General features: G+C 42.4%; 1 protein-coding gene across 1 annotated transcript; it reads right to left on the reverse strand.

The window, feature by feature from the left end:
- Positions 1-14,319: 14,319 nt before the first annotated feature.
- Icos (inducible T cell costimulator) lies at positions 14,320-35,728 on the reverse strand. Its single transcript, XM_015993916.3, has 5 exons — positions 35,110-35,728; positions 19,129-19,467; positions 18,417-18,523; positions 17,108-17,192; positions 14,320-15,038 (listed from the first exon to the last, which is right to left on the reverse strand). Exons 1-5 carry the CDS (start codon positions 35,165-35,167, stop codon positions 15,025-15,027), a joined length of 603 nt encoding a protein of 200 aa, XP_015849402.1. The 5' UTR covers positions 35,168-35,728; the 3' UTR covers positions 14,320-15,024.
- Between the last annotated feature and the right edge of the window lie 36,361 nt (positions 35,729-72,089).

The raw sequence follows: 72,089 nt of genomic DNA on the forward strand, positions 1-72,089 counted from the left end.
TTCTCAACAGAAGAATCTCAAATGGCTAAAAGACATTTAAGGAATTACTCAACATCCTTAGTCATAAGGGAAATGCAAATCAAAGTGACTCTGAGAAACCATCTTACACGAGTCAGATGGCTAAGATCAAAAACACTGATGACAGTTTATGTTGGAGAGGATATGGAGTAAGGGGAGCACTCCTTCACTGATGATGGGAGTGCAAACTTGTATGGTCACTTTGGAAATCAGTATGGCAGTTTCTCAGAAAATTGGGGATCAGTCTACCTCAAGACCCAGCAATACCACTCTTGGGAATATACCCAAAAGATGTTTAAAGTTCCTTTCCTAACTTCCTCACAATGATGAACTACAATGAGAAACTACAACATAAAATATACCCCTTCCCTCCTGAGTTGCTTTTTGTTGTCAAGGTATCCTATCACAGCAATAGAAATGAACAATGATATTTTGTCAGTCAAGAATGCATATGCCTCTCTTCCACAAAACAGTATTTATTTAGTCAATAGTATTCTCACTTTCCTTTTTAATTATATTTTCATTAATTATTTGATAATTTCTTACTATGTATTTGACCATATTCACTTGCCCAACTCCTCCCAGATCCAAGCCAACCTCCCTACCCACCCAACAATATTCTCTCTCTCTCTCTCTCTCTCTCTCTCTCTCTCTCTCTCTCTCTCTCTCTCTCTCTCTCTCTGTGTGTGTGTGTGTGTGTGTGTGTGTGTGTGTGTGTGTGTGTGTGTGTGTCCATCAAGCCAACTTACATTGGCAGGCTGATTTCTTAATCCATCTACTACTGCTTCTTTGGTTTCCTCTTTTTGACTGGTGTATGGAGCATAACATTGCTTCAAGACTATACACTAATTAGATAACTCCAAATATGTACTACATCCAAGCCTGAGAATTCGATGTCTCTTCCATTCACCACCACAGATTATGCCCAGCTATACCACTCAATATATCACATAAGAGATTATGCTGATTAAATGGCAACACTAATATATTCCACTAATAAATTTTGAACAACTCAAAGATGCTCAGAATTTACACATAAACTCCCTCATATTGTGAATTTCCCAGAAGAAAAGAGTCTAAAAGATTACATTCTCCTCCAAGTTAAAGTTCAAATAATTTAACATGCAAAAAAATTAACATCCTTAATAAACAATAACGCAAGTTATTGTTCCACATGGGCTCAGCTGCAAAACTCAGGCTCAGCTATCTGGTAGAGCCTGAATTTATTCAACCACTGCTGCTTGGGACCTTTCTCACTGAGGAGAGGATAACTTTTTCTTCCCTCACATTAAAGTACTCTGAAGACATACCAAGATTATTAGCAAAAGCACCCCAGTCATAAACTTAGATCAGCACATATCCCAGTTTATAAAGAGGTTATTTGAGTGACCACAATACTGTATCTAGATATATGTTAACATGGCCAAAGATCACAGCAATGAATCATGGCTACCAATGGAAGACGGTAGCAATGAATCATGGCTACCAACAGAAGACGGGGATGCCAGTCAGTTGGTATCAGTATTTAAAGTTCATGACCATGAGCACACGTCCAGTTGGGAAGTTTTTTCTAAGATCTTATTGGATCTGAGGGGAAATCTAAGGGTGCATCATCTCTTCTGTTGTTGTAGACACTGAAGACAGTATCACCACTAAAGAAAGTCCAGACATTTATCATTTCTAAAATTACAGTAGCAGTCCCAGATCCTATTTTTCTCTCACCTTCCCATTTTCTATTTCCGGTGCCCTGAAGTCATACTGAATGCAGTGTCTATAAACACCATCATTTCCAGAGCCTCTTTAGGGCAAGCACTTCCAGGCCTGTGGTTGTTCCCCATATAAACCTCGTGAAACAGGACTGAAAGGGCCTGTGATGGAATGTGTTTCCTATACCCTCGGCTTCCAGCAGAAAGCAGGAGCCTCAGCCCCTAAAATCCAAGCTCCTATGGAGGTTTTAGAACATTCTCTTTCCAGATAGAGTGACAACTCATTTCCCTGAACTGTACCATCACAGCACTCACTGTCCGTGTTCAGTGTTCAGAAACTCCAGACTTTGAGTAGCATCTCATTCCGACCCGTGTTTTTCTGCATTAATAGGATGCTTTTCCAGGAATTCATGTTTCTATGCCACTCTGTTCCTTCTATCCAAAAGTCTTAGTTATGGTGCTAACAATAAACTTTGTACTTAGACCTTATACAGTTAATTACTTTATTTAACACAGGGTATATGATTTTGGATCTGAATGTCTCCTTGTACTTGTGGCTTCTTATAAACTATTTTGTATACTCCTTTCAAATGATCCCAACTCTAAGAGAGAAATGTAAAACCAGTAAATGTTTGGGCTACCAAATCTCTCACTGATCAAATTTTTTTCTGACTCATCCCTAACGGGCTTGAGGGCCAGACGGCTCAAACCATACTTTCTGAGAGCCAGCCTGGGTCTGCCTAATGGTCTTAGCAACAGCAGCTGAAACATGATCTGGAGATGACCTGGACCAATGAGAGGCAGGCATGTCACACCAGCTGATGCATATTCATCAGACCTCCCCCCAGGGTGGGGTGGAGGGTATATAAGGCTTGCCTCTTCCTGAATAAACTGAGCTTGTTGTTTCGACATTCTTCCGGAGTCTGTGTGGTTTGACTCTGCGCCTACTTGGCCTCTGCCCCCAAAGGGAACAACAGCAAGGACTCTGCTACACACCTATCTGTCTTAATCCCCTGAAGATGACCACCAAACTAATATCTAACCAAGAACTCAATTAAATCTGGAAGTTTCCAACATGGTTCTCCTAAAATAGACTTCACTTTGCAATGCCTTCCTTACAACTCGAGGTATGTGATGCCTTATGCCCACAATATCCATGCTTCCTTGAAAATCAAACAATAATTCTTTTAGTATTTTATGCTAATATTTTTAGGTCCCATCTCTTAAATGTGCACAGAGTCCTGTCATCTACAAGGGTCATTTTTCTGACAGTCCTTATCATGGGCTTCTAATCAAGGCTCTACGGTAACCCCCGTCAGCATTTCCCGTTGTCCCTAGTCTGTCCTCTGAGCAGTCACCTCTCTTCCTCAGTGAGACCACAAGTGGGTCACCAACACTGTTTATGAGCGATGAACAAGAAAATTCTCTGCCAGCCGAGTGCCCTACTTAGCTGTGACCTGGATCTATCTCTTTCTCTCCTGTAGGGGGTCTTTTCGTCTTCCATTCCATCATCTTCCAAGATGGCAGCATTTCTCTGAAGGAAATATATCACCTGGTTCAGCTTAGCAAGTCCGTTGCCTGCTGTAGTCTTCATCCATTCTTTGTTCCATGTTGAAAAGGAAGAGTGGGGTATGATTCAAACCATCTCCATCTCTTCTGGACTTCTAGGGAAAGGTTTTTTAAACTTTTTATTGATTCTTTGTGGATTTCACATATCATCTCTGTCTCTTCGTATCTCCATCTCTTCATATCCACCTTCTGCCCTTGCAACCTCCCCTCAAAATAAAATAAATTGAAAGAAAAAAATCTCATTGTGGAAGCTGTAGCACTACACAGTGAGCCACACCATGTAACCTTTATTCAATACCTCTTTACTTGGACGTGTTCCTTGTAAGTCTGGTTCGAGGCCTCTGGCTCCTGCTACACTATCAATACTGGACCCTTGGATAGCCTGCTGTTGCCCTAGGTCATGGAAATCCTGCAGCTTTGGATCTGCATAGCTGGCCCCTTCATGTGCTTCATGTGCAGTTCATAGATGGGGTAGATGTAGGGGTGGGCCAACTCATAACCCTGGTTCTGGGCAGGGGTGGTAGCTGAGTTGGTCAGCCGGCCAGGTCTCCCTCATCCTCCCCACCAGGGTGCGCTCTCCAGCGCTGCCCCAGCTAACTCACCTAATGCAGTAGGCAGCAAGGGGGTGAGGGCCAGTTCTCCTGCTCTCTCTCCTGCTCGCCCACCAACAGGTTCAGCTCTACTGTTGCTCAGGTGAGGCGCAGGGCCAGGTCTTCTGAATACTGCAGCCAGTAAGGGGCAGGGACAGATCTCCCACTCCCTTGAGAGATTCTTCTTCCTAGAGACAGAGTGTCATAGAAAAAGGCAGTTCAGTATGCCTTCTTGGCATTTGAGACCATAATAATTTTAGTGAATGATTGCTTTAAAAAAAAAAAAATCAGCCTTTATAATCAGTAACCATTTCTTAGTTTTTGAAAGACTTGAATACATTCTCCTATGTCCAGTGTTTTTAGCTTAATGATTTTTGGATAATGTATGTAGAAACACAGAGTCCTGCATTTCTATATAGGAAATTGAGATACAGAATACTTCTGCAACATGAGAAAACTTTATCTTCTCCTTCACTTGATTCCAGGAAAGCAATGATTTGCTCTCTATCAATATAGTTTTGATTGTTTTAGAATAACATATAAATTGTAATTATGTAACAGAATGTCTTCCATGCCCAGTTTCTTTGAATGAGCCAGATGTTTTTGCGATACATTCATGCTATGTCACGCATCAGTTCCTTCATATTACTAAATTAGTATTCAAGTACATAGATTTTTGCATAATTCATTTATTCATTCAGTAACTGATGAACATTTTGCTTGTTCTTAGTTTTTGCTCACCTATGGATAGTGCTGTTATAAACATTTACATACAAGTTTTTGTGTAAACCTATATTTTTCATTTCTTTGAGGGAAGAGACGTATGAGTGAAATCACTAGGTCATAGCGTGAAAGGTTGTTAAACTTTATAAGAAGTCAGCAAACTGTTTTCCAAAATGATCTTTCCATTTTGGATTCCCAATAGTGATGTATGAGAGGTACAGTTGCTCTAAAAGGCTACGCCTTGACTTGAGGTACATTATTGTGTAGACAGGATTTTTCTTTGGGCCTCCAGCTCACAAAAAAAGAAAAATGACATGGAGACTTATTATTAATTATGAAAGCTCAGCCTATAGCTAAGGCTTGTTCCACAAGCTCTTATCTCTTAAATTGTCCCATTTATATAATCTACATTTTGCCTCATGTTTTTTTTTTAATCTCTCTTCCATCTTGCACCTCCTGTTTCCTCTCCATATCCTCTCCCTCCCATGCCAATTCATCTCTTCTTCTTCTTCTTCTTCTTCTTCTTCTTCTTCTTCTTCTTCTTCTTCTTCTTCTTCTTCTTCTTCTTCTTCTTCTTCTTCTTCTTCTTCTCACTCTGCCTAGAAGTCCCGCCTCACCTCTTCCTGCCTAGCTATTGACCTTTCAGCTATTTATTAACCAATCAGAAAGCACCTTGGCAAAGACACATCTTTGTGAACAAAAAGATTATTACACAACACTACCGTGTGATGGGTACTATACTAACTGCGGTTTTAATTTGCACTGGCCTGCTACTGGACACTTTTCTCATGTGGTTATTGCCATATGTAGGTCTTTGAAGTGCTTGCTACATCTTAGTTATATTTTTAATTGGGCTTTTTTTATGACTTCTAAGAACTATAAATTCTGATAACATGTTTAATGTCATATATACATATATATGACATATACATATATATGACATACATATACATATATACTGTATATATACAGTAAAATATTTTTTACTAATCTGTGAATTAATATTTTTCTTTTTTAAAAAATTATTTTTTAATTTTGTTTTGTGTGCATGTGGGTGTTTTACCTGAACGTACATCTGTGCACCACTTTCATACCCTGGTGCCCATAGAGGCCAGAAGAGGATGTTGGAACACATAGAACTGGAGTTACAGACAATTGAGTTACCATGTGGGTGTTGGGAATCGAACCTGGGTCCTCTGGAAGAGCAACCAGTGCTCTTAACCACTGAGCCATCTCTCTAGGCCAGGTCCTCTTTCTTTCTTTTTTTTCTTTCTTCTCTTTCTTTCTTTCTTTCTTTCTTTCTTTCTTTCTTCCTTTCTTCCTTCCTTCCTTCCTTTCTCTCCTTTTTTTTTTGGTACATAATGTTTCTTTTAAAACTAAGAATTCACAAGAAATTAATGAAAAAATCATGAGTGGGTAGGAAACAGTATATATGGAGATATGAAGAGAAGCCAGGGTTTCACTATCTGTGTGAACATCTTGTGTTGACTCTCAGTGTCCTCCAGGCAACACAAATCATGAAGAGAATTTGAAGCATGTCCATTGTGAAGTCTTTTTTTAAATTTTTATTTAGATCTGTTTATTTTATGTGCATGAATGCTTTGCTTGCGTGCCTGCATTTGTGTGCACCACATGCATGCCTGGTGCCTGGGAGTTTAGAGTGCCACATCCCCTGGAATTGAGTTACAGGTAGCTAGCTGTGAGCCACCAGGTGGGTGCTGGGAATGAAACCCGGGTCCGAACAAAAGCAACAAGTGCTCTTAACCTCTGAGCCATCTCCGAGCCTTGTTTCCCAGGGATGGAGGAGCAGCTTCATCCTGCACACCCAAGGCTGCCGGTACCATAGAATTGCAAGTGTCTCAAAAGATTGATGGGAGGGTTTTGGCTCCTGTGAGGTTATTCAGGGGAGTGCGCCATATAAGTGTCCAGCCCCATTTTTCTTAATAGCACTTTTCAAAGAGCAAAGATTGCAATCTGTGAATGCTGATACTTAGTTGTCTTCATAATTTACACTGCATAATGAATTTACATTCATTCACCTGTTTTGACAGAATCAGCCCATGCTTACTAAACTACAAAGTTTAGAACATCCTACCCAAGGGCCTCGATCTTCATTTGTTCTTTTGCCCAAGAAATGGCTCCATGGCTGTCACCTACCATTCAATGAAGGAAAAACGAGTATTATGGGGAATCAAAGCTAGAAATGTACTGTTGTCAAGAGCTCCCTACAAGCGGTGTAGGAGCAGAGTGGGGTGACTGAGTCTTCCTAGCCCTCCCTTACCTGAAATAGCCTGTGGTTAAACATGCTGACACTGGCCCAGCTCCTCCTGTCGAAGCCCTGCTCATCCCCGAAGGCACATCCACATACGGCTTGTTAATTAGGACTCCTTCCTCTCTCGGATCTGGCAACCTGTGGACTATTTAACACTTCATTTTCGCCTGCCTTGGACACGTACTGTGTTCTAGATTGCCTGTTTCAGATCTAATGATGTTCCATGAAGGTACTAATCAAGATTTATATTTTTTTTCCCTCCATATGGCACCTGTAGAGTGCTTTGCATGCAGTGGACGCCCCCCTCCCCCCTCCCCGAAATAAAAGGAAGGGACACAGAGGAAATACATATAGGGCTGACATCTAGAGGAAGGTGTGTGTATGAATGTATATGAGTGTGTGTATGTGTGAGTGTGTGTGTATGAGTGTATGTTCTACACAATGAGAGCTAGAACCAAATGATGTTGTAAGGAAGCAGACTTTAGTTAAATATAGGAAGAGTTTGCTAATATTTGGATTTTTTTTTTTTTTTTTACAAAAAAATGGGTCCCCATGTCAGAGTAAAATCTCTCTCACTCAGTGTGCTCAACCAAAGCTAAATGTCTCAGTGTCTCTTACAAGATTACTATGGAAACAGTGCCAGCCTTGACTGTGGGTTAGACTAGATAAGCTGTTCATTTCCTCACTATCTGAATATGCATTGGCAGTCACCCATAGTCTGTACAGCTCCCTGATTGTCCTAGAGTTCCTGCTCTGTATCCTTATTGCCTCAAGGATGGATTGCCCCAAAAGGCACTGACCAGTTCTAGCCACCTTGTAGCAGGAATCTTAACAGGTCTTATTAATAAAATTAAACCTGAGGCCAGTTATTGGGGTGAATGCTGGAAGATCAGAGAAGCAGAACAAGCCACAGCTATCTCACCTCGATGGTTCCTCAGCTGATCCTGTTTCCTCAGACTGGAAGCTTCTGTGTCCTCATCCCAATGGCTCTCAGCTGAACTGCTACTCGAAAACCTGAAGCTTAACCAAATAAAAGCTTAACCAGCCAAATGCTGCTAGTTTCTGATCTTCATGCCTTATATATCTTTCTGCTTTCTGCCATCACTCCTTGGCATTAAAGGCTTACTTCTTTTCAGATGTGACAAAAATTTATAAGAAAAAAAAGGCTGCACCAGTTATCTGGTCAAGGCAGAATGGAGAGCTGGAGGGCACTGGCTTGGAACAGGGAAACTCGGGAGTGGGGCCAAACCTTCATGAAGGGCAGAAGACTTTTCTCACCCAGTTAGCTGCCACCCAGAACCTCCCCGTTCCTCTCTTTTCGTCCTCTCCATACTCTGCCCCCATAGGGTGCGTGAAGTGAGACTGGGTAGGATGAAGCAAATGGAGAGGAGATGAGCATTAGTTTCTGGTCTGCTTCTCTTCTCTGTAAGAACAGGACAAGAGAAGTCGTTTCGCTCCATTGGGCCATCTGTGAGGTTGGAATGGGGAGTCTTTGAGCATCTATGATTGGGGACAAGCTTCTATTCTGCTGAGCTTCGAAAATAATTTTCCTTTTGAACAGATCTGATGCCTCAGGCTTTCCTTTTCCTCACATGTAACTGCTTACTATAGACAGCTAAAACTCGGAACAGTTAGATTTCTGTAATAATCTGCCTGAAATCCACATTAACATAATTGTCCCTTTAGGATGAGGAAACGAAGTCAGACTGGAAGAGAACAGGTCTGATTATTTAAAAATACTCCTTTAATCCTTCCATCCCAAAAGGATTTGTTACCAAAGCCCTGTTTTGGAAACATTAGACAGACCAGATCCAAGCCGTGGCTGGAAGCCAGTCAGCGGTCCTCATATCCCTCTTGTTCACTCACTTGGGTTTCTTCCTGCCAGAAGAATGCTTCCCAGAAACAACTGCTTTTCCTCAGTGTGGCAAGGGACTAGATTCAGACCCCACCACATTGCGTTTAATGTATCCTGGGACTCGGGGGACGAGGAAGACACCCACTCTTGCTTCTGTTAGAAGGGATATTCGGACCTAAAATAACTTAGAACTTAGTCTAGCCCACTTCCAACAAGTCATGAAGCGAATGTCACCTTTGTCACCTTTTAGAATTTTGGCAAGCTCTGCCAGAAGAAAAGAAAACAAAAGCAAAACAAAAACAAATTTAGCCAGTGGTGGTGGTGGCGGCGGCGGCGGCGGCGGCGGCAGCAGCAGCAGCAGCAGCAGCAGCAGCAGCAGCAGCGGCGGCGGCGCACACCTTTAATCCCAGCACTCATGAGGCAGAGGCAGGCAGATCTTTATGAGCTCAAGACAAGCTTGGTCTACAGAGCTAACCCAGGACAGCCAGGGCTACACAATGAAACCCTGTCTTTGAAAAAAAAAATGTGAATGTAAATGTGCTCTAAAAGGCAGATAGAAGGAGATTTGACACAGAAGAGGAAAAGACAATGTAACTGTGGAAGTAGAGACTGAAATTATATAACCACAGGTCAGAAGGACCAAAAGGCAAGAAAATGGATTCTTCCCCTAGAGCTACCAACACCTTTGGTTGCGTCCAGTGAAACCCATTATCCAGCTCCAGCCTAGACACCTCTAGGAGAATAAGTGTGCGTTGGATTACACCACATGAAACACCAAGTCTGTGGTCATTTGCTGCGGCAGCCATAGGAAAATCATGCAAGGATGATGAGATCAAGGAAGAGAGAAATCACGCCGGCTGTTTCAAGCAGGAAAGCGTGAGAGGAGATGAAAGAGGCCTAGGACCTCTTAGGGAGGAAGAAAGGGGATGCTTTCAGCAGCCGCCTCCGTATATGGAGGAGGTCTTGATCATGAGAAAAGGGCGTTCTTCCTGTTGCTTCGAAGTTTTGCTGTGCTTTTACAATGAACCCATCCCTACTTTGGCATGGCCCCAAAGACTGGGAAAATACCTGCTTTTCAGATGAAACTTATTTCTGATGAACTCTCACTTTTTTTTTCTTTTGGAGTGGACCTACAGTTACTTGGGTTTTATACTAGGTATTTTACTGGAATTTATGTAAGAGTTTGGACTGTAGATGAGGTATTTAACCCCAAGAAAGCATTTTCAGTGGGCTCCACATTATTGCAATAATGATTGAAAAGAGAGTGCCACATTTTTCAGTCATAGACTGCAATCATGTTGGATTATTACTATAAAGTCAAAATAGCAGAATACAGAGAGACCTCCTAGGAGAAATCACATTTCAAGACTGAGTATATTCATCAGAGAATATACTTAGACACTGTTGTATTATTTGTTAACACCACAAAAGTTTATTTTTTTCCATAAGAAACTGGAAAGTTGTTTTTAGTCCTGTTTCAACAGATGGATGCACCCCTTTCTTGGGAGAAAGAAGGCCAGACGTCTATGGCTTATGCCCATCTCTACTCTCAGGGACCATATTTCCCAGTGAACCAGCCTGACCACAGCTTCTTGAAAACTTAAAGAAATCATAGGTAACATCATGCTGTGGGTCATGATTAGAACATGCCCCCCAAATGACACAGCAATGCATAGATTTTGAAAGACCAAGAAAGTGAAGAGTCCACCTGGGTTGGCAGACCGATCCCAGTCCGTCTCACCACCATAGACAGAACATATGGCAAGGTGGTGAGCTGTTAGGATTCAGAGACTGAAATCACAAGTGCTAACAAGCAAAGCAGAGAGAAATAAAACATGGTATGGAGTGAAAGACATCATCGCTTGCCTTCTGGTGGAAAAGGCAGCGGAGTCGCCATATTCCTCATCTTACAGTAAGCACAGACCCCGGAGGAGGAGAGTAGATGTTGATACTGATGCGTTCACTCTTCTGGAAAATTCCAAATTCCCCAGCTCCTCTTTTCCTAGAATGAAGGTTAACTAACAAAGTCTGGGCACAGCTTGTCTTCTGTGGCCCCAGGGAAATCTTATCTACCCAATAAAAGTCTTTAGTTTTTAATGGAGAGAGTGAAGGATTTGGATCACAAAAGGAAAAAAGTGGTCTCTCCTTATAAGGACTGCGAACTTAATTGGGGGAAAAAAAAACAACTATTACAAGGGAGAGAATTTTATTCATTGGAAGTTAAGACACAGTAAGTCAGACTCTCATAAGATTCCTTCTCCTACATTTATGCTGGGGATAGGGTAAAGGAAGCAGGTCACATTTTGGCATGACTTGGCAGTGGTTCCACAGAAATGTATAGAGTTTTTAAAGTTTCTATGGGGAGGTTTAATGAAGACCTTGTTCCCTAAGGTGTAGACATTGTTGAATAGAAAGCAAGGAAATATGGGGTGCCCTCAATCTGACAGATCAAAGGGAGTGTTTCCATTTGAGTTCCTCTAGAAAACACTGAAACAGCATTTCAGGGTAAGAAGAATCTGTGACTGGTGAAAAAAAAAAAACACTAGCAGTCGTGGAAAGAAGAAAGTCAGTGAAGGAATATCTACTGATAGTCAGCAAGCCGGGTATTGTGCCAGGCAACTGGAACTTAGCCCCATAGACACACTGTGCAGGCCACTGTAAAGCCTGGGGCATACACCTGTGCATCTTCACCCACGGAGTCCACTGTGGCCTTGAGTGAGGCAAAAAACCAGAATTCCCAGCCTGGTGTGTGAGATCCCCACACAGGATAAAAGGGCATTCATGCAGTGAGAAAGCTCTGGGTGGGAACTGGGGCTCAGCCTGGACTAAGAGAGTACCAAAGTTAGGTAGCCAGGCACGAAAGTCCGTGTCCGAGGAGAAACCATGTGAAGTAGGACAGGAGAAGGAAGGAGGAGGAGGCCAGGTAGATTTCACGCCAGGAATTGATCTATAATTAGTGTATTAAAAATATGAGAGTAGGGTTTCCTACAGTCAGATAAATAAAAGAAGGATATCGAACTAGAATGCCCATGAAATGCTGTGTGAGATTCATGGCACGGATGTGAACTTATAGATTTCTGAATAGATATAAGCATAGGTGTGTGTATGTGTCCATAGATTTTTGTAGACACACAGACATGTGCATATGCATCATGGTTGTCTCTGTATTTATACTTACACATTTATCTATCTATCTGGACAAATGTATATCTCCAACACTGTCCACTGGCTGGTCCTAGGAGCATGGAGATCCCAGCAGCAGTGGGCATAACTGATGCCTAGACTTTGCCTTTCAATGCATTTCAAATGAATATTTTATTGACTGCTAAGGATGGGACAATTTTATTTTCAAAACAGAATCATGGATTGGCGATACAACTCCGTTGATGGAGTGCTTGCCTAGCATACTCGAGGTTCTGGTTTCAGTCCCATTATCACAAAAGAACTAGGTGTGGTGGCTCACACTACCAACCCTCAGAGGTAGAGGCTGAAGAATCAGAAATTTAAGGTCATCCTTAGCAAATTTGAGGGTCAGACAGAGCCACAGGACACTATTTCTAAACAAAAAAAAAGGGGGGAAATAGAATAATAATAACATTTATTTTTACCCATTGAACAAAATCAGAAACCATGAGACCATGAAGCTACAAATGACCACAGGAATAAAGTGAAATTATGATGAGGAACAGAGGATTTCAAAATACTTTCTCACAAAAGAGTTTATTAACTATGGGGGTTTATTTATTAACTTTACAATGGAGAAGCGTGACAGACATGACCTTAGTCAAGTGATGAAAATGAACATTAGCAGAAACATAACAAACCAAAGCTGTGAGCTGCCCTTTAGGGCGCAATTGAAAGAACACAATACCAGTTCTGTGTTATTTCTGAGAAAGATGAATAACCTCATTTTATTCGTGAAGAAGCATCAGAGTAGCCCGAACAAGGAACATTCTACAAAATAATGGCTTGTGGTATGCAAAAGAGCCGTCACAGACTGAAGAACTGTCCAGAGCGAACACTCCAGAGACAGAGCAACTGAACACAAAGGGAAGTCCCCAGGAGAACCTTCAGCTCCTACATGTATCTTAGAAGCAAGGGGCAGATCTTGAATGCAGAACGAAGACTAGATTGTAATCTTCTGATATCGGCGGTAGTCCAGTCCTCAGAGTACACCCTTCTTTTCTGTAGGAAATGGGCAGCACCATTCCATGGGACTAAGAGGTCAATGCAGAACTAACTCAGAAGCAGAATACTCTTTGTCCTGTGCTTCTGGCTCTTTTAGAAGTTTGTAGATATTTCAAAGTTTAAAGAGGAGAGAGCAAGATGAAGGAAGCAAATATCTTACACAGCACACAAGTCATTGGAAAGCAAGGGCTAATTTGTATGTGGCAGCTAAGGTCATCACTTCTCTGCCCCCTCCCCCGAAAACATAGTGAGATTATAGTCCATTGCTAGACACAAATGTTTATCCTTTAACTCTTACTATTGTTAATATCTTGTAATAAGTGGCTCCTCTTTAAGCCAGTTTCTATTTCACAGAAATTTCATTCTTTAATAATTCATTGTTAATTGTTCAGTGTTGGGATGGGGATCCTTCATAGAACAATGTGAAGGCCAGCGTCCGCACCTTCACCCCCACCCAGAAAGGTACATCTAACTCAGGGAAATGCCCTTGCAAAGCCAGCCAGGCTGCCTGAGTCGGCTGAAAAGAGAGAATACCATACTTGATTCAAATTACAAGTTCAGTACTGTACTGTACATAGCCAGCATTACACATGCTTAACTTAATAAGTATATAATGATACATCAGGTCTCACTTTTAAAGTAAACTGTAAGTAGACAACTACAATTTAAGACTATGAAGCAGCCTTGTTTTACTTAAAGTTTAAAAAAAAATAAATGTTGCATACACATTGGCTGCTCCAGAAGCCTTAGGCATGCAGACAGGAACGTGGAGAAAATGGTCCAGCTCAGAGCAATCACATGCTGCTTGCACTTCAGAATCCTTCCAGCTAACTCATGTTCTAAAGACTATCCTAAAGTGCCAGGGCTGACTTCCAGGCTGCATAGTTTTGAGGAGAGGGAACTCTGTCTTGGCTCCTCTGTGCATCTTCACAGATCCTAGAGACCAAAGGAAGCTGCTTGTCCCAGGCTCAATGACTTCTCCCAACCTTGGCATTCCAGCACAGGCTCATGGAAACCATTTCCATCTGTCCAATCCAGAGGAAGGATGGCCACAGTTTGGCTGCCATTTCCAGAAACTGTAGCTTTCAGGCTAAATAGATCATCCATTCTACCCCAGGAGAGCATTTGCCCATTAACCATGGGTTGCTTTGCTCGCTTGCAACTTTAATATGATCTACAAAAATAGCTACGCTTGTGATTAATAGCACCATGGAAACACAGATAATGGTAGAAAACACAATAACAAAATTAATTTGCTCTTGATTCTGAGCAATGTTTCCTACCACTAGTATCAACACATTTTAACTGAATTTGAGAAAATAAGATGTCTTTGAAGGAAAAAAAACTACTTTGGCAGGGAGAATATAGAAAATTATATCCACTAATTTTTTTTTTTTTGAGCAACAGAAGGGAGAAAATGTAGACTTCCTCCTTGGAGTGGCTGCAGGCTGCCAAGCAGACATGTGGAAGAATCTTTCAAGGGAAAATTGAAGGCAAGAGAAGGCATCTAAACCCCTCGAGCAGTGATGAACTGGAGTCTAGAAGCTGGAAGAGAATGTTGTGTTGGCACTAATGTATGAGTTCAATGCAGTATATACATCAACATCTCAGAAACACAAGAGCTACTGTTATGAAAGCATCTCCCTCTGCTGTCTGGTTCTAGAAGGACTATTGATCACTACAGCAAGAATAATCTGAAAAATGAGGGCAGATGCTGGCCCTTGGCTGCCCGTGCACTTTGCAGATTAATACCCTTGGCATTTTTGTGAAAATGTTGTCGATGTGTTTGTTTTACTGGCCGGTGTGTAGCTAGAAGCAGGTGCGGAGAGAGGGGATTCTAACCCAGTGAGGTCTGTTTGTTGAGTACACATGAGCGGGACCTTCTATAAGAAGGTGTTTGCCTTAAAAGAACTCAGCAATTCCCAGGCAGTCTGTTGAAATTCTGAGTGCCCAGTAGTCACTGATCCAAACAAAATACCCAAAGGAGATTGCTGTAGTCAGATCAAGTCAGATGCCCTGTGGTCCAGAAAATAGAATTTCTCGGTTCAAGTTTCAGGGGAACTGGTCAGGGTGCTTCCTCCATGGATGCCAAAGTGGTCCAGATTATGAGGGCATGCCTGTAACAAAAATTCCACATGAGCTGAATTCCCTTCAAAAAGCTTTCTGCTTTTCCCTGTGGTGTACGCTCATAAGCAGACACACACACACACACACACACACACACACACAATCTTTATGCTCTAAGACCCAGCACCAGATCCTCATTTCCCATGAAGCTTTGTTCATCCCACTCTTGATGTAGGACTGGACATTATCTGAACACTTCACTTGGAGGTATCCACTGCTGGTTCCAGCCGCAGCCAAGCAAGGCTTATCTGCATGTGCGGACTACTCCAGCACCATCACCCCACTGTCCCTCACTCTGCCTTCCTGCCTCTAGCTTTCTCTGAAGACTTGAGAATGGCTCTTTTCTGAACCCAGTTCAGCGATGAGGGCGAGCTCCCACCTTCAGTAATGAAACCAGTGGTTAAGTGATCCATTTCCCATCCTTCACATAAGTTGTAGGAGGCCTCTGTACACTTGACAGAGGTCCTGTTAAGTCAGACCTCCAGAACCAAGCGCCAACACCCTGGTAACATACCCTCAACCTCACAATTGCCTCTCTTCTAGCCTGTCTCTCTCTTCTCTGCCCCTCTCCTCCTTCGCCCTGGGGTTACCACTCCAGTGAACTATTTGTACCCAAGACCTTATCTCGGATCCTGTTTGAGGGAACTCAAACTAAGATAGAACACTTTATTACTAACACAACGATCGGGGTGAAGTATGCTGTTGTTTTGTTTTTTTTCAGGAGCAAAGTAGTCAAACAGAGCTGGTAACAAGTACCAAAGCTGTGGTATTAACTGTCTGGAAAGGAGACGCCGGACATCTGGACCTCAGCCCCAATTATCTGAAAAGGGAATAAAGACTAACCGTACAAGGTTAGGCCTTCTTCCATGCAGTGATCCTGTGACAATCTATGTGCGTCCCTTAGCCACTGAGTAGTAACAAAATGTGATGGCTTCTGTTTCTTTTCCTGCCCCTCATCATTCTACTCATGGGCACCAGATGTGTAAAATTTCCACAATGCATGTTTCAAGTGCTCTGGATATTCCTCAGACTTGACAGCACCCACCTCTACCTCTCAATGGATGAGGGAAAAGCTTCAGCTGGATTTCCAGTGCCTCCCAGGTTTGCACATTCTTTATTTCCAAACAACTGAGTATCATCATGAATTCCTCCTCCGCATCCCCCGACCCCAGAATCAATGTAAACCTCTCTTCTCAGCCTCTTCCAAAAGTCCCCATCACCCATTGGTCCCTTACTCCAAAGGTTGCACTTAAGGGTATTCAATGAATGTGCACCGTCTAATTGCATGAACATTACAACAAGGAAGGCCCGGATATTCCTCAAATGGTTAAATTTTAGTTGAAAATTACCTTGAAACAACTGTGACCTACAGATCTTTTTCTTTTGTACTGGGCTTTGGACCTAAGACCACATGTGTGGTAGGCAAGTGCTCGACAGTGAGCTGAACACACATCCAGCCCCCCTCTTCCTCTTTATTTGGAGACAAGGATGCATCAGCCTCACATGGAGCAACTCATTCTGTAGCCCAGGCTAGACTTGAATTGCCATCCTCTTACTGCAGCCTGGTTTTTCTTTTTCTTTTTTTACTTTTCCTTTCTCTACCATTCCTTTCTCCCTCCCTCTTTCTTTTTGTTATTTTTGAGACAGAATCTCATATATCACACGCTGGCCTCCAACTCCCTGTCTAGCTGAAAATGATCTTGCCCTTATGATCCTCCTACCTCCAACTCCCGAGTTCGAGGACTGCGGGTGTGTGACCCGATGCCCATTTTTGTGGTGCTGGAATTGAATCCAGGGTTTCATATGTGTTAGATAAGCACTCTACCAACTGAACTACAGCCATCACCCCTGTTAATTTATTTTAATAGTGATTTACAAACATTGTTTTTAATATACAAAAAAGTGGATTAGCCTAGTTAAAGTGAAAATCCAGATTTTTCACATAAAATACTAAAATTATCCTTTCTTTTACAATATAAATACACAAATAAATAAAAAAATCAGGTCTTAATAATGCAGAGTGCTCCCCCTGTCCCCAAACCCCAAGGGGAATCTATACCTGCAAGTCTAGACTTTTTGGCTGTGTTGACCGCTGCCATGAACATGTATTCACTATTGGGGTCATGCGCGCTGGATCCGTACTTCTGGAAGAGAAAGTTGGGAACATGGTTTATTGTCTGCACCTCCCCACCTTCAGGCTCGTTTTCCAGGTGTTTTCTGGCTTTTGTTGAATTGGCATGTGACAAAAGCATAATTATGGACTTAGACTCAGTAGAACAATATGCAAAAGGTTTCCAATAAAAAGCGCTGTCTGAGGCCGGGCGGTGGTGGCGCACGCCTTTAATCCCAGCACTCGGGAGGCAGAGGCAGGCGGATCTCTGTGAGTTCGAGGCCAGCCTGGGCTACCAAGTGAGTTCCAGGAAAGGCACAAAGCTATACAGAGAAACCCTGTCTCGAAAAACCAAAAAAAAAAAAAAAAAAAAAAAAGCGCTGTCTGACCTATGAGATAGCTCAGTGGGAAAAAAAAAAGCATTGTCGCCAAGCCTGATGACCTGAGTTCAATGCCCAGTGCCTAAGTGTTGGAAGGAGAGAATAGACTCTTGTGCCTAGAAGTGTGCATGTACACACACACACACACACACACACACACACACACACACACAAATCTCACCGACAGCCACAGGAACATGCACTTGCATACTGTCATATACACATAATATGCAGAATGGAGTAAGTTCTTTGATTGAGAATGTGCTGTGTGAATGTTAAACGCTAAAAAGAACGTTCCACAATAAAAAGAAATATTTTGTTATTCCTATTATACTGTCCTAGATAGCTTTTCAGACATTTTCCTTAAAAAACAAGGAGTCTGGCAATGTAACATATGAAGAAGCAGTATCCTTCTTAACTACTCTTGGTACCTAGTAAGATAATCTCACTGTTTCAATTTTCTAATTAAGAGAAACTTAACAACTAATTGTTTCAGCTTTGTCTTGACTCTTAGGAAGCTTATATTCAAATATTAATCCAACATTTAACAATTTTTAAGAATCAAAGGTATCTATTTTTATGTTTTATCCTCCTTCCTAACCTTTATCTTTGACAGGCCCCAATTTTCTATCTTTTCATGAAAAAAATAGTAATAATAATATATCTCTGTAAGCCCCCGGAGTCCTTTTGGGAATAAAATGAGCTATTAAAAAACAAACATATAATCTCTGTTCCAAGTCATTAGTTTAATCAGTGTGTAAATCAGGGGAAAGGAATTGTCTCCCTTTTGCTCAGGTTGCTCTGAGAAAAGCATCAGGCATTGGTGAGTAAATAAGCAACCAGGAAAACGAGTATAGGCAAAAGTAGAAATCGCTTACCTTTTTTGCAAACCGGAAGATAAGTATGCATCCAAAAATGTATACCACAATAAAAGCTGCACACCCTACAGGCAACCAGAGCTTCAGCTGGCAGCAGAGCTGTGATTCTGGGTGGGGTGGGGAGAGATACATTGATGAAAGACTCAGAAATACATGTCCTCATTCATAGCTGCATAGAGAGAATGTTTTCATAAAACATAAAGAAGCTTTTTAATCAAGGAAGGCTTTTCTTCCTTACAATGATGAGATCCAGTAGATGGCAACCAACATCACCTCCACACTGTAGCAAGGACTCTGAAATTCAAGCTGGAAAGACTATGCTAGTTTGTAAATATGATAGAGACTTTCTATCTGCAGCTGTCACAGGAGTAAGTAGGAAAATCCATGGTATAAAACTGATTTTCAGGTTGTCTCACCTCATTCTCCAAACTGCTTTCTACCTTAAGTGAGTAGAGGTAATATCCACTGAGCCATGATCTGGGTGTTTGAAAGATTAGGCCCTAATTCTAACTCAACAGTATAGGTAACTAAATCACTTATTCCTGATAAATATCAACTTAATATGAACAACACATCATTCCTTGCATATTTCATCCAAGATGACTTGTTGCCAACTACACATAAAGGATGTAACACAAAAGATACTCATTTGTCTGTGTCCTTTGATGAGAAAAGTCTCAGAAATGCACATACGCCCCAACCAATGTCTTACCGTAAATATACAAATATTGTCCATCAGAGATCTTTTCTTGAAAAGGAGCTGGCTCAAAAATCGACAGGCTACAGTAGTAATAGCTGCCCTGAGAACCGTACAAGTTGTTTAGGAAAAAGGAAACACTGCTGTTGGACATCTCATATGGACACAACTTCGGATTCTTGATGGACACCCCGTCTCCCTTTCCCTTGGTTTTGGTGAGCTCACAGAGGACTTCTTTCCCTTTCAATAACTTCATTTTGAGCTGTTGGACGGTCTCGGGGTATTTACAAGAAATCTGGATACGTCCACTGTGAAACGAAAACATCGTATGGTCGGCTGAGTCATTGATTTCTCCTGGATTAAAAGAAAAAGAACAAAGTAAGAATGCTGTTTGGTGAACATGTTGCCCTAGTAATTATATTTAAGTGGAAATGGGATTTCTTTTTATAAAGTCACCTCTATTTATACAAAAATGAAAGATTTCATAGCAAAGCAAACAAATTAGTATTTGACAAGACAAAACTGTGCACTATAAATGGGCTTTGCATGTAATAACATATAAAATGTTATATATCAAGTAACAAGTTTAGATAGTATGATTCAAACAGAGAGGATATCCATGCTTTTCTAGGTTCCACACTGGGAGCCAGATGATAACAGAGAAATGAGTGATGAGCTGTATATAATTTGTGCTAGGAACAAAATGTTATCAAGGGAAATGTGATAAGGTTGGGGGGGGTGTATTATAATCTTCACCGGAGGGTCAGAAAATGCCCCTTTGAATAGTGAGTTTTAAAACTGAAATTAAAGTATGATTTTCCTTTAGCTGAACAAGGAAAGGCTTTCAAAAAGGTGTTATGGGAGTAAAAACTTTTAAAAGTATATAAATTTACTGGAGTTAAAATTAAATGATTAATAGCATTACATCCTCCAACTGAAAAGCAAAGGAGCAAGTCAATTATGTTCAAATAGTAATGTGTCTTCTAGGAACCCACTCGCTAAGAACCAAATCAGCCAGTGCTCAGGTGAGGCTCCAGACTTTTGCTCCTTTTTCACTTTTTAAAATCACCAGAACAAGAGTTGTTTTCTGTGAGCTACATGGAGACCACAGGAGGAAGAGACTGAAATGGTTTCAGCTGGTTGCAGATTGTGAAGCCTGGCTTCTAGGTTCTAGGTGTTCTACTGTTTATTTTGGTTTTTTTTTAAAGACATGTCATTTTTTAATGAAAAGTTTTATACTAAAATTGTTTGGGAAAATGGTAGCTTTAAGTTGTAAAATCTCCTTTTTTCTTAAGAAGATCCAACAAGTATAAAATAATTTTTTTTTAAAAAAAGCCATCCCTAGTAAAACAGAAAGCATTTCCATATTTTTGACTTTGACTTTTTAGTGGTACAATTTTATATAGCAAACACAGTATTTTGTGCTCCGCTATCATCATACAATGCCCTATCATAAACAGTTTTTTACCCATTTAACACGGTCATTTTTAATTACTATAGAATGAGCCACTTGTGTTAATCTTTCATGATTTATTAAAACTAAGCACTTAGGTGATATCAGGATTATTTTCAGCACTCTGATTTTCTGTAAACACCATGGCATTTATCCAAATATGTCTTGCCATATTATTTCCTTAAAGAAGGGCTCTAACTTGTATGAAGATTGGCAGCATACAAGATGATCCGTTTGCCATATCTCTGTTTATGCTTGGTGCCTTAGCTCCTTTCACGCTTCATCACAATCCATTTGTTTGTTTGTTTGTTTATTCATTTCTTTTAGTCTCTCTAGCCCTTAGTGAATACCTCTCATATTTCCAGGAAACATTTTCAAATTAGAGGTTTGGCTGTAAAAAGTAAACACAAGTGTTCCAGCTTCCAATGATGTCAATATTCCTTATTCAACAATAAAACAACAGGAAGTAGTAAACAAAAGTAGTATTGCAAGGATTAAATAACTGATCTGAAGAGAAGGTAGAAAACGCAGGCTAAACGTGAGATGACACCCTGGAACCAGGGCCATGAGCAGAACTTCACAGGGGCTTTTGCTCCGAGAACATTTATTGCTCTCCCATGATTGAACTTCTGCCTTTATGCTTTATCTCCCAGAGTCTGCAAAGTGAGGAAGCTGGGAGATGTTCCTTCAGTAAGCTGATTCCCAAAGAATGCTGGAATGATCCTTGGAGTAAAGGGAAGCCCGAGGGAACTGACTCTCATGTCTGGTGTAGTCCAGGGAAATCTCAGTCCTGGGGTTTTAGTTAAAGTGGTCTTGGACTGCCATCACCCCACACTTCCTGTGTAGAAGAGATGTGACTCAGCCTTACAAAGAGTGCTTTAAACTACAGTGACAGGTACAATAGGGAAGAATGAACTAGAAGGTAAAGAGAACAACAGAATCAGCAGATAACACAAGCAACCAGAGCATCACATGCCTTTGAATTAGCAGACACCCCCAAAAAGAAACAGTTGTGCTCATTATGTTTTGAAAAATGATAGCTTCAGGGTCAAGGAAAAAATTTAAGCCAACTAATTTGAAAAAGAAATAAGTAAGACTTGCAAAAAATGCTCTAACGGATTAAAAAAATACCCAAGGAGTAGGTTTTAAAGTATATTAGGCAAGGCTATAAAGAGAACTGATGAACTAAAAGATAGGTAGACAACTTATCCAGAATTCAGGCACAGTGCACAGATTCAAGAATCTCAACCAGTCTTAAAGAATTACTTTTAAACTGCCCACAGCTAGACACACAGCCTTTTAGAAAGAGTGTCTAAAACAAGCTTGAGGAAGACACTGACTACCTTCAAATCAAAGCAACCATTAAGACTGACCAGAGATGTGCCAGTATCAGCTATAAAGACTACGCCTGATGCAGCCGAATTGGAAGTCACATCTTCCACACACTGGAAGAAGCCACCTGTCTGCCCAGAACACGACAGGAAAGTAGTGGCGCTATGTGCAACCTTTGATAAGTAAATGTCCACAAGACGTGATTCCTTGCATAATCACCAAGAGAGTAGAGGCGTGACATATAACTCGAATGGATGCCACCAAATCCACCCTAGTGCTGTTGCCTGGAGGAGAGAAGAGAGTCTGAATCAGGAAAGACCATAGAAAGCAGAAAGGTGTCTCTGTGCTGGACGTGTTTTATTCTCAGTGTGTGGTAATTGTGGGGGTTAGGGAGACTATGCGATTGTTATTCATTCAAAGTGTTTTTTTATTATTTGTTCACACCTCTGTATGGATGTTTTGTCTTACAATTTAGAAGTCTGAAAGTATGCAGAAGGAAAATAATGCTGCTTTCACTTCTTTTTCACACCGAGAAAAGTGTAAGTTAAAGGCAGAGGATGAGAACAGACGAGGGGCGAACAGACGAACAGGCACAGCGGCATGGGCTTTAAGTGGAGGGTGTTCTGCTAGAGGACGTTTGTGAGCGCGACGCTTCCTAGCTGCTGCTGCAGAAGATAAGATCAGTGGACGGCTTCTCAGTTCCTTCAGCGTTGTTCAGAGAAAATTTCCCGGAGACTTTAGAAGGGCAGCAAGCAAACCACAAAAAGATCGCGGGGCAAAACTGTCTACAGCCGCTACACACACACACACACACACACACACACACACACACACACACTAAAAAGCGTTGTACCCCAGCCGCTCCCCGTTCTTTGCCCACTCTGTGATGAGGTGAAAAGTAACTGTGGAAGTGCTGAGAAGTGCTGCCTAAGGAATTCGAGAGCGAATTCTGGTTCTGTCCCATGACTGGCATATGGGTCTGTGCCTAGGGTACCACTGTGGACTTCTCTCTTTTCGTCTGTAAAATAAGAAGTGAAAACCATGAGTTTTGATTGTTTAAAGAGTTCTTTCTGGGACGATGGCTCAAAGGGTAAAGAGCTTTTTGCATAAGCAGGAAAACTTGGGTTTGGACACGCAAAGCCTGGCATCTGCTGCAAGATGGAGACCGGCTTACTGGGCAATCACTAGCCAAAAGGGTGAGCTCAGGTCCACTGAGAGACCTTGTCTCCAAACCAAGGTAAAAAGTGATTAAGGAGTCACCGGATGTTGACTTCTGGCCTCTACATAGGCACACACACAAACACACACACACACACACACACACACACACACACACGTGTGTACTCACACACTCTGTGCACGTGCACATACACACAGACAGAGAAAGAGAGATTGGGGGGCTCTTTCCAACACTTGCTTTCTGTGGGTTAAGGGTCAGAACACATCCAGAAGAGACCAGAGACAACCAAGACACAACTTCGCTGTCAGGTGAGTCCCCATCAAAGATGCCATGTTCCCGCTAATCTTCTCTTAAGAAAGAATATTGCGAAGAGTCAGGAAAACATGAACATGAACGAGTTAAACGACCTTCGTTGCCTGCAGAAGGTAGGATGCGGGGTGGCTAGGAAGGGTTCAGCCTTCTTTCTTTCTTCCATGCAGAACTACGCTGTGTGTCATTAAAATCAACTGGGGCCTCCAGAGCGTCATCCATCAAGTACTCATAAATATTCATTTCAATGATCATTCGTAATCTAAACATGTCCTGGCTCACCTTTTCATCACTGTACACAGTACTAACAAGGCTGACTCACGTTTCCACATTTCCTATGTTTAAGTTTTAAGCTTTCAGTCTAGAAAAGCATTTGGCAACTGTAAACCTGCAATTTACATGTTTGCCACCACAGCAGTTAAATATTTACCTCAAAATTACTTTGCACCTATAGAACAGATGTGCTAAATACCAAATCACAAACTCCTCTTAGCCTCTAGCCGAATTTGTTACAATAATACAGAGAGAGAGAGAGAGAGAGAGAGAGAGAGAGAGAGAGAGAGAGAGAGAGAGAGAGAAGAACAACATGGTCTGGGGAAATGGCGCAGTCTGTTAAGAGCTTGCCCTGTAAGTGTGAGGGCATGAGTTCAGATCTCCGGCACCCATAAACAAAGGTGAATATGCCAGCCTGCATCTACAGCCCCATCACTTCGAGATAGTGGGAAGGAGAGACATCCTTGGAACTCATTGACTAACCAATACAGCCAAATATAGCCAATCCAGGCAAATCAGGGAGCTTCAGGTTTGGTGAGAGACCAAAGCTGAAGTGAGGAGCACTGGAGCAAGGCACCTGTCACTAATCTCCAGCCTCAGCATGCATGCACGCACATGTGCACAGGTTCAAATACCCACACGCAGTAGTGGAGAGAGACAGAAAGACCAGCAAGAGAATCCCCGGTAGCAGTGAAAAGCCATTAATAGACAAATGGGCAGGCAGTTCAAGGAAAGTGTGAACATACTGATGTCTTACAATTGCAGAAGCCAAAATCCTCCCTCCATTCTTTGGATATTCTTATCTCCATGTCTAACACTCAGGCTGGATTACTGGCATGATAGCAGTAATCCAGATAGCAAATATCTAGAATCTCTTTTGCTTGGTAGATTATCAAATCCATTTGGTTAATTCCTCTGCCACAGAAGTAGTTAAACTTTTGAGTATCTCTCTCACCCATCTCTTTGTTGATTTCTCTCACTTCTGTGTTTTCTTCAAATAGCAACTAACACAAAAAACTTGCTCCTAAATGTGGCCTCTGCTATTGTTTTTTACTGTGTTCATCACATTCTTCCAAGACCATCTCAATGCCCAGTAAATTCGTATATACATTGTTTGTCCATGTCCTGAGCATCCTACAAATACCCTCATCTCACACTCCTGGTTTCTTGTCATTTTACCTACTTCCCAGTAACACACACACACACACACACACACACACACACACACACACACACACAGCCAGACAGGGTGGACCTACATACCAAACAACAAGTCTACTATGCATAGACAAAGACTCAGACAGATTCAGCTTTTCTTCCAGGTCACACATCTTCCTGAGTTCATGAAAGAGCATTAGCTCAAGCCACAAAGTGCTACTAGCAACTATCAATGGAAGCAGGAAAGTGGCGCTAAGAGCCAAGTCTTTCAAGACCACTGCTAAAAGTATGTCAACAGGAAGAAAGCTTTGATGATTGCTCCTGTGATCAACTGAATCTTTCTACTCCGATTTTAATCACAGTTGGTCCAAATTACAGTTCTCTCTCTCCTCTTCATTCCTTCCTTCCTCCCCATCCCCTCCACTTTCTATGCAAAGCTACCTAACTTTTGGCTTTCACTCTGGCCCACTGATGCCCAGCCTCTTCTCTATAAATGACTGCTTTGTCTTCATTATTCAAAATAATGTTTCTTCAGAGACTACTGGTCAACCTATCCAAAGTGCATATCTAAGTCATTTTCTGACATATTTCCTGAGGGAGAAAATACGTACCACTGTATAAAATAATCAGGTCTGACTGTTTATTGACTTGTTTATTGTCTGGCTACCCCATGATGATAGAAGCTTGAAATGAGAACCTCATTAGGAATCTACAATTCCATCCCAAGTATCTACAACAGCACCTGGTAAATAGTAAATTATGATTAAAATTTACTCACATGGATGTATGCATTCACACTTATCTCCTATCTTATATCTGCATACATCAAGTTAAACTAGAACCAGAAATGTATTTTTCCCAAGATTACATGTCACATAACTAGAAAATAATCTAAAGAAAGAAGCTCCTTGCCTTTAAATACCTACCAGGTTTTGCTTAACTAATGAATGTTTTTCTTGGCCCTTTCATGATTACTGAGGGACAGCCAGGTTTAATTCTGACTGATTTTTTCAATACCTTGAAGTATGTAATAGTTCAACTTGTCCAGTGTGTGGGCAGGCCATGGAGCCCCAGAACAACCATTGTGCTAATCCACCCAAGTGTCAAGAAATACCACATATTAGTGATTTTTCATACAAGCACCAATGATACATATTTCAACACTAAGTTAAGGACACAAATGAGAATATGCTTGTTTATATCCTAGTGATGTCTTAAAATCTGAGTGTTAAGTTGAACACTTGCTTTGTCTTCTGCTGACACATCTAGACAATATTCACTGTAGAAAACAGGTGGTATATTTCCTGACTCACACAGCACACTATGTTTTATATTCTTCACACAAGACTCAAATCTGTTGCCAGCTGTTGTGATTTAAAAAAAAAAATAGTTGTTATATTTGTTGTGCCAATTATGCCACGTATAACTCTTGTAAGAATAGACTGTTTTCAAAAGTGAAATCAGAGTTTTTGTATTATGTGAGTTTTTATATTTTCAATTTTTTAAAATAAGAACATTTGTGTTTCTTTTTTTTCCCTAGGGACTGCTAAAATCTCTGGAGCCAGTGTGACAGCGCATACCTATAATCCCAGCACTTAGGAGACTGAAGCAGAGAGGAGCCATAAGATCAAGGCCATCCTGGGGCTACATAGTGAGTTCCAGCCAAGCTTTGGCTACAGAGTGAGACACTCTCTCGACAAACAAACAAACAACAAACAAACAAAGGAGCTGGGCAGGGGGGGAGGGGGTGGAAAAGGAAGAGGAAAAAGAAGAAAAAGAGAAGAAAATCTCTAGAGAAAGTCCTTCCCCAAAGACTTCATGACAGCTCAGAAGACTCTATGTCTTTTGAATCTAAACGGGTTTTGATTCCTTTGATATCCAAACTATTTTATTTCCTCGTATCAGATGGTCCGCCTAGGACCTACCCAGCTAGGACTCTGTAAACAGTTGTATTAGCGCTGGTTGAAAAAAAAAAAGCTTGAAAGAGACATGTAGAGACCCCACACAGTGCAGAGGATGTAAAACAGACTACCAGTGTGATTTTATTCTTTAACTCAGACTTTTAACCACAAACCTCTACAAAGGCCTCAGAGAGAGAGATAAGATCTCCTGAGTTGGCAATTATTGATAATGCTTATTAAACATATTTTCTGTAGTCAAACGATGATAAGCTTTAGTTGGCTCAGAAGAGCACAAGAGCGTGACACAATTGGCAGCTATGAACCTTAAAGAGCTTGTATTGGAGTCTTGCTACATTTGATCTCTTACTCATACATTTCAGCATCATTTTTAAAATGTGCTTTCTACCACTCTTTCATCTTTAATAAAAAAACAGTGCCATTTCTTATGAGTCAACTAGCTAAAACTTTTAGATTCCTGGCTACTAGACCCTTATCTGTGCATCATGCCTACACTCATGCTATAATTCAAAAAGATCCCAAAACCTAATAAGATGAGTGGGTTCTGCAGTAGGATGGGCAGGCAAAATAAAACCTAACCCATCTAGAGAAAGGCAAATCAAAAATGTGAAGAAAAGTGAAGACAAACCACCAAACCAACTCTCTCTCTCTCTCTCTCTCTCTCTCTCTCTCTCTCTCTCTCTCTCTCTCTCTCTCTCAGTGTATGAACATGCACACACACACACACACACACACACACCTTCACAGTATGCAAGCTGCTATTACTCTCCAAGAAACTCTGAAAGGGGCAAAAACAACCCTTAGTTGTCTAAGCATGTATAATAAGAAAAATGAAAGATCCATTTTCTTCTAGTTACAAGTTATTTTCTTAGTGAAAATGGAAAAACCCCAAAGGTGCTATAAAACTTTGAATCAATATTCACAACATAATTAATTTGCAAATAAACTACTCTGTTAGTGATTTCACTGCCACTGGTTTGAAATTATCATAGGATGGAAATCACATGAGATTAAATGAGACTGCCTCTATTCTACAGAGAGGAGGGGGTGTGTGTGATAGAGATTCATGAATACTTCCCACTTCTCGGTTGCTATGCACAGTGCTTTAGGTTCCCACACAGGACATTCGTGTGGGAACTCATTTACACTGATGTTTATCTCCAGCTCAGCCCTCCAGGTCAGCTTCCTGTTCCTCTTAGCATCTCTCTCTGGATACAGTTTGTTCATCAAGTGGAGCATGTCCAAGCTGAACCGTTCACTCACTAAAGCCAATTTTATCTCTTTAGAGAATCACTGGCCAACCCCAAGACACTCAGTCTCCATCATCTTTTCTACTCCCTGACTCTCTTCATCTAATTAGTCACCAAGTTCAGTTGACTCTAGCTTGTAGACACCTCTTGAACTTGGTCTTTCTTCTCCAGTCTCATTGCCAATCCAGACCTTCTTCATGTCTTCTTCCATCTGTGGAAGCATCTTCTTGGCTGCCCCCGCCCGCCACAACAGTCTGTTCTCCTGTCTTTCTGCCATCTGCCTCTAAAATTGTGTTTCTAAAGAACATTTTGTTCCCCAGCTTAAACATCTTCATTAGTCCCCTGTTGTTTATAAGGGAAAGACCCAATCCCCTTGGCATGACATAAAAGCCTCCATGATCCCATAGACCATCTGCTCCAGCCACACTGAAGTTGTGGGCCATTCCTCTCACACTGTTTCTTCTGTTTCCACAAACTAGAATCTAATCACCCCTTTATCCAACTAAGATTCTCTGTCACTCCTTAAGAATGGCTCTAAGTCCTCTCTTCAGGTCCTTCTGAGATGCCCCAAAACTCCTAACTCTATGTTCTCAGCAACACTTGATTTAGCTAATATATTTCTAGCACATATATTATTAGATCCTAATTATTCTTGTCTTGCTTCCTCATTTAATCATGAAGTCTATAAGGCTAAAAAGTTCAGGGGACCTGGGACACAGGAGAAACTTAATGATGCTTTTAAAACAATGAAGATAAGACCATGGAAGTTCAACAGAGATATTGACCCCTAACATGGACCAAGAAGAGTAACACAAGAGAAGAAAGAGGTCCTATTTGCTGGAAATTGGGAAACACCTACATCCTGGTGCAAAGGCAAAGACTCAAACTAATTGATGCCCACCCAATTTTTTGAACCCCAATAGTTTTCAGGGGCTTCCATTGTATTAACTGTGTACAGAGTACATTGTTAAATGAATTCTATAAAATACATCATCTGTTTCTCAAAGCTGGCCTGTAAGTCAGATCACCTTTTCTTTATCTCTGTTCTGAGATGAAGAGACTCAGGCTTGAATGGCAATATTCAATAGCCTTTATCCAAGGGGAGAAAGTCAGCAGTGAGAATTATTAGAGTCATAAATTGCATCTAGACAATGTGACTTCAGAGTCCACTTACTGAATGCCGCCCCCCCCTCAATCTGATACTATAGCCCAACACCCTCACTTTACAGAAACAGAACTATACCATCTGAAGTGATTTGCTATGGGGAAAGAAACATTAAGACAGAAGTGGAAATTCTCTTTAGTATTTCTTTTTTCGCTTACGGTGTATGTATTAGTACTACAAATACTCAGTACTCACAACAGTACCGTGTGTGTGTTCTGACTGAAGGGTTATTACACATCCAAACCAGTAAGATTGTTTCTTTCTCAAATATGCAATTACATGTGTTTAATGTTATCTAGCTATTCATTTATCAACCATTATGTATTAAGTTGCCCTGTGTATTTGAACTTGAAAAAATACAGTTTCTTGATATCAGAGTCTAAATTTCTCACAATTACTTAGTAGCTTATCTTCCTGTAGAAATGGATTCATATCTGTAAGAAACTCCCATTGTAATTAAACAAGTGCAGACAAACATTTCTATGGGTTTTTTGCTTAGTCTTCGATGGTACAATATGATGTAGAGTGGAGTGGAGTGATTAATGCTGCTACTGTCGCATGAATGGATTCTCCAAGGACAACATAAACATCAGCTGCTTAAATTTGACTTCTCAAATGCAAATACAGTCACCTGTAAAGAATCTTGAATTGCTTGCGGGAAGTGCTTTACCCATGGCAACGTGACTCAGAAAGCGTTGATTCGTCAGCACCAGTAGTAAAGTGGCACAAACACTTGAGTCTGTCACCGTGCTTAGTCTCAGCCTGTCCCTTCTCTGCTTTTCCTTGAGCAAAGCAGTCATGAGCACCACAGCACCATGAACAGACCTCAGAGGATCACAGCCCCAACGTCTGACTCTTGGAATTTGCACATCATTGTCTGCTTTAGACAACTTTAGAGGCCAAATCAATTTTTTAAAAAAAAGCCACACTTTGACTAACAGCTTCAATTTATATTTCATAGTCTATGTATACTGTATATTTGATCTATATACATTCCACTTTTCAGAATGTAATTTTGAATTTTTATAAAATTTCAATTATTTTCTTGGAATAACTGAAAGCCACTACTTGGCTTAGTTTGTTAGAAGAATAACATCACAGAGTCACCACTTATGTAGAAAATATAACAATGATTCTTACATATGATTTTTTAATTGGGAAGCCCAGTAATTCACTTTACATCTCAAGCTGAATGACCTTAGAATAGGAAAGTCGCATGAATGGTGGTGTCTGTTCAGTTTCTACATGTACGGGTGTACATTTTGCATCAAGTAATGAATGTGATAGAGGTTGTTATGAGCAAAGCTAAGACAAAAGTCGGGGGTTTTTCCCTGTGTGCCTACGGATTACTAGGAAGGAACTAGTAACTTAGAAGGTCTAACACTCTATCATATCTGTAGTTAGTAAACACAAAAATGAAAGCAATTGTGTTCACTTTGGTGAAAAAAGTTTCTATGTGAGAGTAATAGAGATTTCTAGAAAGAGATGGGGTGGAGGAGACAGAGAGGAAAATGTGATCAAAAACTAGAAGAAAAAAAAATACCTGAAATGAAGAATAAAGTTTAATTCACAAATGGAAACAAAGTATCTGGTCCTATACAAAATTCAGTAACATACGTGAGAAAGAGCCACATGAGCATGGAATTCTTGAATTCCAATATTAAAACAAACAACTTTCAAGATATCAGAAGTAAGGCAGTTTGTCAGTTGGCAGAGTACAAGAGGCCCTGGGTTCAGTCTCCAGCCACATAAACCAGTGGTGGCACATATCTGTAATCCTCCAGTACTTGGGAGGTGGTGGAAAGAGAATCAGAAGTTCAAAGCCAGTCTAGGCTACATGAGACCTTGTCTCAAAATTTTGTTTTTTTTTTTTTTTTTTTTAACAAAATTCTAAAAGGGCTTTTCTTTTTTTAAGTTAAAAAAGAACAAGACTCAGACTAACTTGAAGTACTTCACCACAACCCACAAGGCCACAGAGAGTGGATGAAAATCTTCCAAGAAAAGAGACTGCGGTCCAGAACTCCCAATCATAGGAAAGGTATCAGTCACCCTAGAGAGGGGGGAAAAGGGACATTGTCCCCTGCGCTGGCACTAAGGGAAGGCCTAAGAGCACTGGCAGAACAGAGGTCACAAGACAGGAGCAGCATCCGCACTGATGCGGTCACTGAAGACCAGCTCCGTGATAGAAGGGTAAACGATAGAACGGATAGGAAAGGAAAGCTGTCAAGACAGAACATGGTGATGAGCTTGCTTGACACTAGTTTGGCAAAGCCCATTCATGGGCCGGTGATAGAGCCAAGAAGAGAGTGGGGAGAAGGAGGGCACTTCAAGGTTCTCATGCCAGTGTGGTGAGTAGGGGTTAGGCATTCCAGGCAAGGGCATAGCTATGCTTATTTCTAAATAGGATTGGAGACGCAGCTCATTTGTAGAACCCTTGCTTAGCAGATGTAAGATCCTGGGTTCAATTACCAGAAATGCATGAATTTAACTAATCTATTGTGATCCTCTGAACATAATGACTAAATAATTTATGAAGTATCATCAGAGGTTGGAGAGATGACTCAGTGATTAAGAGCACTTGTTGCTCTTCCAGAGGATCAGAGTTCAATTCTTAGCACCCTCACGATGGCTCACAGCCATCTCTAACTCTAGTTCCAGGAGTCCGACACCCTCTTCTGGCCTCCACAGGCACCAGGCATGAATGTGGTAGACAGACCTAAGTGCAAGGAACACATCCAATCACAGAAAACAAAAATAAATCACTTAAGAAGTATCACCAACCTTCCAAATTCACCAGAAGCAAAGAATATTAAAAGAAAATGTTGCCATTCCAACAAAATGTAAAAGAAAATGAGAAGACTTGATAACATGGGAAAAGAAGAGGTAAATACATGCATACACTCTCGGAGGAATAAAATCAAGGCTTCATCTATCCAAAGAAAAGGTTGCTGATGCAGAGTTTCTTAATGCAGCATGAAATAGGTGCTCAAAGGGATGGCCTCCGAGGTCAGTCCATCCCCGAGTTCTGTGCTAAGAACACCGCAGGGCTGTTTCTCCCAAGAGAAACTTTTCAGTCCCTGTCAGAGATAGAGTAGGCCTAAGGTTTACCCTCCTGGCTTCCTGAGAGGATACCTCATGAGACACACATTTATTAGACATCACCCACTAGCAATCATTCTCACTGGCTGCCTTCTCCACACTGATTTCAGCACAGTCTCTCTAAAGCCGGAATTCAGCAGGTCACCCACAACATCCCCGTTGCCTGGGAAGAAGTGTTTCTTGTATAATTTCCTCCTGCAGATTCTTCTGTAAGGAAGAGCCTCCTACTATCCCAGGATTGTGAATAATAAGACTTTGTTAAGCTTTACATTGAGATCCACTGAAGACTGGGAATGTCCAAGACTCTCAGCCTTCTTACTTCACCAACTCAACAACCAAGTTGGTCAGAATCTTGCCCCTGGAGATTTGTGCTATTTCGCTCCTGCTTCAACAGAGCTAGCTGCGCACACTGGGGTTCTAATGATGGTTCTACCACTATGTGATGAATCACTTAGCCTTTCCTGGTTTGCTGAGTCCTTCTCAGCCCTGCTTGAGAGCAAGAATCTCTACATCACCATATCATGGGTAAGCCAAGAGTTGGAAGAATTAAAAGTATTAGAGAGGACCCATAAGTCTCATAGTTGACTCGAGTTTGGCTTTGTGTTTCTAGCTGTGAAAATAGGAGTTCCTGGGTGTATGTACCCTGGGGGAGGTCACTTTGAATATGATTGTTAGTGTGTTTATTATCACCTTTTAGCTGTTCATGCCTCCGTTGTTTGGATGACTGTCATTGGAAAATGGCATTCTACATAATACGATTTTTCGTGTGATAAGAATAATTAACATTGGTTTTATTCCTTTGGGATCTCAGGTGACTATTCCAGAAGAATTGATTGATCAGCTTGTTTTGACGACTTGTGATAATCCTGTGGCTGGCTCTATCCTCCTCCAGAAATAGCATCACTGCTCACACAATTCTTTTGAGTACACCACCTACACCAGAACTGCCCAAATGGGTTTGGTATGCAGAAAACTTTTGAGGCAGCACACAAACAACCATGCAATAACTTGTACAAATTTTCTTGAAAGAAAAGCCAAAATCTTTAGCATGATCCTTGCTGTCTGAGTAATCTGACCCCTGACCTCCTCCTTCTCAGTCTCATCTTGCGTCATCCTCAACTTCTTCCTGTGCTCAGCTGCATCTACCCTGGTCCAGCCCTCTGACCTTCTTCTGAACACTATGGATGCTTTGTTTTGACTTTCCATAGAGTTTTCTTTTCTGCCTTGATGCTGATCTCCCCACTGATTCCTATTTGTCCTTCCCATTTCAACTCAAGCGCCATTTCCACAGGAACGTCTGTGTGGCTCCAGGTCCATACATAGCCTCCCTGTCTGACCTGACTCCTTGGTACACTCTCATGGGACTGAGTTTTACCTATACTTGTCAACAGTTCATAGGATTACTTGATCAGTGTCTCTTTTGCTAGTGCCTGGCCAGTCTCAGCAGAGTGGGCACCACCTAGTTTTGCTCGCCATTGTCCATACAGTGGCTAACACAGCACCTCCCGCGTGGCAAGTGTCCGGTGCTGCATGAATGAACAGAGGAGTGGATGACTAAATGAATGGATTTCCCTGCCACGGCTATTATTGCATCCTTTATCCTGCTAAGCATTTCAGAAGGTTTGGAGAGAGAGAGAGAGAGAGAGAGAGAGAGAGAGAGAGAGAGAGAGAGAGAGAGAGAGAGAGAGAGAGAAAGCAAGTGGTCCAGAGCTGTTCTTGGTACTTAATCCAGGTAAACCCATGAGGGATAGCCTTCTTCAATCACTCCTCATTCTTCTTAAGAACATGTACATAGCTTTGAGACAACACAAGATCAAATGCTGAATAAATCCAATTTTAGTTTTGACTCTTTTTTTTTGGGAGAGAAAAGTAATGTCTACTTCTTTGTACCCCTGAGAAATGCATTTCTGGATGGGTTTATAACACTGAATATTCTGCTTTCGTTTCTCCTATTAAAGGTATTTTCCCACATTTAATGTTTCACTTCATTTTTCTCAATTTTAGGAACAGGACCCATAGTTAGAGAAAAAAAGGAAAAATAATATATACGTGTATGTAATGAGAATCAGCAAAAAAAAAAAAACATGTGTTATAATTTACACTGCACATGTGAGGTCTGATAAATGCAACCCACAAAAAGGAATAAAAGACACCAGACAGACTACTTAAGGTCTATAGGGGTGGTGAATGTTTGCAGTCATCCACTCTCCCTTTTTTAAATTTCAGAATGACCCTCATATTTAGTGTCTAAATACTTTATAAGAGCAACCAGGATTGGTTTAGCTCTATCTCAAAAAAAAAAGAAAAAGAGAGAGAGAGAGAGAGAGAGAGAGAGAGAAAGAGAGAAAGAGAGAAAGGAAAAAGGGGAAAAAACCTTATGGCCAGCTACGAATTTAAGACATAGAACCATCCAAGTAAGATTAAAGTCAAAATTCTTCTTTTGGGAGTCCATCCACTTTATTCTCTACCATAGGATTCCCGGCCCAAATGCCAGGGTTATTTAATTTTCCTTCTGTTGACACAAGTTATCTTGCCTTTCATCTTTCTCTGGAGACAGTGGAGCCAGTCTTCTGCTTTACCCACTGGCAGGTAACTCCGAGCAAGGAATTTAAATTTTTAATGGTCTGTGGAAACATACTTTTTCATGTTAAAACATAGTATCAAAAGAAGCAATGCCAACTCAATGCCATCCACATTGACAGGGGCAGCATGGAGCCCTGAGCCATGGGCTGGAGTGCTTCAGAATTCATCTGTGCTTTCCAAAAAAAAAAAAATCCATTTGTACCAGATTTTTCTATTTTAGATTTTTCTTAATGTTCAAACTTGAATTTAATAAGAAGTTCAGCTGGGCCACTCACCTGTTAAAACTCCGATTTGGAAGCCGAGGGCCAAGACACACCAGAAGTATGACTTCATGTCTGCCAGGAGCAGCGGCAGGCCTCCCCTCCAGTGTTCAACAGTGGCAGCGAATTCACGTCCTCGGTTATTTTCTATTTGCTGAAGAGGAAGTGGGTTTGCGGAGGTTGATACCGTGTCACATTTGCCAGTTAAAGTTCTACATGAACAGCAACACAGCGCCTCCTGCGTGAGGAGTGCCCAGTGCTACATGAATGAATGGATGGATGAATGAATGGATGAATGAATGGATGAGTGAATGGATTTTATTTCCAAAGCTATTTATGTGCCCTTCGTACAGCTAGGGACTTCATGGGCCCTTGGTAGCAGTGCTGTGTAGGAAGCGTTCTTGCTTGTGAGGTGGGTGTTTGTTTTATGGGTTCTCGTGGACGATGAAGACAGGAGGAAAATGTTGCCCTCGTTCTGATTAGAGATACAAAGCCTATTGCTCTCAGAGGCCATTCATTCAGAAACATCTCTTGATCCATAGCTGCTGGGGACTGCGAGATTCAGCCCACATGACGAATAAGACATATTTTGACACATTTCTGTCCAGGCTATTTGCTCCAGAGATCAACAGTCCTTTGAAGTAAAACAGAAAAATAAATGGAGTTATTGAAGAACTTGAAATTTTAAAAACATCTGAAAGAGGAATGTTCCAGGAAGCTATGAAATAATATTTACATGGCACTCATTGTAGATTATAGTTTTATAAATGATAGGGTCAGGTTTAAATCAACTTAACCCCAGCTCTCTGTGTTACAGCCATCTGTAGAAACTCAGCAGTCTGTATGCATGAACAGACGCAGGGAAGCATGAAAGCTAAAAAGCCTGTCCCTGCAAAAAATGAAAAAAAAAAAATAAAAGGAGACAGTAGCAACAGTAATAATACAAATGGTTTATTTACAGACACCTACATTTTATGTAAAATATATCTTAATTAAAAATAGACATGAAATGTAAACGTAGATGGGGGAAAAAGAGATAACTCAGTGTTTAAGAGCAATTATTGCCAAACATGAGGACCTGGGTTCAAATCCTTAACAACCAAGTAAAAACCTGGTGTAGCTGTCCATACCTGGGACCCCAGCACAGCATAGCAGAACTGAGACAGGTAGATCCGAGAGCTCACTTGCCAGCCCAGGTAAAATGGGGAGCTTCAGGGTCAATGAGAGACCCTCTCTCGAGCAGCAGCCAAGAGAATGATAGAGAAAAACATCCAATGTCCTCTTCTGGCCTATGCATACCCTGACATACACCACACACACACACACACACACACACACACACACACACACACACACACACACATTTCAATGCAGAATAATACATGTTTACTGTGTATAAAATCTACCATACTATGAATATAGTTAATATTATATTTACATTGTTTTACACAGATTTTTGTATACATATTCATATTATTATATATGTATTAAGTTATTTATTACTATTAATCACTCTGTATTGGGGGCCATTATTTTTCCCACCTCACAAACAGGGGAAATTGAGGCACAGAGAAGTAAAGTGTCTGACCTGGTCCATGTCCCGTAGTGAGTGTCTGTGCTGGCATTTGAAGAGTCTAGTTCTCACGTTCCCATCTTAACCAAGCAGAAGGAGCCATTCAGGCCAAGACCTGTGTGATTCTGTCACTCAGAGCTCTGATCTGACTTCCAGAATGCTGGATCTAGGCTGGGCCTCTTAGGAGTGACTAATCCTTGACCCTCAGAAGTGACCTCTAGCAGAGAAGAAGACGATGTCACTGGAGAGTAACCCAGGTGTTGCTCTGAAGCAGATCCAAGTGTGGAGCTACAGAACCACAGTTAGAGATCCTGGACATTAGAGACACCCTAACATTAGAAGTGGGGGTGGGAGCTGATTCTGCCGCTTTCTCAAGCCGCCAGGGCTGTCTCTTGGTGTCTTTTCCGAGAGTCTTGCACTTCATCAGAGTGTGAAAGATGCTCATGAGGGTTGAACCGGCCTCAAATGATAGCAGACTCCCAGGACCCCTGAGAACTTGTTGACCCGATTTTCCCTCCCTTTCCACTGTACCCCCGACACCATCAGGAGGAGTTGTCGGTAAGCTCACAGGTGATGCACTTTTCCAACAACCATCCCACTGAGGTGTGGGGCCAACTGATGCCGGGTTTTTGAGAGCCATGGGGCCTTTCACAGCCCAGACACTTACAGTTAGATGGACCCGGGACAGTGGCTCTAAGTCTTTTGTCTTGTGCCAATGAGGATTAGAAATGGGAATGCTCACGGAAGTGGGCAAAGTGGGAGCAAACTTTCTTACAGAGAATCAAAAGAAAGTAAACAACTGAAGAAAGTGAGAAATTAAAGACTGGACAAAGTCTGAGGTAACTGACACGAGACTGACTATTCTCTGGGCCGCCAACTGCTAAGCCAATGGAGAGACCACATGCTCTATACATGTGCCCTTGGCCCAAGAAGTTGCTGATACAGGCCAGGTGGTGGTGGCACATGTCTTTAATCCCAGCACTCAGGAGGCAGAGCCAGGCAGATCTCTGAGAGTTCGAAGCCAGCCTGGTCTACACAGAGAGAGAGAAAGATCTAGGACAGGAACCAAAACTACACAGAGAAACCCTGTCTCAAAAAAAAAAGAAGTCATTGATACACTGTTCATGTGCTACCAACCCAGTTCAATGGTTGAAACCCACTCACTCTGCCCATCTCTGACTTGCCCTTTGTTTGATGCTGACCTTGACTCTCAACCCATGGCTAGTGTTGCCATGAACAACCTTACTTGTGTCTTGCTGGCTGCTAATTAGGCAGTGTTCTCCTGGTTGTCCACATCTCCATGATCGGCCTGTAGCAGGGATTTAACTATCACAGTCACAAAGGTGTAGCTGTGGTCTTCCTTAATTACTACATATTTAGCCTATCCTCATTGTAACGTGTGCAAGCAACTCACACTTTCCAGTGTGGGTCCTTTCCCCTTACTGCCTCCAGAGAGCTAGCTCCTACACCACAAGGATGGAGTGCTCTTGTGAGCATCAAGGTGCTCCAATTCCTTTTTTTTTTTTTCTGTCCGATACAGGGTTTCTCTGTATAACAGTCCTGGCTGTCCTGGAACTTACTTTGTAGCCCAGGGTGGTCTTGAACTCACAGAGATCCACCTGTCTCTGCCTCCCAAGTGCTGGGATTAAAGGCGTGCAACACCACTGTCCTGCTCAAGCTATGGTTTCTTGAGGAAGAGTCGAGGTAAGAACCAAATGATGAGCATTTACCGAGCACCTGAACTGTTTCTAATGCAGTCACTCATTCATTCAGGTCTCCCAACATCTCTACCAAGGAGATCTCACTCTCATTCCCGGGTCTTGGATGAAGAACTGAGAATGAGAGGGACATGCAATTAACCTGGGGTCACATGGTTGACAAATAGGGAAACCAGGTCAAGCCCAACACAGTGGAACTCCAGGTTCCATGCTCTACATTACCATCATACAGACTGATGCTGGTCCATGTTCATCTTGCCGGAAACTACTGGTTATGTTTTTATAAAGCAAAGTCCTAAACTAGCTCTTTAGCTTCTCTGGTTGTTAGCTGAGTTTTGTTTTTTTTTGTTTTTTTTTTTTTTTAATCATTACATGGGGAAGTAACATGGCTGGATGGTATTCACCTACCACTCACTTTGCTGAAGATGACCCCTGTGATTGAAGCTACCCAACACGTTCTCACCGTTCTCAGCGGGGAAAGATGACTTTTGTATGGTTAGTAATTCACTGAAGAATTAACTGTTTCTGGGAAATGGAACTAAAAAGGCATGAGTCATAAGCCTTTCTAATCAGTAACTTTTCTTCAGATTTACAGAATCCAGACTTTCCACTGACTACAGATAACAGCAGCCCACGCATTACAGAAGCACAGCATCCAAAGTTTATAATTACCCTGGTGCCTCCCCCCAAAAATCCCTACGTAACCCGCATGCCACAGCCCTGGTGCTAGATGATGGTTCTGTTGGCAACAGCCTCCCCCTCTCTGTCTTAGCGGGTTTGATAACTTTACAAATAAATCTCTCCTTGCCCTGATAACTTGTCCTTGAATCATCAGCTTTTTCCATTCACAAGCAATGAACTTGAGTTCACAGTTTTCACTTCCTTGGCTTCCTATGTTCATGGAGGAAGGGTATTTAGGTCCTAGAGGAAGTTCCAAATTCCTGTAATTACAAAAACGACTTTTCTAATAAAATTTAAGTGTACTGTTTCTTCCTCAGGGGGAGAAAGGTTGGACCAGTTATGGTTGAATTCCACTTTAATTCAGAGTATGTATATTTTTATTTGATATGGATCTGTCTGCTTCTCTACAACCTCTATGCCTCTCAATATGTGGGACATTTGGTACCAAGCAGGGGAGCAAAGATATCTTCTATGTAAATGATGTTTATCGCCAACATCCCAGTTATGTGGCCCTTCCCAAAATCTCTGTAAAGAATACAGTGTTTGTGGTTTTAAATATTCAGAATCACTTTTCTTGTGCCTGAAAAACAAACTGAGCACAAAAAAGAAAAAAATTTCCACTCCCCCGCCCCAGGAAGTACCTTTTATTTGCTTGTTTTTTTTTTTTCTTTTTCTTTTTTTTTTTTTTTAATTCCATGACTTAAGAAGGTTTTGATTTGTGTGTGCAGATGCCAGGGCAAGGGGTGGGGAATGGAAAGTTTGCTACATTAAAGGTAGAGCGTGCACAGAGCCTGTCTTCTGAGCTGCTGAGGTCCCGGTGACACGCACTTGCTTTTCTCCAGAGGGGCAGTTACCTTCAGCTTGCCTTGCTTAAAGCCACCAGAAAGCAAATTTGGGTGACTAGAGGCGTTCCCACGTCAGGGCCCTGAGAACCATGACTAGGAGTTAAAATAAGCATCCCAAAGGTACCCAGGAGTCCCTTAAGCGGTATTTGCCATTTTGAAATGGGCAGCCATGGAAAGGACTGTGTCCTTACTAATCAGAACGGAGTCTCCTCCACACTCTGTGGAGTAGCACCGCCATCCAGCCGTTCAAACAACCCTCTTCTTAGTCTCCATCGCTCCACACGAGCCTCAATTCCCGTCCTCTGCTATGTCCCAAGGGTTTCTCTTCCTCTCTTGCCAGGGTCACTGCGTTATCAGCATCCAGCATCTCTCTCTTCACCTTCCAGCCCCTCCTCCTCCCATTTCAAAGTCTCCAGCCAGCACTGCAAGCGTGCCCCCCGGCTGCACACTGTCCATGGCTTCCTGCGGCGGTTAGGTTAGGATCAAACGGCCCACGTGACCCCGTAAAAGCGCAACTCCCTCTCTTGCTCCTCACCTCTGGACACATCTGTTCTTGCCTTTTCCTGCACCAAATGCTTCGACCACACCGAATGGTGTGGGCGTCTCCAAATCCCCCAGCAGACACTTGCCCCTGCTTCCAGGAGCCCCTTGCCTACCCCATTCTCTCTGGCCTGACTTCAGGCCTCTGCTCTCACACGAGCATCAGTCAGAGAGGAAGACTTGCCCAGGTGATTTCATTCATTAGCTACTTGATGGCTTTTCTGCTTCCATTTAATACAGTGCCCTGCCCCAGGATCTTAGAGTTCACCGTATGAGTAGGATGGCCTGTCTAATTTCTGCCAACCTAAAAACAAACAAAAGTTCAAAGAGCTATTTCTATAGAGTAATGGCATTTACATGGGACTAGGAGATCATTGCAAGGGGAACATGTATGTCATAGTAAACTATGGGCGTATTCCATGAAAAAGTGAGGTAGCGGGAAGCTTTTAAAGATAAGACCGAGGAATGCTTCAGACACTGAGAAACAGTAATCCTGGCCCTGATGATTCGGGGCGCTGATAGACGTACACTGCTTTTCTTTGTGACTCCTAAACTGATTCCAAAAGCTACGCTAAGTGTTCTGAGACGTAACAATGAACTTCGAATAAGTACAGCATAACGATAAAGTCTGAGTCAGTACAAAGACTGCACCTGAAAAGACCCACAAATTCATACGCAGCTGTGGCCAGTTGAGACAGTGCCACAGGTCCAGGAGAAAGCAATAGGAAATGGGAGACCCCAGGCAAAACGGTGGCCAATCAGCTCCAGTTAACGGCACACACCCAAGGGAAGAGAATTGCAAGGTCTTCTGATTTTCCCCCAGAAACACATGTTCAACCTTTGTAAGAAAATATCAGTATTTTTCTTTTTTTTTTTTTTTTTTTTTTTGGTTTTTCGAGACAGGGTTTCTCTGTGTAGCTTTGCGCCTTTCCTGGAACTCACTTGGTAGCCCAGGCTGGCCTCGAACTCACAGAGATCCGCCTGGCTCTGCCTCCCGAGTGCTGGGATTAAAGGCGTGCGCCACCACCGCCCGGCTTTAGAAAATATCAGTATTTTTCAATGTTTGCGTATTTTTATTTTATTGTGTGTTGGTGTTTTGCCTACACATATGTCTGTATGAGGGTGTCGGATCCCCTGGAACTGGAGTTACAGACGGTTGTGAGCTGCCATGTAAGTGCTGGGAATTGAACCCGGGTCCTCACGAAGAGCTGCCAGAGCTCTTAACCGCTGAGCCATCTCTCCGGTCCCCCAAATATCAACTTTTAAAGTTTTCAATTTATATTTTAAACAAAAACAAACAGTGTGAGCCTACATAACAATTGGCAAATAAAGCCTATCTAAAGAGCTGATTTAGCCTGTGGAATACTTTTTTCTTTCACATTTTTTTTTTGTTGGTTTTGGTGATGGTGGCTTTTGTGTGGGGTTGCTTACTTTTCACAGACTTTCACTGTACAGCCCAGGTTGGCCTCAGCCTCTTGGTCCTCCTGCCTCAGCTTCCGGTTGATGAGTTTACAGGGATGCATCACCATGCCCTGCCTGGACTATCCATCTGAAACATGTGCCTTAAAGTATAACACTTTTGACATCATATACATGCAGATTTGAATAAACTCAAGAGATTTATTCTAGACTCAACTCTGTCATTTACCAGTTACATTGACCTTAAAGAAGAAATCTAATTTCTCTGCACAGAAATTAATTTACCTGTGACCTCAGAGAATTTTTGTAAGGAGAAAAAGACGATGCATATGAAAATTCTCAAGAATCATTAAGTGATACTAGTTGTTGTGATTTAAATTTTTCATTAGTTTTAATGATCATTTTAGGTTTTAAAATATCTTACTCTGTTTCAAATTTTTATTGACAGGATTGAGACTAGTGACCCCTTACAGGGAACCATGACAACCTTCTTATGGTAGCTATTCAAAGTAAGGCTTTAATAACCTCCCCATAGCAACTGATGAATTTTGAGTCTACAAAAGTGATTTCTTCAAACCTCTGAGCTTAATTCCATTTAAAAAAAAAAAACTGCTCTCTGGCTGGGGAGATGCAAGCATGAAAACTGAGTTCAGATATCCAAAATGAAGGTAAAGCCAGGTGTGTTAGTGCATGTCTATATTTCCAGTGCTGCTTCAGCCAGATGGGAGAACAGAGAATTTTCTGAAGCTTGTGAGCTCGTGTGCCAGCTAACTTGGGCTACAGGGTACTGAACAACAAAGAGACCTTTAGAATGTGTGGACCAAAACTCAAAGTCATCCTCCGACCTCCACATATCCTCTGCGCGCGCGCACGCGCACACACACACACACACACACACACACACACACACACACGATCAGAGGGGGAGCGGATTTTAAATTCTGCTAAAACCTAAATGCCCTTCCCCCAGGCTCTTGTGCAGGCTAGGATTAGACATTAGGTTGAATTGCTTGGATTTCTTAGACGATGCTTCGTGTGAATGGATGACATCTACTGGTATAAACTGAAAGTGTGCTTTCTCTTTTTTGGGTCACCAAAAAAGCAGAAGAAGAACTACAGACAGTAGACTCCAGCACAGAGGTTCAAGCCAAGGATTACACGGAATGGTTAAGAAGCCTATTAGGAAGTGGAAAAAGAAAGGAACATGCATGCCGTATATTTGATCTTAATATTTACCGCTTCATATGAAATACATAAAATTGGGCCGGGCGGTGGTGGCGCACGCCTTTAATCCCAGCACTCGGGAGGCAGAGCCAGGTGGATCTCTGTGAGTTCGAGGCCAGCCTGGACTACCAAGTGAGTCCCAGGAAAGGCGCAAAGCTACACAGAGAAACCCTGTCTCGAAAAACCAAAAAAAAAAAAAAAGAAGAAATACATAAAATTGGAACTAGGGAGATTCCTCAGTGGGTAAGGGTACTTTCTGCACAAGCATGAGGGCCTTTCCAATATCTACCTCAAAAAAGCTAGGCAAAGCCAGCAAGACTGCCCAGTGGTAAAGGGACTTGCCACCAATCCTGGTGACCTGAGTTTGATCCCAGGACCCACATCATAGGAGAGAATCTACTCCCATCAATTGTCCCATGTCACACACCATGACAAGTACACACATGTGTGTGCACACACAGAGAAAGTAGGGAAGAGAGGGAATGGGAAGGGGGCAATTTTTAAAAGTCAGGCAAGACTGCCTGTTCACCTTTAACCCCAGCACTGTGAAGAGTGGAGATAGGGGAGATGATCTCTAAGGCTTGCTGGCAATCAAGGAAGATTCCCACCCCCTAACACACATGTGCACACACATGCAAACATGCATACATACACATATGCCATATACACATAAAAAGAAGAAAAAAATATCCAGATGTAAAACTATCACGTGCTTCAAAATAAAATGTCCACTTTCATTTCTGAATTGCTTCATGTTTTGAGAGTAGACTGTCTTGTTACAAGACGTTCACATGGAACTAGAGTTTCCCCTGTTCTTAAACCACTTGAAAAGCAAAGCAAAGCTCTCTCAGAAGCTAGTTGGGTAGGACAGGAGGTCATGGAGAAGGACAGCAGAGAAGGTAACTAGATATCTGTTTGGGGCTCAGGTTGTGTCAAGAAGAATTAGAGCTGGTTGAAAAGGTCAGCGGAGAAGATGAGATGAAACAGCCCAAATGCCTCAGTGAGAGGCAAAAGGAAGGGAGGTGGAAGACCGAAAATTCACCTGTACCGCATGGTGCAATCTACGCATATTGCACAGGATAGATATGTATTATAATCTCTGTCTCCTAGGAGGTGCTTTACACAAACAAGCCTGGATTATGACTAAAACTCAGGCAGACCTATTACTATGTTAGTGTTCTTTCATGTGCTGGGAAAAAACAAAAAACCAAAAACAAAGGCTCTGGGTTGCAAGAATTGACCCTGAAAGTTTGCTCGAAGCCCCATCTCTCAGAGGCTCTGTTGCCTGAAGAATGCAATTATAAATAACCTTGGACACAGCTAAGCACTCCTCATCCCTCTCATTATAGACACGCAGAAGCATCCATACCTCTTTGGCTTTGGAGCTTCATAAGCCATTTGGGTACAAGAATATAAACAAAGTTTTGACAGGTGCAGTTATAAAGCCTTGAATATTAATGTCATACTTTACTACCCAGCCCACCCACCCCCGTTTAAATCTTCCAGTTAGTTCAGGACAGGATTAATAGGTATACTATCAAAGTCAAGTTGGACTCTCCAGCTCAGGGCCTAAGTGGTTTTCTCAAATGGCATGCTGAATCAAAATCTCCCAAGGAGCATGTTTGAAGGGGGAGAAAGAAGTATGAGAAGATTGTGAGTGTGATTCTGAGATCTCACTACTCAGCCAGCCTCACTGAAAGAGCAAGCTCCCTCTTCAATGAGGATCCTGTCTCAAGGCAACAGGATAGACTGTAGTAGAGGAAAGCACTCAACATCGTATCCTGGCCCTGCAGGTATGAATGCAACACACACAAACATACACACACACACACACACACACACACACACACACACACACACACACACACACAGAGCATGCATGCATATACACACACATGTGCATACACACATGCATGCAACACACACACAAATGGAAATAAATGGTACCCATGAATTAATCTCTTGATAGTAATTAAAAAAAATTAAATGAGCCGGGCGGTGGTGGCGCACGCCTTTAATCCCAGCACTCGGGAGGCAGAGCCAGGCGGATCTCTGTGAGTTCGAGGCCAGCCTGGGCTACCAAGTGAGCTCCAGGAAAGGCGCAAAGCTACGCAGAGAAACCCTGTCTCAAAAAAAAAACAAAAAAAAAAAAAAAAAAAAAAAAAATTAAATGAAACCTTATAAATCTTAACTATATGTTAAAACAAAAATATTAAATTAAGAAGCAGGAAATATTACACAATAAACTAAAAGTACTATCTTTATTTCAACAATTAATCTGAGCAAGATTCTTTTAGTAGGAAGATGAAGAGAATCCATATTCCCAATATTAGAAATGATCATAGATACTAATGATTCTTATTTTAATTTTATAGAAAATATAACACAAATAAATACCATGTCACTTTTTAAATTAATTTATTTATTTACTTTACATCCTAGCCACAGTGTCACCTCCCTCCTCTCCTCCCAGTCCCTCTCCCCCACCCCACCCCCTCTGTTTCCACCCACCCCAATCCACTCCTCTGTTTCTGTTCAGGAAAGGAAAGGTCTCCTGTGAGTATCAACAAAACATGGCCTATCAAGTTGCAGTAAGACTAACTACCTCCCCATGTGTTAAGGCTGGGCAAGGTGACCCAGTATGAGGAGTAGGGTCCTAAAAGCCAGGGGAAAAGTCAAGAGACAGTCCCTGCTCCCACTGTGAGGAGTCTCACAAGAAGACCAAGCTGCAAAACTGTATATATGCACATATATGCAGAGTGCTATAGGTCGGTCCCATGCAGATTCCCTGGTTGTCGGTTCAGTCTCTGTGAGCTCCTATGAGCCCGGGTTAGTTGATTCTGTGGGTTTTCATGAGGTGTTCTTCGCCCCTCTGGCTCCTACAATCCTTCCTCCCTCTCTTCTGCAGGGTTCCTAGAGCTCCGCCTAAGGTTTGGCCGTGGGTCTCTGCATCTGTTTCCATCAGTTGCTAGATGAAGCCTCTCTAATGACAATTGAGCGAGGCACCCATCTATGAGTATAGTGGAATATCATTAGGCATTATTAACCATATAACTTTTAAAAATATGTTAGACATTGCCCGTTTTCTGGAACACATTTGCAGAGAAATGGAAAGTGGAATAGACTAGCAACCTGTGAAGGGAGCAGAAACAGAGCTAAGAAAGTAACCAGTACAGAAAGGTTGAAAACAGACCATCCCACAAGTGAGCTCCAGCGGCCCTAAAATCCAGAGAATCTCCAGGCTATTTAAACTAGTCTGGAGGCAAAACCTGAAAGGTTTGCACTGATTTTAGGAGGCCGACATGATGGTAACAGCAAGATCTAACTAAGATAAATCAGAGAATATATATAATTTAAGTACTCAATATATCTAATTTGATGGCTTATTTTAAGGAAAATTCACCTTAAAAATAAATGTAGGCATTTGTTTTTCCTTTCTTTTCTTTTTTTAAATGTGTATGGGTGTTTTGCCTACATGTATGTCTGTGTAGCACATGGGTTCCTGGTGCCCCTGAAAGCCAGAAGCAAGTATTAGATCCCCTGAGGCTGGAGGTCCAGAGAGTTGTGAGCCACCATGTGGTAGCTGGGAATCAAACCCGGGTCCTCTGGAAGATTAGCCGGTGCTCTTAACCACTGAGCCGTCTTTCTAGCCTGGTATTTCTTAACAGTAAGAAATCTAGGTACCATTAACTTAAACAGGAAAAAAAATCATCTCAGAATATGCTAAAAGACAACTTCAATAATACAACATCCATGAAGATTAGTCTTGAAGATTAGCCCCCTCAGACTGGCCTGTGGGCATATTGCAGAGCATTTTCTTGATAGCTAATTGATATAGGAGGGGGGCGAGCCCACTGTGGACAGTGCTCTATCTGGACAGGTGGGCTGAGAAGGAGCAAGCCAGTAAGCAGCATTCCTCCATGGCTTCCTCTTCAAGCTCCTGCCTTGAGTTCGTGCCTTGGCTTCCCTCAATAAGGGGCTATAGCCTACAAGCTACAAGAACCCCTTTTCTCCACAACTGCTTTTCATTGTGGCATTCATCACAGTGAACAAAAACAGGCTAGAACATCATCCTTGCGTGAATTTTAATAAACAAACCCTACTAAGATGTGAGACCCTTAAGGATGCTTTTAACCACATGAAAAATTGCCACCTCACTTCACTGGACATGGGCTTCGAAAACACTGAAGGGTTCATCTGAGGTTAGGAGGAAGGAACTACCCTTCCTGTTTTCAATATTCAGAGAAATATTTAAAGAAAATATTTACTGTATCTTCTTAAAAGATAAGACACCGTTATCAGATATTTGCTCTGATGTGCCTTATTAACAAGAGAATAAACTGAAAAGCTATTATGAGGAACAATAAAGCTTAGTAAGCCAGACTAGAACAAAATAAGTAACAAAACACCAACAGCCTTCTATATATAAGGGAGAAACCTGTATTTAAAAAAACTGTAAGCTGAAAGATGATATAAAAATACAGCATCCATACTGAGGAAGCTACAAACCCTACCAAGTGATATGAAAGAGGATTTGAATTGATAGGTAGGCCTGCCACGTCTCTGATTGGAAAGATGTGTTACAATAATATCCATTCCTTCCGAATCAATCTGTAAATGTAATGGTTTCCCAAGTAAAGTACTGGTTGGATTTTCTTGTCTTTGAGAATCTGAGCAGTGAACTGAAAAATTCTTTAGAAGAGCAGATTTGAGAATGACAGAAACAATCGATGCCCAGAAGTCGAAGTGGCAGGAAACCTAGGTTTACAAGCAGATAGATGTAAGGCGGGCCGGGGAGACGGCTTGGGTGATAAAGTGCTTGCTTCTCAAGCACCAGTTTGGTCCTGGGTCCAGCAGCTGTACGGGTCTGTAGTCTCAGCATCGGCAAGGGGAGCTGACACAGGCAGATCACTGAGCCGTTGGCCAGTCAATATAGCCAAACTGATGAGCGAGAGACCCTGTCTCAAAAAAGAAGGTGGAGAGTGACTGAGGAAGACATATGTTGTTCACCTCTGGCCCCCACATGCACAGAGAGAGAGAGAGAGAGAGAGAGAGAGAGAGAGAGAGAGAGAGAGAGAGAGAGAGAGAGAGAGAGAGAGAGTTAAATAAAATCAAGGGCTGGCAGTATGCCTCAGAGGATAAAAGTTCTTGCTGTCAAGCCTGAAGACCCGGGTTCAATCCCCAAGACCCACCTAGCACCCACCCACACCCACATACCCCAAGCACACAAATAAGAGTAATAAAATCGTCTTTGGCTTGAATAAGAAAGTAAGTTGTAGCAGGAATCTTAAAAGTTCTTATTAATAAAATCAAACCTGAGGCGAGTTATTGGGGTCCATGCTGGTAGATCAGAGAGACAGAACAAGCCACAGCTATCTCACCTCGCCGGATCCTCAGCTGGTTTTGTCTCCTCAGACTGGAGGCCTCTGAGTCCTCATCCGGAATGGGTCTCAGCTGAATTACTGCTCAAAAGCTTGAATGCTTAACCAGCCAAAATCTTTTAGTTTCTGGTCCTCACGCCTTATATATCTTTCTGCTTTCTACCACCACTCCCTGGGATTAAAGGCTGGCTTTCTGGGATTAAAGGTGTGTGTCACCATGCTTGGCTATTTCCAATGTGGCCTTGAACTCACAGAGATCCAGAGGGATTTCTATCTCTGGAATGCTAGGATTAAAGGTATGAGTGCCACCATTTTCTAGCCTTTGTATCTAGTGGCTGTCTGTTCTCTGACCCCAGATATATTTATTAGAGTACACAATATTTTGGGGAACACAATACCACCACAGTAAGTGGTAGCTTTAACTTTCAACTGGGTGGGCCTGGGTACTGAGCAAACCTCCTGAAGGGAATTAGCTGCTGAATATCAGAAGCCTTCTGAGGCATCCCAGTCTCCTGACCACAGGATGCCCTTCCAGGAGACTTGAGCTTACTAGACATCTCCAAGCAGATCACAGTCCCCACCAAAGCTCATCAGGATTCAATTCCATATATATATATATATATATATATATATATATATATATATATATATATATATATATATATATATATATGTATCTATATTACAAATTACTGTGATATAAACTTCAAAACCTAGATACTTATTATCTTTATTTGGAAGATCCAAATGCCTACCTAAGTTTTTTTCTTTTAAAATCATTAAGTATTGGGTGGCCGAAGGATGAACAATAATGTGCTAACCTAGTCCAGCTTTGAAAACCTGCCCTAGGAATGACCCTGGAAACGTACTTACAGGCTGAAAGAGAAAAATAGCAAAGCAAATAGAAATTTTAATTGCAACTATTATGCAGAAAGAAGGAAGCCCTAGAATGTATTTAAGGTAACAAAGCTGTAGAAGCAACAATGGTTACTTCTAAATGTATAATTTTTCACTTCTTCAATAGCCTTGCTGCTACTATATTAAACACTAAACCTCAATGCTTCCCATTCCTGTATGCTTTATTTCAGGCACATTAGACATATCATATTCTTTATAGTTGACAGGTGGCTTCAAAGGTGTCTGCAGACAATCTAAAGAGAATTTGACTTTGGGCAAACAAACTAACTGCCAATGATGTTTATCTCTGTCTCACAACGTGAACGCACCCCAGACCATGTTATGACAAGCCAGATGTGTGGAACCTCCACAAAGCAACGGTGACTTAAAAATAACAGACTATGTCGGTTACACAGTTCATTTACAAGTGGCTGAAAAGCAAACTGATTTAGGAGAAGAAAGGAAAAGGCTGGCTATTGAAGCTAAAAAAGGAAAATCAAGAGACCCTGCCTCCAAGGACAGCTGTAGCTAGACCCCCATTCCCACCCTGCTTTCTTTGGTGGCTTCATTCTGAAGCAGGCTTTTCTGAGTGTCTTCATACATGGCTTCCCATCTTTACAGACACAGCAGCTGCATTAAGAACAGTGGTAACAAACATCCTCGCTGTGGCACATTAGCCTGGCACAAGGTCACATGCCTGGTTTTCGGAAGCATTCCTGTAGCAAAGAGGCCAATCTCCCATAGCCTAGGATTCATCCTTCCTCCATCCGGGGAGCCCAGAATGGAACAGCCTTATCTCAACACATGAAGCAAAAGTTGGGAAAACTGGACACAGGGGAACCAGAGAAAAGGAATAGGAATGTTGGACAGGTGGACCTCATAGATGTCTCACACATAAAATGGTTCCTGTAGCTGAACACGGGCACAGGAAATAGAAGGGGTTGTTCAAGGCGCAGATACTGTATGAGTACTCAATCTAGAGCTGACGCAGTGGCATGTATCTATAATCCCAGGAGTCCTGAAGTTGAGGCAGGAGGATTAGGTGTTTGAGGTCAGAATGGGCTACATAATGAGTTCCAGACCTGCCTGGGCTCTATAGCAAGATCCTGCCTCAACCAACACCTCACTGCAGTATGCCATGAACCTTTTCAACTAAATCAGTGGCGGTAAAGAAAGACCTGAATCATTCCATCACTCAAATTGGAGAAGGAGGAAGTGGGAATCTGCAATTAGCTCACATTGTTCGACTGTCAGAAGGTCTGTGTAAATTTATCCTCACTTAGCTTGTGTTCAACAAGAAGTCAAACACTTCCAGGGACCGGCTCTGTCCAGCCTCCTTCATTCTTGGAGACACTGATCCTTGCCAAAGTATCAAGGTCCACGGGCTGAGCTTCCCATGGCCTCCATCCGCAGTGAAGGAGACATCGGGAAGGTGTTGGCTCCCTAGGCTGCTTTGCCTCAAGGCCTCAGCTCCCTACAGGGAGGTTAGGCACAGGCTTGAGCTTCTCCCGCAGCTCTGTGTTCTGGTGCGCTCTCGCCTTGACCTTCATCTCTAGATGACGCAGTACGAGGACTACTGCTGTGTGAAGCGGTATGGAAAAATCCCTAATAAATTCAGCCCACACGGAAAGAGTGAGAAAGAAAGTGACGTAAGGGAAGATAAGGCCTCTGGTTGGAACCCTCCTAGGCACTGTCACTCCAACGAAGATTATTTACGGAGATGGTTGGGTCTCCTGGGACCAGTACCCAACCCTGATAGGAGCCCCTTCATTTGCAGTTTGCTTGTTAAAGGTCCCTATTTAGTTAGCGTCGGTCAGTGTCCCGTAAACAGCAAAACTCTAAAAAGCAGTGGAGAGAAGAGCACAGCGAAGGACCCAGGCCATCACGTTTCTTTTTTTCTCCCCGCAGGAATTAAACGCTACCTGGATGCACACACATCCCTCCCCCTACCCCCCACCCCCTCCCATTTCTATCGCCATCCTAGGAAGGTAGCTGAATCTCTGCTTCCTCCGTACTCACTGCCTTAGGAAAAGATTGTAAAATGCATAAACTCATTTGAAAACCCAAAGGGAAGCTAAACTAAATTGCTAAAGGCATAAAGGCATAGGGACCTCGGCGTCTAAACTGGGCCTCCGTGGGGGAGACTCAGTTTTCAGCTGTCTCCCTTGAGTTTGGAGTTCCAGGAGCTCTAGCTTCTGCCTGGTTTGCGGGGGGTGCCGTCTTCCTAACCATACAGTGCACATGCGTGAGCCTTCCCTTCTACTGCATAAAATTACAAGTGTCTGTGTGTGTCTGTGTGTGTCTTTGTCTCTGTGTGTCTTTGTCTCTGTGTGTGTTCTGTGTGCATCTGTGTGTCTGTGTGTGTCAATGTGTGTCTGTGTGTCTGTGTCTGTGTGTGTATCTGTGTGTGTGTGTGTCTGTGTCTGTGTGTGTATGTTGGTTTGAGGTTATTTTTATCTATTTGGTTGGTTGGTTGGTGGGTGTTTGTATCTTGTTTTTGCTGTTTTCCACTGTTACTGGGGCTATGATCATCTTAATACTTACACTTTTAGTAAACTTGTTCTTATTTTGTCCTTTTGAAATTTAAATAAATCAGAGGAATTTTGTATCAATAATCAAGTAGAAACCCATATTATTTTACATAAATGTGAAAGGAGATGATAAAAATAAAGAAAACAGAAACAAATGATGAGTTAAATTCTGCATTAGGTACTGAGAGGGGATGGGGAAGTGAGGAGAGGGAGAGAGGGAAGGTAGAAAGAGAGAGAGGGTGAGTGAATGAGGAAAAGGAGGAGAGAAGGAGGGAAGATATTTTTATCTAGTGTTAAGGAGGCTGGGGGAGATATGAGGTGTGGTGATATATTTGTGCACCCCAACATATTGTATACCCTAAAAGAGTACCCTAATAAACTTATCTGGGGATCAGAGGACAGAGCCAGCCGCTAGATTAGACATAGAGGCCAGACAGTGGTGGCACACACCTTTAATCCTATCACTGGAGAGACAGAGATGCATCTGGATCTCTGTCAGTTCAAGGCCCTTCTGGGAACAGAGCCAGGCGCTTGAGATCTCATGTCTTTGCTTTGACACACACCTTTAATCCCAGGAAGTGATGGCAGGAAGCAGGAAGGTACATAAGGTGTGAGGACCGAGAACTAGAGGCTTTTTAGCAGTAGTTCAGTGGAGACACCTGCTGGAGGCTGAGGAGTTGGTAAGGTGAGGTTGGCTATGGCTTGTTATGTTTCTCTGATCTTTCAATATTCACCCAATATCTGGCTCCAGGGTTGTTGGTTTTTTTATTATTATTAATAAGACCTTTTAAGATTCATGTTATAAAGAGGGCAAACATGATCTTTTTTCTTGACATAACCAAAAGAAGTGAAGAGAATAAAAATGGAGGAAAATACTTCACTTTACAAGTAATGTTATTTAACACCATGTCAAAAAACCACCTGAAGGGATTTTGTTTAAATGTCTTCTATTCCACAATTCAGAAAGAGCTGGAGCTTTGAGCACTCGTGTCCTAGAAAGGACCATGACTTTTATGAATTAAGTCCGTTTTTCTTACACTACCCACCAGGATTTAAATAACCTGAGCCCCCTCCAGGAAGTTATTTACCTCTGGGAGAACCAAGGGTTTGTTGGGGAGAACACAGAATTGGAGCTGAGAGAACTCCAGAGCCCAGACTGGCACTGCTGAGAAGCACTGGACTGTGGGTACCATTTCTATCACTGCACACACCCTGTGCTGTCCAAAATGTCATCCTCAGGACATACATGGCTATGGATCCCTTGGAAACGGACAGCCCAAACTGAAACACAGCCAGGTGTAGTACACACCTCTAGTGCCATCACTTAGATCATCACCGCACGTTTGAGGCCACGGTGCTGTGCACAGTCAGTACACACAGGCTGGCCTCAAACTCCCTTTGTAGCTGAGGCTGGCTTTAAACCTCAGTGATTCTCCTACCTCTACCTCCCAAGTGCTGACTCACATGGAGATAAAGTATTTAGCGATCACATCCCCCGTAACCACCTTCATCATTCATGAACTTAACACTTTTGAGATGCATTGTTCTAATATTTTTATAATGTCTCCCCATTTAGGTTCGTCCTGTTTTCTCAGGATGAGAATCAGTTACGACTTTTAGACGAAGAATCACGGACAGAAGAGTCCTCGCTGCAGTCTATCATGATGTCACTGTCCCGTTGCTGGTGAGTTTTACTTTTACTTAATTTGACTCCTGCAAAAATTGTAATTATGCAAATACCTTAGAATATGGTTCCACAGAGCAATACTGGTTAACACCGCCTACAGGTAAAATAATCCAAATGACTTTGAAGGGCATACTCCTCACAGAAATAAGTGAGTTGGATATATCCTAGACACTGGATGGACTCCAGCTGCTAACTGACAGCCCCAGATGTTTATGGAAGATTCACTCTATGTCTCTCTAAACACTGCATGGATCCTCAAACCTTCCTAGAACTGGATGAGATAGGGACCCCTGTTATTCCTGGAAACTGCACTGTAAAGAGGTTAAAAACCATCTGAGGTTCTCACTTAGCTTACATGGCAGGTCCACGGGAAACAGACAAGATTCTAAAGCCTGGACTTACAAGTTAGAGATCCCATCAATTCAAAGCCAGCAGCTCCTGCCGCAGCAGGCTTACAGTCTGGTATAAGTCTTCTCACTTTGCCTGCAGGACACAGAGTGCTTATAGACACAGCTGCTCATTAGCAAGCGTCCATGCACCATGCTAGTGTATAACATCCATTACCTCTTGAGAAAAAAAAAAGCTTGAGAGGGAGCTGATTTTACTTGATTCAGAGATGCTGTCTTCTTAACAATAGTCCCTTCAAGTTCTGCCCTTAACTATGTAACGCCAGAAGTTTTGCTGTCGTCATGGATATGATCTTTTAAAGTATTTTTATTTGTATGTGTACGAGTTTTTGTCTACTTGTATGTATGTGCACCACATGTGTGCAGTGCCCACAGAGGCTAGAAGAGGGTCTCCTAGAACTGGATTGTGAGCTGCCACATGGGTGCTAGGAATGGAACCCAAATCCTCTGCAAGAGCAGCAAGGTCTCTGAACTGCTGAGCTGTCTCTCCAGTCCTTGAATATAATTTTTTTTCATCTAGTGCTCAGGAGTTTTTCTAATAAAATACAACTTGATTCGAAAATGCCAAAACCAAATTCCCTTCACAGACCTTCGCTTGGCTACTGATTTCCGAGCAATCATGGGTTATTGTTGACTAAATTACACTTGATCTTAGCCAAAAGGCCGAGAAGCGATGTTGTTGACTAAATTTAAAAGCATGGTGTTTGGATGAGGAGACTCTAATTGTCAGCATTACTTCAGCCCATTATTTTTATAAAAATTCATAATAATAACCCTGAAATGTCCTTTTCAGGTACCAAAGGTGAAGAGTGGTATCACTTTAGTATGAAGCACTAAGTGTTTCATTTGCAGATGTAGGAGGCCTGTTCTTCAAAACAGGATAACTCTCTGTTACAGAATATTTCTTTACACCGTGTGAAGATGTGTCACTATTATTGGTTTAATAAAGAGCTGAATGGCCAGTAGCTAGACAGGAAGAAGTTAGGTGGGACTTCTGGGGACAAAGAGGTCTTGGGGCAGAAAAAAAGGCAGAGTCGTAAGTCAGACACAGAGGGAGAGAGACTTGAAGGAGAAGTAAAAGCCATGAGTCATGTGGCAACACGTAGATGAATAGAAATGGGTTAGTTTAAGTTATAAGAGCTAGTGGGACAAGCCTAAGCTATATACTGAGCTTTTATAATAAATGATAAGTCTCCGTGTCATCTTTTGTGAGATGGTGGCCCAAAGAAAAATAATCTGTCTACAACTCTTAGTTTTCCAGGATGTTCAATTGAGAAGATTGGTGTCTGACCTATTTTTAATTAATATGGCTAACTCTTTTTACAAGTACCTGTAGTATAGAAAGTGATATCAACATGGAATACCTATGGATCCATTTGCATAACAAAATCTCCTTTAAGAAAAGTGTATAACTGGGCTCCACTTCCTAGAGTTGTGCGACTTAAAAGGAAAAAGACAGAAGTGTGGCTCAAATGGAACATTCCAATGATTTCTACAGCCAAAATAGAGAAAAATACTTGTGTATTTGTTCAGCTGGGTTGCTTTAAAAAAGTAGAGATGTTTGGAAATTCAAAATTAGCTCTATGCAACAAAACATGCTTGTATAAAGTGGGGCATTATATGTCACCTTATTATGTGTTATAAAGAGAAAATCGTATTTCTAAGGATTTACTGCTGTGAAACCTCAGTTCTTCACATCTCTGAGCCTTGTATAGTTACCAAATATAACCACCAGAGGGCACTGCTGGGTCATGCTTAGGGTCGGTCCTGAAAGCCACAGCTGTGCAAATGCTTGGGTTCCTTTTCTGGGAGAAGACAGGAACTGACTCAAGGGGCATTGAGGCAACGCAAAGGGAGGTGCAGTGTGAGGAACAGATTTTTTGCTTTTTTTTTTTTTTAAGGCACAGCCCCAGAATCAAGCGTAGTGAATTCTTGTATTCTTTATTCTCGTTAGAAGCTGGGTCTCAGCTAGAAGACAGACTGATGAGAGCTGTACATGCCCTACTTTGTTTGTGTCGGCCTTGAAGGAGCTGGGGACCTGAAAAGCTTCGCATTTGTTTTTCTCTTGCTTTGCTTTGTGGGGAAGTGCAGGAGCTTCCACACAAGAGTGCTGTGGGACAATGCTTTTGCGCACTGGTTTAATAAAATGCTGATTGGCCAGTAGCCAGACAGGAAGTATAGGTGGGCTAAGCAGACAAGGAGAATTCTGGGAAGAGGAAGGCTGAGTGAGGAGATGCCAGGGAGTAGCATGTAATGTCACACAGGTAAAGCCATGGAACACGTGGCAACATATAGATTAACAGAAATGGGCTGAGTTTAAATGTAAGAGCTAGTCAGTAGTGAGCCTGAGCTAATGGCCGAGCATCTTTAATTAATATAAGCCTGTGTGTGTTTACTTGGGTCTGAACTGGCTGCAGACCGGGTGCGACACAGAAAAACTTTCAGCTACACAAGAGATTTGAGAAGGGAGCTGAGATATCTTTGGAGGATTGCAAAATCCTTGAAGCTGGCTGTGAGTGATAACCCCAGTATCCCCCCCATCCTGTTCCCATGTCCTCTGACTGCTCATATACTGTACAGCCACCCAGCCAGGCTTGCAGGAATCTGGGACAGATCTGTGCTGTAGAGGGCTGGAGTTACTTGTGACTTTAAATAAAATATGCCCCCCCACACACAGGAAGAAAAACAACAGGACAGTATCGGCTGCGTAGACTAAAGCATGACCCAGCTCCCTCTGGGCTGACCAGATGCAGGGAACGGACAGCTAAGGTGTAGACGTGCCCGTTTACTGCAGACCTGGATTCTGAGAGTTCATTGGCAGGACCAGATCTGGAACTGAGAGAGATGTGATGGGAGGTCAGAGTCCTAGAACCACACAAGTGTCCCAAGGGACTGGGGGACGGCAAGCAACCTCCGTGCAGTGACCTCTCCCGAACACCACCACCTCCACCCACACGTTACCATGTTTTGCTCTCAAAGCAGTGCTTTAAAGCGTTTAAGGTGAGTATTTTCTCATTCCACAGACACAGAATGGGATCTAACGTCAAGCATGGTGACATATGCCCATAATTCCAGCACTTGGGAGGTGGAAGCAGGGGGATCATAATTTCCAGGCCAGCCTGAACAAACATAAGACCCCATTTTTAAAAAGTAATATAATTCCAGCACTCCAGGTGGAGGCAGGAGATCATGATTTCCAGGCCAGCCTGAGCAACATAAGACCCTATTTAAAAAAAAAAAAAATCAATGCCAAAGCTAACTAGGCAGCCAATGGCGGGGGTTAAAGCCAGTGAAATTCAAAGCCCTTGCCTTCTCACTCTGCTCTCTCTTCCTATTGAAGACCCTCAGTTCATCACACTCACAATTCCATTTTCACCACAGAGATGCTGCACCACATGCTGTTACTGCTCCCATTGTGAAGCTGCAGAAACTGAAGCACAGGCAAAGAAACACTGGCAGAATAACACGGCCAGAGATCGATGTGGTCAGATGTCCAGGCAGAACTCCATCTGTGGTGACCTACGTCCCTCAGTCTGTGGTTCCCTACACCCTCAGTCTGTGGTTCCCTACACCCCTGTCTGTGGTTCCCTACACCCTCAGTCTGTGGTACCCTACACCCCTCAGTCTGTGGTTCCCTACACCCCTCAGTCTGTGGTTCCCTACACCCTCAGTCTGTGGTTCCCTACACCCCTGTCTGTGGTTCCCTACACCCTCAGTCTGTGGTACCCTACACCCCTCAGTCTGTGGTTCCCTACACCCCTCAGTCTGTGGTTCCCTACACCCTCAGTCTGTGGTACCCTACACCCCTCAGTCTGTGGTTCCCTACACCCCTCAGTCTGTGGTTCCCTACACCCTCAGTCTGTGGTACCCTACATCCCTCAGTCTGTGGTTCCCTACACCCCTCAGTCTGTGGTTCCCTACAGCCCCTCACTAGACGTTCTTCTTCATCTGAGTTACTAATCCTTGGACCAGAGGCTGTAACTGCCAACAGAAAGGCCTGCTTTCCCTGCAGAGGTCACAGGGTTTGGTAACTCTAGATTAAAACCTATTATTCACTGGGCTCGTTCTAGAGATTTGTACATGTGATATCAATTTGTTCTCACGATTGTCCCTGGAGAAAGCAATGCTTGACTTTATGATTAGGTGGAGAGCTTGTGCCAGAAAGGTTACGTCATCTACACAAAGACACACAATTAATAAACGTTGGAGCCAGGACTAAAAGGTAACATCTGTTTAACGTGGGGATTTCTATGAAATGTTTTTGGATGGAAACAGCACAATGCACATTTACATAAGATGTACCTATGTAAATGATGTTCTTATGAAGAAAAATAAAGAAGAGACCTGAGTGCTGTGTGGAGCACGATGTTCCAGAGCTTAGAAGACAAAGGAAGAGGATCAGGAGCTCAAGGCTAGCCTTAGCCACATAGCCTTTTGAGACCATCTCTCAAGATAGATTAGTAAATAATGATGATGATGATGATGATGATGATGATGATGATGATGATAAATAAGAAGTGGAGTATTTAAAAAGCAGGTGCAAAATGACATCTCTACATTATTTTATTATAAAGAAAAATAGGGATGGGATGTAACTCTTCATTAAATGTTTTCTCAGCATGTGGGAAGTCCTGTTTATTTCTCGCCCACCACGTAAACCAGGAGTGACACATGCTTGCAGTCCCAGCACATGGAGACAGGAGGGTCAGAAGTTCAAGGTCTCCTAGGCTACCTAGCAAATTCAAAGCTAGCCTGGAATGCATGAGACCCTGCCTCAAAAAAAAAAAAAAAAGGAAAGGAAAGGAGGGAGGGAAGGGCAGAGAGGGAGGGAGGGAAGGAGGGAGAGAGGGAAGGAGGGAGAGAGGGAGGGAGGGAGGGAGGGAGGGAGGGAGGGAGGGGAGAAAAGAGGGAAAGAAGTAAAAGAATGAGGGTGGAGAGATGGCTGAGCTGTAAAGAGCACTGACTGATCTTTCAGATGACCCAGGTTCAATTCCCAGCACCCACATGGCAACTAACAACCACTTATAATTCCAGTTCTGGGGGAATCTGATGTCCTCTTCTGGCCTCCACTAGCATGCATGACACCTATTCACATAAAATAAAAAATTTTTAATATTTTTAAAATACTATTTGCTGCCCTAGCAGAGGACCTGGGTTCCATTCCCAGCACCTACATAATGGCTTACAATACCCATAACTCCAGTTCTAGGGGATCTGGAGCCCTCTTCTAGCCTCCACAGACACCAGGCATGCATGCAGTGTACCTCAATACATGCATGCACCCATACACATAAAAGAAAAATAAATCTTTAAAAAAAAAACAATGAGAAAGAAATAAGGAAATAATTAACATAATACTGCCCTCACCACAGCATAGGACTAAGCCTACTGTATTAGTCAGAGCTCTTTAAAGAAACATAACCGATTGGAAGAATAAATGGAAGATAAAAGATGATGGATGAATGGATGATAGATAGATAGATAGATAGATAGATAGATAGATAGATAGATAGATAGATAGATAGATAGAAAGATAGAAGATACATAGATACTTATTATAAGGCTTGGCTTATGCAAATAATGGAAGCTGAAAAAGCTCCACAGTGTGCCATCTGTCTGCTAGGAAGATGAGAAGAGCTGATGGATCCAACACAAACTCAAAGGCCTGAGAACCAGAGTAACTAATGGTGTAAGACCCTAATCAAGTCCAGAATCCAACAGCTAGGAACACACTGGTCCTCTGCTCTGGTTGCTGGTCTACTGGTCCCCCAAAAGCCTAGATGATGCTTGCTGCATAAAGAGGCAGATCTTGACTCTGTCCATCCTTCAGAATGGTGTTCTCCCTTGGAAACAGTCTCACAGACACACCCTGAAGTGTTTACCCGCTTTCTGGAAAGCTCTTAGCTCACTCATATTGACACATCAAATTAGCTCTTACACTTGGATACTCTTCTTAAATTGGCAGAAATTATTGACGGTATTTGGCCTTCATACTATCTACACCCTGATAATTGTTTCTCCTCCATTTTCGAGTGCTAGTACAGGTCCCTAAGCCTTAAAATCACCTCCTTTCTCCGTTCTCTGTCTGTGCCCATGCATAGCTTGCTTGGGAAAAGTCAGCCATCCCCTACCTAATCTGTGCTCAACTGTGAAAAACCATTAAGATGTCCTTGATGATTCAAATTTTTGTTTATTTTATTAATAAACATCATCTTGAACCCATGTTTGAGTTGGAATAAACCTGAACAGAAAGTACAGACAGTTGCCGTATACTTTTGTCCCTACACATGCACAACCTCCTCCTCCATGAGCATTCAGCACCAGAGTGAGACGTCTGTTATAATCTGTGAAGCTACAACAGCCACCACTCAAAGATCACAGTTTATTTAAGCCTCTTTCTTGGTGGCACAGTCTATGCATCAAGCAAAACAAAACAGTGGTGTGCACGATTTACCCTATTGCCACACAGAAGAATTTCACTGCCCTGAACACATCCCCTATCTCCTTCCCCTTCAGCCTGGAAACCATTAATCTTTTTACTATCTCTCTAGTTTTTTTCTCTTTCGGAATATGCTACCGTATGATTAGCGGTGGTTTTTACTTAGCACTTGTAATATGCCTCCATATTCTTGTTTGTTTGCTTGCTTTCAAATAGCTTTGTGTTTCATGTATGAATGCATGTGAGTGCACAAGATTGCCTGTGTGTGGGCACACGTGTGTGTAAGGATGAATGTGCACACATGTATATGGGTCTGTAGAGGCCCAAGATCGATATTGCAAATCTTCCTTGGTCGTTCTTCAACCTTCTTTGAGTCAGGGTCCCTCAATCAAACCTAGAGCTGGTAGATAGGATAATCTTCCTGGGCAGCTTGCTTAGAGATCCCCAGACTCTGCAGGCAGACCACCATTCCCGCCCAGCATCTTCGTGAGTGCTGGGAATCCAGACTCCCCTCATGTGTCATGGCAAGAGCTTTAACTCTGAGCCATCTCTCCACCCTCCGGGTTCTTTTTGGTGCTGAACAATCTACCGTGTCTGGATGTACTGTGGATGTTATTGTCTGTTCTTCTACTGAAGGGCATCTTTCTCTCCTAAGCTCTGCCTATCGGGAACAAAGCTGCTGATCAATGTGTCAATGGATGGATTTTTGTGGAGACATGAATTTTTGGTTTATTTGCCTACATATTAAAGAGTATGACTGTCTGAGTTGGCAAGGAGACGTTGAGTTTTATAAGAAATTGTTTAACTCATTGCTAATTACTACCATTGGCAGTGACTGTCATTCCCTGCTGTTCCAGATCCTCACCAGCACTAAGTGTTGTGGGTCTTTTGTATTTTGAACATTCCAATAGGTGCTGGCTGCACGTGGAGGTCTTCTATTTTTAGGTGCAATTCCTTAATGACAAGATACTGAGCACCTTCCCAGACATGCACTGTCCTCTGTGTATCTCCTGTAGTAAAATATCAGCTCAGGGTTTTTACCCAGCTTTTAATTGGATTTTATGTTTCCTCATTGTTGAATTTTGAGAGTAGTTGTTGTTGTACTTTGGGCAACAGTTCTTTATGTGGTGCATTTTCTGCACATGTTTCTGTGGCTTGTTATCTCATCCTCCTTCTGGGATCTCTTGCAGAACATTTTTTCCTTCTCATCTTAATCAAATTCAGACCATTGATTATTGACTCTCAGACCTTCAATGTTGTCGCGCCAACTCCGTCACCGGAGTCAAGGTCAGCTCCATTTTCCTCTGATGTGATCTTTCCTGATTTGTGTTTTTTTGTATTCATCTCTATTCTGTTTTGTTCATCTCTTTGTCTGATATTTTTGCCACGCTGTCTTGATTACTGTAACTTTGGACACATAGTCCTGAAGGACCAGAACTGTCAAATTCGACTTTGCTTCCTAAAATGCTGGGTTGGTTGTTTGGAGTTATATATGTGTCTAAACACGCTTTAAACTCACTTTCCCTAGCTTCCAGCTCAGAAGTTTCTGCACAGAGAGTTGTGATTATCTGTACATGCCTCTCTGCATCTACCTCTCCAAGTCAGGTGCTGTGACCTATCGCGTTACCTCATGTCTCTGGAGAATCTAAGAAGCCTTATTTAACTTTCTACACACAGTGAAAACTTCTAAGCTCTTAAAATGCTGGTCCCCAAACCGGAAGTTTATTTCTTTACATTTTGAAGAAAAGGGTAATTAGTAAACTAAATGAGGCAATAACTGGTAGAATTTCGGTTAATGAAACAAAATTAATTTAAAATGCAAATAAATGTATTAATGAGAACTAACAGCAGGGGGCGCCCACCTCTAGGGCCAGGGTAGGGATTGCTGGTGATGATGGCTGTGTGGGCGCAAACCCCTGCTTTGCAGAAATATGTAAGTGAAATAAAGAGTAAGGACCCAGTAGCTCGCTCACATGCCAGTGTTTAGGGGAACAGAACAGTGTGTATTCGTGTGATATACACACTTGCATGTGGCTGTTTTAAATGCAAATAATCACAAGCGTTAAAAAACAAAGATTGAAGCAAATAGAGTTTTTTAAAATCAAATTCTGTCAAGAGAGGGGAGGGCTGGATAGATGACCCAGTGATTAAAAGTGTGTACCGCTTTTCCAGAGGACCAGAGTTTGGTTCCAAGCACCCACTCACTTCAGGCGGCTGTGGGCTGTTTACAGCTCCAGTTCCAAGGAGTTTGGCATTTCTTAGGGTCTATGCAAGCACATAGGGTACAAACCAAGATATACACACATAAAAAAACATTAATAAAAATTAATAAAACATTTTTTAAAAAAGAGGGGGAGAAAACGTTTCACACACACACACACACACACACACACACACACACACACACACACTAATAAAAGTATACTTCAAAGTCCCAGAGGCAAGCTATTTCCAACTTACATACACTTAGGCAAAATAAAAACAGTTTCAGCATGTCAAAGAATCAAATTTTCACCTTCAACATATTTTTTCTTAATAATTTACTCGAGAAAATAAAGGCATGTCTCAAATATCCTCCGGAGTAAAGTGGGAGGCAAAGGCCAGGCCTAGGTCCTAACTGGGAGCTCTCACAGGGGAAAGTGGAGGTAAGGAGATCTCATCTCCTGCTCCAGACCCATGAGAAAAGCTCCAGCTGGAGCTGTCTCTTAGAGGCAGAGACTGTGGAACGCTCGATGTGAAGAAAGACTTCTAAAGCTTTCACCATTTGGGAACCTCTCATCTAGACCAGTGGCTCTCAATCTTCCCAATGCTGTAACCCTTTAACACAGTTCCTTGTGGTGTGGCGACCCCCCCCCATCATAAAACTATTTTCGCTGCTACTTCATCACTGTAATATTGCTGCTGTTATGAATCATACTGTAAATACCTGTGTTTTCAGGTGGTCTTAGGCGACCCCCTGTTGTAAGGGGTCGCGACCCACAGGTTGAGAACCACTTGGTAGACAATTCCTAAAGGCTTCCGTGCTCAGCAGTCAATGGGTGGATTTAATCAAGCAACAGTATTTGATGAACTCTGGGATGCAGGTGCTCTGTACAAACAAATCACAATTCCCCTCATCAGAACCTAAAGGACTTTTCCCAGAGACACGCTGTAATTTTATATCACCCAACTCAGATATTTTCCTTTAGAGTTGACGGTCCCGAGGAGAAATCCTGAGGAAGACAGTCCCACCACCTTGGAAAGAATAGGCAGGCACCAGGCAAGCTGGCTACTGGTGCTAATTAGGTAACTGTGTACAAGATGGCTAGCCTCTGTGGGTCATCAATTCTTTCCTTTTGCAAACAAAATGTGGTTCTCTCTCTCTCTCTCTCTCTCTCTCTCTCTCTCTCTCTCTCTCTCTCTCTCTCTCTCTCTCTCTCTCTCCCCCTCCCCCTCCCCCTCTCTCCCTCTCTCCCTCCTCCTCCTCCCCCTCTTTCCCTTTCTCCCCGCCCCCCCAATCAGTCTCCAAAACAGCAGGGCAGAGTTATTTTTGAGCAATAGAAACGCGGCTGAGAGTCTGATGTGAAAATACACACCATACACACCACTCCAGCTCTGCAGGGCCCTTGCTGCCTTGCCGGCCTCCTGCCTGCCAGCTTTTGGGGTGTGAACAAGATAGCGAAATTCCTGAAGTGAATAAAACATTTAAAGTCAAGTAGGTCCAGAAGTGGACCCACGTGTCCGAACCCAAAGATGTTCACCACCGAGAGAGCGAGAGCAACTCCCTCTGCTGCGTTCTGTGGGCTTCAGAAAAGAGCAGTGTGTGTCCACAAACTCATCAGCTGTAACAAGTGCGGCACTCCAGAGCAGGGTGTGCATTGTTGGAAAGGCTGTGTGTGTGTATGCGGGAACTTGAGGTGTGTAGGAACACTGTATACATTCAACTCAGTTTTGATATGACCCTAAAACTACCCTAAAGAGGAGTTTATTAATAATTTTTAAAGCATTTGGCACACAGAAGGAATTTTAAAATACGGCATTTTTGAATAAAATGGTTCAAATTATGATGCTTTCTTCTGTCACTTTTTTTTTTTTGAAAGAAGATTTTAAAGTCATAGGTCTTGGCTGTTTGTAGACTTTACTTAAAGAACTTATAGACAGCAAGAGCACACACCGTGATGTAAACACCAGGTGACGTTTTTGAATGGGTCTTCCGAACATGGATGGTGTAACCAGATGACTGCGAGGACTCTGCAGAGGTCAGCAGGCCTGCTATGTGTCTGAAACGTGGACCGTGTGAGTGGATACAACATCCACAGGGACCGAAGCACCAGGCTGGACAAGGACAGCAGCTGCTCCAACGTATAGGTTCCCTTCTTGTCGCTCAGCCAAAGAATCAACCGGGCTAACCCAAGTCTGCCTAATCTGATCACTGCAAACGTCGAGGGCCAGCCCTTGCCTCCCACGTCACAACCTCTCTGCCTTTGAGGCCCGACATCAAGACTGCTGCAGCTCGGAATCCTTCGAACTGCCTTCTGGGCCATTTCCACAGCGGCATTGTTCTAGTTGATGACAAATAAGAGACTTGAAGGGACAAGGAATCAGAGAAACCAGGGGGAGAAGGAAAAAGAGACGAGAAGAGGGCCGTTACGGTAAAGTGAGGGGAAGAGTGGAGGAAGACCACAGCTGACGTAATCCTCCACATGTGGTGCCAGAAGGAAATTCCCCATCCCAATCACAGAGCCAAAAACAGGCCCAAGGCTTTAGGAAACCTGAGGCCCGTGGAGTGGTAGAAAATGGCAAACCCCATTACACATCCTGGAGTCCTGAGTTGGAAAAAATGGGCAATCTGACTTATTATTCACCCTACAGTTTCCAAAAGCGTTTTATCCAGAAAAGCAATGTCTGGATCTGGTGAAGTCATGCTCTTCCCATCTCTACTCTCCAGCACAAAACCATTCTCAGACCCTACGTAGTGGGTTCTCCTGTTTCCAGACACTGAGCCTCAGGGTTTGGGGATGCCGATAAAGGTTTGCCATGGCCATTTTGGGGTCGAACTGAGTCTACTCTTTCTATTTCTTCCACTAACTTACTTCTTATAGTACCCAGCTTGAATTCCACAAAGCAGACTTCTAAACTAAATGAATTAACCTTCATTATTAGCTTTTTACCTTAGCAAGTGATACCATTAAAGAAATAAAATTTTAGCCGGGCGGTGGTGGCGCACGCCTTTAATCCCAGCACTCGGGAGGCAGAGGCAGGCGCATCTCTGTGAGTTCGAGGCCAGCCTGGGCTACCAAGTGAGTTCCAGGAAAAGGCGCAAAGCTACACAGAGAAACCCTGTCTCGAAAAACCAAAAAAAGAAAGAAAGAAAGAAAGAAAGAAAGAAAGAAAGAAAGAAAGAAAGAAAGAAAGAAAGAAAGAAAGAAAGAAAGAAAATTTTAAAAACCAAAAGGATCCTAGTATTCATGACCAAGACAAGTTCATAAAAAGGATATAAATGACAGCAAAGCAATAAGAATGTACTCTTTTTTTTTTAAAGGTTTATTTATTTATTATGTATACAGTGTTCTGCCTGCATGTCAGAAGAGGCACCAGATCTCATTACAGATGGTTGTGAGCCACCATGTGGGTGCTGGGAATTGAACTCAGGACCTCTGGAAGAGCAGCCAGTGCTCTTAACCTCTGAGCCATCTCTCTAGCCCCAAGAATGTACTCTTAAGATGCTAGTTCCTTACATTGTTCAGAGTGTACCACATCAGCCTATGTGGTTGGATGTCCAATTCATTTTTAATTTTACTACAGGCAAGTGAAATTTTGTTAAAGGAAATCGTTTCTCCTCCAGGACCTGTATTTGAAGGCCAGTAGACTGACTACTTTATGGTGATATGAAATTAACCAAAAAAACAACAACAAGGAATTGGCATTTGAACCCCACCGAGACAGTAACCCTTTGGCCAAAAACTGAAAACTGCTTATTTTACCATGCTTTGAATTGAAACAACTGATCAATGAAACAATATATATATATATATATATATATATATATATATATATATATATATATATATATATGTATATATATATATATATATATATTCATAGTTAATCTCCTTATTATATATAATTAATATATGCTAAAAAACAGCCAATGTAATAGACTAGATTTGTAAATGAGAGTCTCTTAAGTGTGGTATATTACATCGATCCTTTTTTTTATTTTGTTAGCACTTATATTAACCGTACATAATTATGGGCTTCATTATGACCCGTTCATATATACATATCATCTATTTTGCTCATATTCACTCCTCGTTGCCCTTCCTGGTCCTCCAGCCATTCCTCTTCCCACTAGCACACTTCTAACTCGCGTGTCTTTCTTAGGTGTGAGTTTACTTAAGGTTCCTTACAGGAGAATCAATGAGGAGTGAGGTTGTAGGAACATGGAAAACGTACCAGAGGCTGCACACCACCAACCACCACGTAAGAAAATGCCTCTCCCTCCCCCAGGAACCATAAACTTCCTGTAAATCCTCAGAAGGGGCGGGGCCTCCTGAGCCCCTCCCCTCTCCAAAGTAGAATGCGGCGGGGCCGATCGTGTGCAGGTTTTGTGTAGTAATCACAGCTGTTGAAAGTTCCCGAGCAGCCACTGACACGCCCAGAAGACACACGCCACGACACTCTGACTCTTTGTCCGGCTCTTGCCTCCCTTCTGCTCTGCCTCTCTTCCCAGGATGTTCCTTGAACCTTGGAGGCTGGGATATAGATGGTCCATTTAGGAATGGACACTCAACTGTCCTGTCGCTATTCTCGTCCCTTTGGCCAGTGTCTCTGCAGTAACCACCACCCCACTGCATAGAGAAGCTTCTCTGACCAGGGCCGAAAGCCGCGCTAATCTACCCGGTACAAGCAAACCTATCCAGAATGCAGTTTGATAGGTACATCATGTTCATTCAGGAAAACAGTAAGTGCAGCCTCTCTCCACTTGGCCCCCGTGACCTCCCTGACTTTTGAGCCTGGGTCACATTATCAGCTCTGAAGTCCTCCTGCAGACCAGGCCTCAGATCGAAACAGGTGGTGGTTGGTTGTCCCCACAAGGTCATTACTGCAGGATCTACAGCTGATAAGACTGGCTGACAATTCTCTTGGTGACAATTCTCCTAGAAGCCTGTACAGCACCTTCCGGCACCTTGAACGCTGGTCAACAGGAGGAAGCTTCCAGGTCACTTGGTAAATGGCACCAGAATTTTTTTCCTTTTTCCTTCCCTCTTTCTTTCTTTCTTTCTTTCTTTCTTTCTTTCTTTCTTTCTTTCTTTCTTTCTTTCTTTCTTTCTTTCTTTCTCTCTTTCTCTCTCTTTCTTTCTTTCTTTCTTTCTTTCTCTTTCTGTATATATTTATATTTTTTTACATCTCAGCTGAAGTATCACCCTCCCTCCTCTCTGCCCCCCCTCCCCATCACTCCTCCTCTCTTCCTATTCAGAAAAGAGCAGGTCTCCCGTGGGTATCAACAAAGCATGACATATCAAGTTGCAGTAAGACTAAGCACCTCCCCTTGTATTAAGGCTGGGCCAGGCGACCCAGGATGAGGAGTAAAGTCCCAAAAGCCAGCAAAAGAGTCAGAGGCAGCCCCCGCTCCCACTGTTAGGAGTCCCACAAGAAGATCAAGCTACACAACTGTAACATATATGCAGAGGGCCTACGTCAGTTCCATGCAGGCTCCCTGGTTGCCAGTTCAGTCTCTGTGAGCCCAGGTTAGTTGATTCTGTGGGTTTTCTTGTGATGTCCTTGACCCCTCTGGCTCCTACAATCCTTTCTCACCCTCTTCAGCAAATTCCCCAAGCTCTGCCTAATGTTTGCCTGTGGGTCTGCATCTGCTCCCATCAGTTGCTGGATGAAGCCTCTCTGATGACGATTGGTCTAGGCACCCATCTATGAGTATACAGAATATCATTAGGCATCATTTCATTGACTTGTTTCTTTGCCAGCTGTGTTTGGGTCTATCCTGGGTCTCTGTGCCATCCAGCCTTAGCACCAGATATTTTGTGGACTACACCGGCTTCTTAATCTTTTTCTATTTGCAACCCCTGAGAAATTTTTATGCAACCATGAGTATATAAGTAAATGAAATAGGTTTACAAATCAAACTTTTACTAATAAATCATAAAGATTCTTATTTTAAAACAGTTCTTTGTTAGGCATACAGTTTTATCATTCATTAAAGATGAAAGAACAATCTTGTATGCAAATGTGATGGGTGTGCATGCTTGAGTCTACATAAAGAATTAAATCTTGGCTAAATAGTTGATGTTGTGGAATACAGGTTTTCAGATTTTCTTTGTTAAAACCCTCAGCCAGGGGTTTTTGATGGGTTTACAACACCAGGCATGGGGAGCCCCTCCTGTAGAGTAAGCCTCAAACCCAACCAGATAGCAGCTGGTTACCCCCATAAGAGGCGTTGCACTTCTGTACCAACGGTACCTCTTGCCCGGCAGATGGCTATTCTGAATCACAGAGTTCACAGTTGCATAAAAACATTGATGACGTTCCTCCTCCAGCAGCCTGCAGAGCAGGGTCCTACCTAGCAGGGAAGCAGCTTCCAGCCCAGTCCAGATTTATTTCTCTGGATCTTGCAACCAAAGTGTGTGGTCTCTCCAGAGATAGGGTCTTGCCATTTCATTCTGATGGGCAATCAAGAGGAATGGAAAGGTTCATCCCTCTGGGGTCTCCTTGACCAAACAGCTCATAAGGACGTAACCTACACCTAGCTCTGGGATTTTTGTTTAGTAACCCATGGCTTCTAGAAGCAGTGTTAGCCAGCCATGTAGGATACCTCCCTTTAAAATCTTTTTTTTTAATGTATTTTTTAACTGACTTACAAAGTAATAAATTTCTATGTGAATTTTTCACACACCCTTCATTTTGGTTAACCCTCTCCTCCCCACCACCCCATCTCCCCTATCTACCCCCCCACACACACACTTTATATCATCAGTATCTTCCCATGCACTTCCACAGCTTCTCTCTACTCTTGCCTGTGTTTTAAGACATCCCCCTAAGGGTCTCTCTAGCTCCCCGGCCTCTGTAGCTATCCCAAGTTAAACACACAAATGTGAAATTTTGAAGTTATGATTTAATGAGAGAGAAGATGTGATGTTTGCCTTATAGGGCCAAGGTTACCTCACTGGGTGTAAGCGCGTCCAATCCTAGCCATTTTCCTGCAAACTTCTAAATCCCATCATGTATATTACCACATTTTCATTACCTATTCGTCACTTCACGGACAACCAGGCTGACCCGTTTCCCAGCTGTTGTGACTAGAGAAGAAATGAACATAGATGAGCAGGTATCTCTGAAGTGGGATAGAGATAGAGGCCTTTGCCTGGGAGTGGTATGGCTGGGTCATATGGTAATTCTGTTGTAGTCCTGAGAAACCTCCACACTGGTTTCCAGAATGCCTGCACTAGTTCACACTCTCACCAACAACAGTTCACACTCTCACCAACAGTTCACACTCACCAACAACAGTTCACACCCCTCACCAAAAACAGTTCACACCATCACCAACAACAGTTCACACTCTCACCAACAGTTCACACTCTCACCAACAGTTCACACCCTCACCAAAAACAGTTCACACCCTCACCAACGACAGTTCACACCTTCACCAACAATAGTTCACACTCTCACCAACAGCTCACACCCTTCCCAACAACAGTTCACACTCTCACCAACAACAGTTCACACTCTCACCAATAAAGAATAAAATCTCCTCTTTCCCCTCATTCTCTCCAGCATTGGTCATCATTTGAGTCCTTAATGATGCTCATCCTGATGAGAGCGAGCTGGAATTGCAAAGTAGTTTTAGTTTACATTTACCCCTAGGGGTAACTTTTTAAAACATTAATTAGCCATTTATTTGTATGTCTTTTTTTTTTTTTTTTTTTTTGAGAACTCTGTTCAGACCGACAGCCCATTTTTTTAACTGGGTTGTTTGTTTGTTTTAGAGATGCCTAGTTCACAGATCTTGGAAGCATTCTTTCCTTCGCCATGTTGTGAAATAATTCAAGAAGCACTAGCTAGCCAGGCAGTGGTGGCGCACGCCTTTAATCCCAGCACTCGGGAGGCAGAGGCAGGCGGATCTCTGTGAGTTCGAGGCCAGCCTGGGCTACAGAGAGAGATCCAGGACAGCCAGAGCCATACAGAGAAACCCTGTCTCAAAAAAAAGAAAGAAAGAAAGAAAGAAAGAAAGAAAGAAAGAAAGAAAGAAAGAGAGGGAGAGAGGGAGGGAGGGAGGGAGGGGGGGGAGGGAGGGAGGGAGAAGAAAAGGAAATGAAATGAAAGGGAAGGGAAGGGAAAGGAAGGGAAGGGAAGGGAAGGGAAGAAGGGAAGGGAAGGGAAGGGAAGGGAAGGGAAGGGAAGGGAAGGGAAGGGAAGGGAAGGAAAGGAAAGGAAAGGAAAGGAAAGGAAAGGAAAGGAAAGGAAAGGAAAGGAAAGGAAAGGAAAGGAAAGGAAAGGAAAAGGAAAGGAAAGGAAAGGAAAGGAAAGGAAAGGAAAGGAAAAAGGAAAGGAAAGGAAAGGAAAGGAAAGGAAAGGAAAGGAAAGGAAAGGAAAGGAAAGGAAAGGAAAGGAAAGGAAAGGAAAGGAAAGGAAAGGAAAGGAAAGGAAAGGAAAGGAAAGGAAATAGAAGCTCTGCTGGCTTCAGTTCCATGGAGGCCCAGTAGAACTCAGCGGTGAATCCATTTGGATCCACCAACGCTTTTGTTCACTGAGAGAATTTTTATTATTGCTTCTATCTTATGCTTGTCATAAGTCTATTTAAATTGTTTATCTCATCTTGGTTTAACTTAGGGAGATCACGTGTGCCAAAAAAGTTCATCCATTTCTTTTAATACAAGTTTTTAAGATTTATTCTTATAGTTTCCTAAATTTTATTGGCATCTGTTGTAATGTCTCCCTCTTCAGCTCCAGTATGACTAATTGGGGTCTTCTCTCTGTTTCTTTTGGTTAATTTGGAATATCATTTTTTTATCTGACTTACCTTTTCAAAGAATGAATTATTTGTTTCATCAACTTTTTATTGTGTTTTTCCCATTCCTATTTCACTGGTTTCTGCCCTGATATTAACTATTTCCTTCCTTCTACAGATAGGTTTGACTGGATCTTGCTTTCCTGGCGCCTTAAGCTGTGTCCATCATCCTAAGACTCCGCCCTCACTCTAGAGGTAATGTCCTCATGCCACCTCCCAGAAAATAACCAGCGTGACCTGATGTTGAATTCCGAATTGAATAAAACTGAAGTTTAAAACGAAAGCCCCATAGTTATATTTGTTGTTTAAGTACAATTATGTTCAAGGTAACTATAAAGAAATATTTGTTTCTCCATAGTCACAGTTCAGTTATCTTCTAAGGGTCCTGGCGGCAGAAATGGATAATTGTCCACTACATTATCTATTCTTTTTGTTTCCATTCTAGAAATAAAAAAGAAAATTAGCCAGACACTTAACTGTACAGCACCAAACCACATTTCTTGGTCACCCTTCAAGCTAGCTGGGGTTGCATGATTAGATTCTGGCCAACAGGAGGGAAGAGAGAGAGACAGGACCCAGCCACACAACTTACTGTTCAGCCTTGGAAAGATCCCCCTCTCTTTCCTGCTTCTGCCTGTCCCTGGGGAA

The sequence above is a fragment of the Peromyscus maniculatus genome, chromosome 13 (genome assembly GCF_049852395.1).
Source record: "Peromyscus maniculatus bairdii isolate BWxNUB_F1_BW_parent chromosome 13, HU_Pman_BW_mat_3.1, whole genome shotgun sequence".
Lineage (NCBI taxonomy): Eukaryota > Metazoa > Chordata > Mammalia > Rodentia > Cricetidae > Peromyscus > Peromyscus maniculatus.

What these genes read in the sequence shown, in the direction of transcription:
- Icos (XM_015993916.3), bottom strand. Translation starts at nt 35,167, where the DNA reads ATGAAGTCATACTTCTGGTGTGTCTTGGCCCTCGGCTTCCAAATCGGA. An exon ending in CCAAATCGGAGTTTTAACAG is followed by an intron (nt 19,468 to 35,109) that starts GTGAGTGGCCCA and finishes CTTTTAATCCAG; the next exon opens with GAGAAATCAATGACTCAGCC. An exon ending in ACAATATTTGTATATTTACG is followed by an intron (nt 18,524 to 19,128) that starts GTAAGACATTGG and finishes CACCCCACCCAG; the next exon opens with AATCACAGCTCTGCTGCCAG.